Here is a 72,089-nt window from a genome sequence, read left to right as displayed (position 1 = left end):
TGCAATTAAATATTTATACTAGTTATAATTATTAAATTATTATTAATTATTATTATACCATGACTTTTATATTTTATTGTATATATGCAGTATATTGCAAGTTGGTCAAAAAGCAGCACAGAGCATGTGCAGTGTATCAGCAAAAAACAATATTGGGGGATTCTGGAGCATCTTTGGTGACACAGATCTGCATTGTTAAAGGGTTGTGGTGGTCTCTGGCTGTTATAGAACCCCAAAACATCATGTGCAGCATTTCTAGCCTACTTCTTTGTTTTAGTTTGCCTAAAGTGAGTGTAGGACTAGCCAGACATATCCACTCTGGATAACCAATTTTTCTTAATCAGTGTTATAAAGCTTTGTATAGTACATGCATCAGCTGAAACATCAAAATGTTACTTCAATATGGATAAAACAGGCAAAGGTGGAATAGTTTTGTGTAGACACCAATTGTCCTCTAATAAACTATCTATTTTGTAGAGCATAAGTTGTGTAGAAACCTCACTCAAGTGACTACATGCTTAACTACATTATATATTATGCAAAAAGGAAACATTAAAATATTACTTTGATATGGATAAAACAGGCAAAGATGGAATAGTTCTGTGTAGAAACCAAGGGGCCCATTTACTAATGGTCGAAGTGAATTTCAAAGTAAATTTTCGAATTCAAAAACTTTGAATTTCAAAGTAATTTTTGGGTACTTCGACCATCGAATAGGCTTAATTCTATTCGAATTGAAAAAACTGTCTCTTTAAAAAACTTCGACTTCGACACACTCCATGGCTAAATAAAAATGTACTAAAATACAATGGAAGTGTTACTGGTCTGGCCAAATTAACTACAGACATAGAGAAAAAGAAGAGAAATTGATCAATGCACATTCCCTTCCCCCCTGTCATATAAGTAATCTATGCAGATGCATGTATTTACAAAGACAGGGGTTTTCCGACCTGGGCATTGGTTTCAATCATAGGGCTTAGTCCTTCCCTGCCATTAGCTTTCAAAGGGAAGAGATAACCTAGACCCCAGCATTGGTTCCAGGTCAGGCGACCTTTATTTCAGGTAATGCTCTTGTGCCAGGAGGCTTTAGCATCTGATATTATGACCAGAGGTAAATAGTTAGGGACCGCTATATGGGTTTTACCTTGATGTGGTATGGTTGCTTATCAATCTTATGATCATAATTTTGTAACTAAAAAAACCCTGTCTTTGTAAATACATGCATCTGCATAGATTACTGATATGACAGGGGGCCAGGGAATGTGCATTGATTAATTTCTCTTCTATTTCTCTACATTATGGGGCCCATTCACTAAGTTCGAGTGAAGGAATAGAGGAAAAATAGTTCGAATTTCGAATGTTTTTTTTGGCTACTTCAACCATCGAATTGGCTACTTCAACCTTCGACTACGACCTTCGACTTCAAATCGAACGGTTTGAACTAAAAAACGTTTGACTATTCAACTATTCGATAGTCAAAGTACTGTCTCTTTAAAAATTTCTTCGACCCCCTAGTTCGCCACCTAAAACCTACCGAGGCCAATGTTAGCCTATGGGGAAGGTCCCCATAGGCTTACTAAAAATTGTATGATCGAAGGATAATCCTTCGATCGATGGATTAAAATCCTTCGAATCGTTCGATTACGCCTTTGATCGTTCGAATTGCTCAAAATCCTTCGACTTCGATTTTAATTCGCCAGTCGAATATCGAGGGTTAATTAACCCTCTATATTTGACCCTTGATACATCTGCCCCTATATATTGTTGCTACAGGTATGGGATCCATTATCCGGAAACCTATTATCCAGAAAGCTCCAAATTATGGAAAGGCCATCTTCTATAAATTCTATTTTATCCAAATAATTCAGATTTTAAAAAAAATATTTTTTTTTTCTGGTATAATAAAACTTGACTTGTACTTGTGCTTGATCACAACTAAGATATAAGTAATCCTTACTGGAAGCAGAACCAGCCTTTTGGGTTTATTTGATGTTTGAATGAATTTCTAGTAGAATTAAGGTATGAAGATCCAAATTGCGGAAATATGCATTATGTAGAAAACCCCAGGTCCCAAGCATTCTTGATAATAGGTCCCATACAGTATAACCCAAATATATTTTGATGTGGGGAGTTAGAACAATACCAGGTTGATGTCTAGGAACCCATTGAATACAGCAGCTGACATTTATTCATATACTGAGAGCTGAATGATTTGGATGCAAGTTATACTGCATGGTTGCAAGTTTGTAGGACAAATTTTTGTTCCTAATTAATTATTTTTTATTTGAAATAAACCTTAGTAAAGGGTATTTTAAAATAGCAGAGCAACCATTTCATAACTTAAGAATAATATGAGATGCATGTCACCAAATACATTGATTCAATTATTACAAATGATTTGAGATTGTGATACATTTTTAAGGAGAATGTCACACATTTATATTATATATGATACCAAATCACTAAGGTAAATATTGCTTAGCTCCATATAAAATATATTGTACAGACAAACAAAAAGCTCTCACTGATATTAGGAGATACTTTGATATATTTAGGAAGCATTATGGTACATCTGTTCTTGGCTACTTTTCCTTGCAGATCCCAAAGGCACTTGTTACAAACTGAATCAGTTATCAGCTAGTGAGGCTGGCAGTTTCCAATGTTATTGCATGAATACTGATAGAGGATCGTGCATTATTCAGTGAGAAGAGAAGAGGAAAATGAGCAACACATCCAAAACAAGAACAGCAGTGGCAGTAAGGGTATAATTAGAGAGCTGTCACTTGTCCCTGTCAGTATTCCCTGCACCAACATATTGAGGGGGGGTAATGTAAGATCTTCTTGGCTGCTCCCCTCTTAAAATGCAACTTCTAGTCTGCAACAGCGCACATAAAAAAATGTTATCAATAAAATAAAGATTTCACTCCAGTTATACATAATTGTTTTAATACAGTGTATCCTCAAATGTAGCTGAAACAGAGGCCAGACACACAATAACCAATTAAAATTTCCTATTTAATATGTTTCTTTCATTTGTTAATAACAAGGGCTTAACTCTTAATTTGCCATACTAATGGCCCATATATTGGTGTAAAATGGCAACAATGCATTTTAAAAGCTTTTGTAAATGCTGGAAATGCAATGAGAAAACAGCTTCCTTACTCACTGTAGATTTTTTAGAAATAGAAATGAAAATGCACTTAATTAATAATTGTAGCATTTACTCAGATAAATTAATATCAGAGTTCAATTCATTTTTTGGATGAACAGGATGAAAGGCCTTTTATTGTGTTTACGTAAGTACGCAATACAATTTGATTTTTTTTTTTGCTACAAAGTATTGCTAACACATTCTATCTACATTTTCATACATAATAATACTCATATAATGAAGACTTTCATGCTTGTTAAAAAATCTTCTGTTAAAATAACCGCTTTGTTTATACCTAAAACAATGAGTGATGTTGTTTAAATCAGAGCAGTTACTGAAAAATATTAAAGAAAGATGAAAAGCAAGAATAAAAGCAAGAAAGCAAAAATACAAATTTCCAAAATATGAGAAGCATTAATCTATTGGATTATAGGATAATCTTACTGCTTTCCATGGTGGGTCCCGGTGCTCATGCCCCAGACCTTCAGCAAAGGGGAGTAATTCACAGACATTCGATTGCAGGCAGGCACCACTCCGGAACACCAAAGAAAAAAATAGTAGAATTCAGGAGCCCAAAATTTAAATGATACAAAAAAATCTTTTTTACAATTTACATTATACAATTTTACATTATGTATAAGAAAAAGAATATAAATACAAAAAGAAAGCAAGAAAGTAAGAAAGAAATCCCTTAAAATTACATTCTTGGTGAAGAGTAACATGAGCAGTGCAGAAGTATAACTGTACCTTCAGTAAGCATCCTGCTTCCAAAGTGCCAAAGAAATATACTAATGACAACAAATAACTCAATATGTCCTCTGAGAAAACAATTTTAACCAGCAAAGTGTACATTTACATGCTAACTCAGATTTAAACGAAGCCAAATGTCTCCACTCTCTTTATGCAAGTCATCTAGGTTAGCTTGACTACAAAAGCAATTATATTTCAATGGAGCATTACTCTTTTTGCATTCTGAATTGAACGCAGATGGAGTTTATCTAAAAAAAACAAAAAAAAAAACAGCTACAGTAGTCTGCCTTACAGTTTGGCAAATTAAACAGATTTCTATTATTGCCACGGATAAATCACTTGTATTGTACAGAGGGTTTTAATTAAAGGAATGAGAATGATTGTGCCAAACAGGGTCTATGATATTCATTCTAAAATAGATACGGTATAATGAAATACAGTATCTGTATTTCACATCCAGTGCAGTACATATCAGTTAAGATGTTAATTATTGTGCATTGACTTGCACACTACTTTAAGATAATCCTGCTACTGGTTAGGTTTGAAATATAATTGATGACTGTTAAGTAACTACCCTAATTCCAGCGCCCCTTCTCTATACTTCTTCCATGTAGAGGATCATTTTTCAGACATCGTTGTACCTTTTAGACAGACTGTTTAGTCTGGTTCTGATGACCCTGCCTGACAGAAAGTTTACTCTCAGGCACAATCTCAAGTTACTACCAATTTACACTCCTTTTATAGTTTAAGCAACATAACTTTGTCGTGTTTTGTTTCATTATGAATAAAGGTGCCAAGCGTCCATAAATTATAACATGTTTTTAAATAATTCTTTTACATATTGTTTGAATTATAAGAATAAGTATTATCCCTAAGAATTATTCAGATTTACATGCAGTAGTTGGTTTTTTCACTCTTAACTTTATGGGGCAGATTTATCAAAGGTCGAATTCGAAGTACAAAAAACTTTGAAATTCGACCATCAAATTAAAAAACTTTGAATTTGAATATTGAATTCGAAGTTTTTTCAGTAAATTTGGCAATCCTGTGGTCGAATAAAAATTGCTCGATCAAAAGATTAAATCCTTCGAACTGAACGATTCAAAGGATTTCAGTGATCGATCGAACGATTTTTATTCGATGTGTAAAGTCAAAGGGGCACATATACTATTATTATTTAATTAACCCTCGATATTTGACCGTCGAAGTAAAATCCTTCGACTTCAAATATCGAAGTCGAAGGATTTACCGCAAATACTTTGATTGATCAAATGAAAAATCGAACAAACAATTCGAAGGATTTTAATCCATCGATCAAACGAAATTGCTTCGATCAGAAAATTGCTAGCATGCCTATGGGGATGTATACCATTTTCACAAGTCCCTGGCCCAGTGGAGCATGCAGTCTAATGTACTTACCAGAAATATACACACCCTAGAGTCAGTTTCATCAGCATCCAATTAATGTGCCTGTACGTTTTTAATGTTGCAGTGAAATTAAACCAGAGCAGCTGGAGTAAACACAAACTGACTCTCACAGAAACATGCAGACAGCACCCCATTTAGAATTGATATAAATATATTCAAGTTTTTTTATTTTTGTTTGGTAAGTTCTAGAGTTTATTTGAATTTAAAAAAAATGGTTGAAATGGTGAAAATTTGGTTTTGCTGAACAACTAGAATTTGACTGAATTGTAAACCTGCAAAAGTGCTAGGATTCAAATTCAACTAAGTCCTGGTTTTGGTGTATCCTTATTTATAACATACCGCTCATAAAGCATGAGAGGAATGAGCGGGTGTAAGAAATCGTTCTAACCCTCAAATATTTCAGATATGCTGTATGACAACTTGTTAAAATATATTGTTTTATAAATGATACAATTGGAAAATCGCTAGTGGTTTGAGACACTCATGCCAATTTGACATCATGTTCCCTCGTAGCCTTTAAGCATTACACCCAACAAGCTTCTCCCCTGTAGCTACTGTGGCTAGACCACTCATCAAAAATCCATTATCTGGAAACTTGTTATCCAGAAAGCTCTGAATTACAGGAAGGACATATACATTAAACTCCATTTATATCAAATAATGCAGATTTTTTTTAAATTTTCTCTGTAATAATAAAACAGTACCTTGTACTTGAATCAAACTAAGCTATAATTATTTATTATTAGAGGAAACCAAATCTGTTGGGTTTAATTAGGGGCACATTTACTAAGGGTCGAACATCGAGGGTTGATAAACCCTCGAATTCGACCCTTGAAGTAAAAGCCTTCGAATTCGAATATCGCAGGCAAAACCTACGATTGATCGATCGAAGTAAAAATCCTTTGATCGAACAATAAAATCCTTCGAAACGTTAGATTCGAAGGATTTTAATCGATCAATTGAAGGATTTTTCTTCTATCAAAAAAAGCTTAAAAAAGTGATGGGGAAGGTAGACTAACCATAGACGAACATTGTACCTCGGTAGGTTTAACCTACCGAAATATGTAGTCTAAGTATTTTTTAAAGAGACAGTAAAAGTCTAAAGATTTTTAGTTTGAATCGAAGTCGAAGGTCATAGTAGCCCATTCGATGGTCGAAGTACCCAAAAAAATACTTCGGAATTCGAAGTTTTTTTCCATCGAATCCTTCACTCGGGCTTAGTAAATGTGCCCCTTAATGTTTAAAATATTTTAGTAGACTTATGGCATAGAAATTCAAATTATGGAAAAATCCCTTATCCGGAAACCTCAGGTCCCAAGCATTCTGGATCAATGCTAGCAGATTCCATACCTATACAATTTCTTATTACACTGTTATCACATTTGAGAAGAGTAAATGAAGCATTGGGGTTATGCCTCCAGAAATGATTGCTTAGGCGCAGATTTATCAAGGGCTGAAATTTATTAAAAAAGAAATCGAAGTATTTAACTTTGGCTGAATAGGCTGTATTTGAATAGTTTGAATCAAAGTCGAATTCGAATCAAAGTATTTGCCCAAAATGTCCACCAAATGACTCCAAACATGTTATAGGAGGTCCCCCATAGGCTGAAACAGCAATTTGTCAGGTTTTAGATGGCAAATCGTTGAAGTCGAAGTTTTAAAGAGACGGTACACGATAAATTTCGATATATGAATAGTCAAATTTTTTTCAAATTCTAATGAATTTTGGATGATTTTTAAATTCGAATTCTCACTTTGACCCTTGATAAATCTGCCCTTAAAGAACAGACAGTCAAGTGTAAACAGAGCAGGTTAGATTTTTATTGAAGGGTCCTTTTGGATGAAAACTGCTCTCATCATTAGTGATGATCAAATTTTTATTCACCAGTGATGGATTCACAGTGAAATTCTACACTTTGCCATTAAGTACAGGGCAGGTCGAAGAGAACAAAAAAAAAAAAAAAAAAACACAGCTATTTGCCATGTTTTCTGCACTTTACAATCTGTTATGCACTTTGTGACCTACATTCCCCCTGAATACTGTGTTTATGAGAGGTAGGCAGGGGAAGGCATGAATTGATATACTTTTGCACCCTTTAGTGCTCTTGACCATGGGGTCTTGAGTATCCTGGAAGATAAAGCACAGTAACATTTGAGTAAAACAATGCTTTGAAACTGATTTATCATCATCAGTATATGATCATATTGAGCCATTATATGGAGGTAAATTGTTTGTGATTTCTTAAAAGAATCAATAAAATGTTCTCTTTATATTTCTCTTTCCACCTTGAAATCCTATCAAGTGGGAAAGCCTGCAGCTATAACAATAAACACCTCAACTACAACCTGTCCCTCATTTACATAGCAGCAGCATTAATTTTGATAAAATATGCAAATGTATGCAAAATGAACTTCATCTTCTAATGACACAAGGCGATTAAACAATTTTTATGCTTAAATATTCTGTTTAATGAAATCAAACAGACCTGTGTGTGTGACAAATTTGCCTCAGCATGGATAAATTAGTGGATATTAAAAAACTAACATAGAATCACAAACAGTCTTAGTATTGTGATTGGCATTTACAGGTACAGTTCTTTTCAGGCAATTATAAGATCCATCTTTGTTAATAAATGCATACATTCTTTTAAATAAGGTATTAGCGTTAATAAATATTATCATTATGATTATTATTTTTATAGAAATATATCTAATCAACAGTTTATGGAAAAGTCTCACTCTGTGACTAGTAGCTCCACAGAGATTGAATGAGGAACCAAAACATTTTTGCCAGGAGAATTTTAAAACAATTAGAAACCTAAACATGCTTGCTCATTCCTAATAGACCTGATGTCCCTAATGTTATTTTGTGCATACAGTGATGGTGTAGGCTTAAGGGCAATGGCAAATGAGGAGATTAGTCAATCCACTATTAATCTTCTATAGCGCAGGGGACTAATCTCCTCCAAATGCTTCCTAGCAGCACATAGTTGCTCGAAGTTTCCTTGCAAGGATACTTCAGGTTACTTTAGAAAGTATCAGTATGTTTCCCCAGTGGCGATTCTCATGTTAGCTACTGGGGAAACATTTGGAGGTGATTTATCACCTGGAGCAACTAATCTCATTTGGCATGTCCCTAAAGATAGCCTAAGTAGCCAGTGGCTAAGGAGATGTTCTTCCAGTTCTAAAGCTGGCCATAGATGTTGAGATTTTTAAAAGATCCGATCCTCATCATGACACCACGATTTTCTCGGAAAGTACGATCGTACGAATTGACCATCAACTAAAAAGACCAATTTGCCAGGAAAACAAAGGGGAGCTGCCTGCTTGGCCCTGCAAACATAGATAGATTGCACTGGGACCGACAAAGATTTTTTGACCTGGCCGATCGATTTCCTGACAGATGTCGGCCGAAAAATCGTAAGATGTACGATCGTTCGAATCCCACTAACCACACGATAATTTCGAAGGATTGGTCGGACTTCCCTAAAATCGGTCGTTCGGCAAGAAGAATCGTCACGTCTATGGGGAGCTTTGCTTTTAATGGTAAGCTTCTATTGGTCTATTTTATGTAACAGGAACGTAAAAGAGTGCATGGCATGTGACAGAGAGGCTACTGTTTAGAAATGAGTAAACAACTTGCAAAAAATAGATAAATAGATCATATTTAAACAGGGCCAAGGTGAGAACCAGAAAACAGGTTAAAAGTGAATTTGCACTCTGGCCACAGGAGTGAACATAAGACACAGCTGGAACCTTGAACTTACTACTGCCCCAAGGCAGACATTAAGTACCAGGTTTCCATGTGCAAGAAATGCTACTGGAGCTTTAGCCAACACAAATATTCTCTCTTGTACCTTGTAGTTTGTAACTTGTGAACAGTTCATCAGAGCAGGCTAACATGATACACCAGTGCTCAGTGCAAGTTATAAGATGTAGTGCTGAGGGCAATAATATCAGCTATTTAAAAGATTCCTAATAAAACATTATTAGTGACAGGTGACCAAATTCATCTGCTACCAAGAACAGAAAGAGATGTAAATTGACAGATGACAGTTTTCAAAGTGAAAAAAAGGTGCAAGCTGCCATGTTTTTCACACTTTGCACTCCTGTGGTGCGCATTTAGCAGTGCTATATACAAGAGAATCATGCAAAGGAGGCTTCCCTTCGCCTGCCCCCCACCTGTTACCTAACTTGCACATCATTCTGACATGCAAGTTGAGGAGCACTGGTGACCAAATGGTGCACAGGAGCTATGTTCTTATATCTACTGTACTTATTGGCTGCCCTAAGTAAAGACTCGTAAGGACAGGGCTCCCTTGTGGCTCCTGGTGCTGTGCACGTCAGTTCAGTGCGAACTACACAGCACAAAATGCCCCAAATGCATGTGAATTTTTAGCCCCTTAGCTCTCTTAGCACCTGGAGCATTAATAAATGAGGTCCATAAAATCCTAATTGCAAATATTTCTATACATGGTCTTTATTACTATTGTCTGTTTTGTAGCCATGACAAGTTGCTGCTACTAGTACTGTAGCTCTGTGTGTCTTCACCCTTTGTACTTATTTTCCCAGCACTTGTGTCTGGGGCATCGCTGCCCTCTGCACCTCATGCCAGGTGATAAATCTGCAGATCAGAGGACATAGCACCTTGTTAAAACAGGCAGCGCTGTATTCAATGAAAAAGTGCAGGTCCCTGTTTTTGCACTTTACCCTACCAATAGTAAATTACCCTCATATATGCATTGTTGAGTTGGCAGAGAAAATATATTGTGTGGCATTATCCTAATATCTGAAATGAATTAAATGATGTCTAGCCATGTACTGTATGCCTGCACTGCATTTATAGTGCACAGCAATTGCTAGAGTGCAAACCATAAACACTTCATAGTCACTCCCAAGGACGTTAAGTACTTGACCTTGACCGCAGCTGAATGCAGAGCCAGATTTAAATTAAATGGACTCCAAAGCAAGGTAGTGCTTTTGACTTGGCCCCCATGTTAAAAGAAATAGAAAGAAAGATATATAGCAATATTCCATGCTACACCCAGCGACACATTTTTGTCATGCCCCCACATGCTACACCCATTTTACAAAACATGTCCTTTCCCATGCTTGGTATGGTATGGTATTAGAAGCACACATTGCACCAGAAGACAGACAAAGTGCCCCCCCAACCATTTCATGACAATGTGACCTTAAGCATTCCATACTGTGGCACTTGCAATTCATGCCAGTAAGGAAACTACAGACCAATGAGCACTCCATTAACATCACACTGCAGAAAGGAGATGGCTAGAAATTAGTAGAGACTGTTTTACTCAGCTCAGCTGTAGCCTTGGTCCTGTACCTGCCCTCACTTCCTTTCCAGACCCATTCAGACAGTTCCAGAATCTTAGAACTATTTTGCAGACAGATGAGATTACAAGATAGTAGTAGATATTTCTTTGTTCAAATAAAGTGTAGCCTTAGCCCTGCAGTCTGGCTACCCTCACTGTCTCCCAGACCCAGTCAGACAGTTGCAGATCCTTTACAATTATTTTGTAGCCAGATTTCCCTCTCAGAGTGAGGTGGCAAGCAAGGTGTGGGAGATGGCATGACCAGCAGGGCTAGGCCACTAAAATAAGCAGGATTCTCAGTTTAGATTTCAATGACTATTTGTTCTGTTTGTTTAATAAATGTTAACTTGTTCTCAGCACTCTGTAGGTACTATACTTAAGGAAAGTCAGAGAGGGATTGTTTACTCTGTGGTGATTTGTATATATAGTGATTAACAAGTAGCTGCTTCTGCTAACAACAGAATTGAACATGTATATGGCTTAAGGCATGTTTTCTTGCACTGAATAAACTCTCTTGGGCCAAACAGATAGAATAGACTGATCAAACAAATGTTCTACTGGAGACCTTGATCATCATTTAAAGAGTTTAAGCTTAATTAAAGCATAACATATCAGGAACTCATACTATCAACCTAAATATGGCAAATATTTGATGATCTAAAATACCTAGCAAGAGGTGTGTGGGTGTCCTTTTCCCTTTTTCTAATATACACAGTGGGGCCCATTTACTTAGCTCGAGTGAAGGAATAGAGGAAAAAAACATGTTTTTTTTGGCTACTTCGACAATCGAATGGGCTACTTCGACCTTCGACTTCGATTCGAACGATTCAAACTAAAAATCGTTCGACTATTCGACCATTCGATAGTCGAAGTACTGTCTCTTTAAAAAATACTTTGACCCCCTAGTTCGCCACCTAAAACCTACCGAGGCCAATGTTAGCCTATGGGGAAGGTCTCCATAGGCTTCCTTAAAATTTTCTGATCGAAGGAATATCCTTCGATTGATGGATTAAAATCCTTCGAATCGTTCATTTCGAAGGATTTAATTGTTCGATTGAACGATTATTCCTTTGATCATTCGATCGTAGGAATATCGCTAAATCCTTCGACTTCGATATTCAAAGTCGAAGGATTTCAATTCGGCAGTCGAATATCGAGGGTTAATTAACCCTCGATATTCGACCTAAGTAAATTTGCCCTAGTGTGTTAAATGTAATGTCATCAGAATGCAAAGGAGTTGAACAGATTGCATTTCTTTTTATAAAATGCAATTGCATTTTTTTTACATACTAATTCTCATAGACCTTAAGCTTTGGCATTAATTATGGTTTTCTTTCAGTATTGAGTGTTATGCATGAAGGCATCAGAGACTCAAAAATTACATTTATAAAGTAAGCAGAAAATAAAAATGTTTTTTTTCCATGGAAGCTCAATCTTTTAAAAAAAAGCAAAAGCTGAAAAATTCTGTGAGCTGAGCCAAGAAACTCCTAAGCTCAGTTAAATTTAATAGGAATGCTGTTCGGGGCTTTAAAGTTTAAACAGACCTTATCTTAGCCCATTAACTGAGAGCAGAATTCAATGTTCTTACTGACTAACAGCTTAAACAGCCCAAACTGGGAAAATTGGAAATGTCAAGCACAATATCAGCCACTAAGAAAATGTTTTACAGCTGATTAATACACTTTATTTGAACAAATAAGTTTAGATTTCTTTAAGAGAATGTTTATTCTATCCCAGCAAACATGTATTGTTGATGGAATATTCGCTTTATAAATATCATGCAACTGAGAAGCATCATGATTGCTAGTTAGAAATGCAAGAAGTTTCAAATCAACTGAAATAATATTGAATTCCGACAGGGCTGTCTTAGCTTACTATAGAATATTAGTATACAGTAGAAAGTTTCTCATGACATTTATATTTTAAAAGGAAGTTAGAATTTTTTTATTTAATCATTTGGCATGTTACGTTAATCAGGTACAGGATAGAAATAATCTACTGCCTTATTAATAAAGTTATCCATTCATTACACATTATGATATACAATGTCCAGTAAAGTCCAAATAAACTAGAAATGCAGAGTGTCAGGTTTTACCAATCTGTTTGGCACAAACAGGAGACTAGAAGATTCAAAATATCTGGGTGTTAAAGACCCAGGTTCAATGCCTTATTGTAGGTCTGTCATAAAACGTTCTTGGGTGCAGATTTTGCTGGTTATTGATCATTTGCCTATTCCTGACTATTCTAATTGCTGCCTGCTTTTACTGCTGTCTGTTTTCTGACAACGAGTTTAATTAACCATCTCTATACAATGATTCTTGTCTGTTTTCCAATGCCAAGTGTCTTACTAAGGGGCAAATCCACTAAATTAATTCGCTAGCGTAGCCCATTTTCGTTAATTCGCTGATTCACTAACGGACGCTGGCGTAAATTTGCTAGTGTTTCTTTTTTTATGGGTGATAGGCTGAAAAAGATCGAAATTTTTTTTGGGGCTACCCTCCTTCCCCCCTACATTTCCTAACTCATGGCACCTTAACAAGTGGGCACTTGTGTAGGGCAAAATAACAATTTTATTTGCTGTTTTGAAGGTTTCCCAGGCTTGTGTAGTGATGCTTCATATACCTCCATTGTAACTTCAATTTTGCACCATATGCAAATTAAGCATCGCTTGGTGAATTAACGCTAGCGCAACTTCGCAACCTTACGCTTCCCCTGAGTGCAACTTCGGATTTTAGTGAATTTGCGTAGCGCTGGCGAAAATATGCCTGGCGAAGTGCGGCGAAACGGACGCTGGCGCAACTACGAATCTTAGTGAATTTGCCCCTAAGTCTTTCCTAGTATGCAAAAGGCTGTGTGGCCGTCACACAGAGTGACAATGTATAGTAATCTATTGAGTAATATCCATTTTTTTTAATTTGACAGCAACTAAGCTAACCATTATACACAGATAACTATTTATTACATGCATTTTGGCAGCCTACATAGATGTTTACATTTGTTGTCACAACTCTTATAAGTGAACATTTCAGCATCTCCCCAACACAGCAGCTTAAAGGAGAATGACAGCTTAAAGGAACAGTAAGACCAATAAAAGAAAAGTGTTTTAAGTAATGAAAATATCATGTAATGTTCACCTGTACTGGTAAAACTGATGTGTTTGCTTCAGAAACACTACTATAGTTAATTTAAACAAGTGGTTGTGTAGCAATGACGGAAGATGAAAAAAGGCTATATTGCACAGGTTAAATGGTGGATAACAGATAACACCATTGTGTTCTACAGAGCTTATCTGCTATCTGCCGAGTAACTGCCCTTATTGCTACACAGCATCTTATTTATATAAATAATAGTGTTTCTGAAGCAAACATGGCAGTTTTACCAGTGCAGGGCAACACTGCATTATATTTGTATTATTCTAAAACACTTTGATTTTTAGATGTCACTGTTCCTTTAACAAAGAAATAGGCCAGAAATACTGGACATTACGTTCTGGGGTTTGCTACCAGCCCAAGTGACTATATTGCTTTAATAATGAAGAGCTGTGCCTCTGAAGATGCCCCAGTAGCTCCCATCTTCTTTTCTACTGATTTACAACATATGCTCTGTGCTGCTGTGAAAGCAAAGAGAGCTGAAAAGCAGGAAGTAGTGTTCTGGCTATTATGTAAACATCCAGTCAATCCAGCTTTTTTTGGCTAACTATATTGAATATATTTTTTTATTTTACACAGCATATCTACTTACCCAGTTTTTATTTTAATACTGAACAATGTCTAACTAACCTAGAGTGTCTGCATTCTTATAACAGTAATGATCCAAGCCTGTGTAAAATAAAAAATATATTCAATATAGTTAGCCAAAAAAGGCTGGATAAACTGGATGTGTAACATAATAGCCAGAACACTACATCCTGCTTTTCAGCTCTCTTGGCTTTCACTGATTGGTTACCAGGCAGTAACCAATCAGTGACTTGAGGTGGGGTCACATGCATCATAACTATTTGCTTTTGAACCTGAGCTGAATGCTGAGGATCAATTGAAAACTCACTAAGTAGTTATGTCCCATGTGGCCCCCTTAAATTCCCTGATTAAATAAAAGTTAGAGCTGAAAAGCTACTTAACTTTATTAAAAACATTCTTAATTTTGCACAGCCTATCTATTCACCCAGTTTTTATTTTTACACAGAATTGTTCCTTTAAGTTCAGTTTAAAAAATACAACCTTTTAGCCGTATTTATTTTCAGGTTTTAATTCTACTTTGATTTAACTGAGATATCCGTGTTCTCTACTTGGGTGTTCTCAGGCTATGGGTAGTGACCAGTACTGACAGTTTTCTCCGTCATTTATACCCAAATGTAAATTCAGTTGTTTATTCTAATCATTGCTTGATACACCATGCAATAATCATGCAGATAGGCTGAAGTTATTGTTAATTTTGTTTTATTATTATTTGAGTGAAATATTTAGTACACATTTCTCCTGTGCAGTTACAGCAATAACAGCTTTTCAGTTTAAGTTGTCAGGTAATAAATTTACTTAATTTACCATGTTTGGCAGCTTCAAAGGTAATTTCTTAGCTTAGCATATTACCTATTTTCTCATATTTTCTTTTATCCACTAATATACAAAGTATGTTGCAGCTACACAACAGCATTTTGATCAATACCTGGAACTTTTTAATCCTTCTTTGTTTTCAATTTAGCTAAATCTAAAAACCCTTTAAAACACACAAAACAAGATCACATTTATAAAACAGTGCACTGGGTAAACACATGCATTTTCATAGTTGTGTAATGATTTTATGCCATTTTGTTGAAGAGTGTAAATACAATAATATGTTGCATATTGATTTTTAATGACTGCGTACTAAGTATGCATCCTCTTGAAAATGTTATGCCATCCCTTCATCAAATGTTTTCCCATTGTTTTTACAGAAAAGTGAAACAGGTACTGGAGAACAACATGGTCATTACAGGGCTAGAAAGTCAGGAACCCAAGAATTGTGTTAGGAATTATGGGTGTTGTCATTTGCTGAGTTGCCTGTCAGGAAGGGTGGAGACATGTGGGGATAAAAGAGGAAGGCAGTGAAGGGGTGTTTTACCCTAAATAGCTTCCATCCATCCACCCCCACAGAGCAAGGGGGTAGCAAAATGAGGGGTGGTTGTAATAGTGTAGAGTTGCAGCAGGAGGGGATCCCCTGGGGGGAAACTGACAATAGTGGTATGGTGTATAGGGCATAATAAAAGTTAGGTCTGGGGCCAAAGTAATGGAAGGGGCCCAGTGGAAAGTACGAGTTATAGAGGAAGCCACGTCTAAGAGAGACAACAGGTGGCCCCCTCATTCTTGGTTATAATTGGTTATAATTATTTGAAGTTACAAAATGTTAATTGTTAAATATTATATACATGTAATTGTTTACATTAGCCTACACTTAACTGGTGTTATATATGTTGATTGTTATTTATGTAAATAAATCAATTTTGTAAACTAGCTGCAGCCCTTTTCACCCAAAGTATCTCATGGTATGTTACCTTAATGAAAGAGGAGAGCAACCTCCCGCCAGAACTTACTTGACACTTGTCCTATTGTCTTTAATGGATTACTCAAGGTCTTAAGTGGTGTAATATAATGGCGTTAAATGCGTTTTTCGGCAGCATAATATAAAACACAAAGTGAGAAATCTGCTATTTATTTTACACAGCTTGCTCACCAGTGCAAACTTAAATTATATTAGGATGCGTGATTATCTTTTCAGCATTACAAGTAAAGATTCCTTTCCCACCTCACTTTTTTATTTTTTGCTCTACAGTTTTATTACATTTCTGGTACCCGTATTAACAAATTGAATGCATTTTCCTGCATTACATAAATAATGTCTTTTGTTTTTAAGGTTGTGAAAAAAGGTCATCAACTTGTGATGTAGTGGTATTATACAAGAGGGAGGTTTTTTTTCCATATTAATGCAATTTATTTATTATGGGTTTTTTTTTTTTTTTAGAATAACCTTTTCAGGGCTTCAGCAGTGTAAAATATTGGGTTAATCAAACATTTAGCGTAAGGGTTTATTTTTCTGTAATCCCTTAAATCCCAGGATAGAAGCTACGCTCCACGTCTCTTTCCTGCTGTGTCTGAGGCAAGGGGAGTTGCATTTTGTAGGCACATTGATCTGCCTCAAATTCCATGAATGAAGTTTCCTTCTCTGTTGCCAAAAATTACAGAGAGCTAGCAGCTATGAAACATGGCATCCTGCCAGGCTTCATAACACAGTCATGATGTAAGGGCTAAGTACACAACAGAAATAAATGTTGTTCTGCACAGAACATTAACACCTTCATTGCAAGAGGCCATGAATCCTGCTGCCTTTTCATGAGCTGAAAGAAAGTCTTAATTAAAATTGCTGTGTTAAATGTGCAGTACGTTATAATATATGACATTCACCAAGATGTTCCTTCAAAGAGAAAATATATTGCACAATTTGTTTTTGCAATGATAGAAATGGTTTAAGTCAAACTGAAATATCTTGTATAAAAGTGTTTTCCATTTACCCTGTGATTTGCAGTATTTTGTATTAAGCAAGAACATAGAAAGATTACACATTTTAGTATGTAATGCACAAAGGACCTAAACTTGCTTCTTTTATTACACTATTTTCAGAGCCTGTAAACCACCAACTTCCCAGCTGTAATCTTTCTACAATAGGGATCATATTCCTTCTAACGTTATGTGTACTGTACCTGTATTTCCAATCATAAATTATTCACTGTGTATTTCAATTATTTTTGTAGAAAAAAAAAACTTGTATGCTCTCATACTGTACAAAGAGGAATAGCAGGTACTGAGTTTCAGAAGGGATTGGATCAACAGACATGATTCTTTTCATCCCTTTCCTTAATTGTTTTATAAAATATGAATGGTGTCAAAATATAATTGTACATTAAATACAATAGTTAAACTGATAGTGATGCAACACGTTTTGGGTTTTCAAAGGACTGTATCAGTAGCATTTTGATGTTTTCAGTAGTGGATCTATACCCTTGCCTTAACCCGTCACTCTTTCTTACCACCATGAGACTAATGGTTGCAATGCATAGACCCAATAGGCTGTAGAGAACAGGGGATGCTGGTTAGTGATGGGCGAATTTCAGTTTCGCAATTTTTTTCGCTGTTTTGCAAATTTTTATGCGAAGCGAAACGGCGAAAAAAATTGCGAAACTGCGCCGGCATCTCGTTGTTTTGCCGGCAATTTTTTGCGGGCGTTTCGCGAATTTATTAGCTGGCGGCAAATCGCGCAAATTCACTAATGCTGGTGTTTCACCCTAGTAACTAACATGTCATTGGGTTGAGGCATTAGTTTGTTTTATAATACTAAAACTATGCACTGAAGATATACAGACATAACCATTTTCTAACACCTTTCATTGTAGTTACATTACCATTTAGGCCTGCCCTCTCTTGTCTTTCCTGTTGTACTAATAAAAAAAAACCTAAATGTGGCAGGCATTGGTGGTGATGGATTGAAAGCTTAGACCACTGCCTGGTTTAATTAAACTGTATGGTTTAATTCAGACCTTAATAGCCCCAATACACTCATCCACTTGTCATTTTTGCACTCTGTTGTATTAATTTGTTCCCTGTTATTTATTTGTTTATTTGACTGCTTTTGTAGCACCCTAAGCTTTGACTTAACACCCTTTTTCTCTACTCTTTAGCTTAATTGGTTGCATTATTGTATGCCTAACTTTTTTCTCTGTATTCCCTATATAATTATAAATAAAGGAAAAACAACATGTTAATATGATAAATAAGGTAAATCTGCTTATATTACAAGGCCTATTTTTGTATAAAGGCTAAGAGCAGGGCATAATTACATTTGAAGACATGTTGCACTTTAAAACTACAATTTTCCATTAAAAAAACTCAAGGATGACCAAAGTCTGCTTTTATGGACAGTTTTCCAGAAGTATGAATCTTTTATTGATTTTTCCCTCCCTGGTGATAATTTACAGTACTTTAGGCTGATCCCTCAGTGGAATAAATGGAACACTCTGAGGATCACAAATTACATCCAGAGTCCAATTTATTAATAGTTATGCATAATTAAATCTACGGGGCTGAATTACTAGAATTGGGATTTCTATTTTTCTAATGAATCATATTATTCACAATTAAATTATTTTTTTAAACATCTCTGGAACTCAAAAAATGTGAGATGTCTTAAATGTAAAGACCACAAAAAAACTATAATACAAAACAATTCCAAGTAAAATTAGTCTAGGTCCTATAGAAGTCATGGGGAGCTGCGCTGATCCTATTGGATTTTTTTTTCTTAACCATTCAGACTTTTAGATGTTTTCAGATTTTCTTTTCACTTGTAATTGTCCAAAAAAATCAAATTTGAGAGGGTTTTGTATATTTTACTGAATCATTCAGAAATTTTTTTTGTTCATACTTTTTATATTTGTGATCTTTACTAACTTTTATAGCACACATGACTTTAGAGAAAGAAAGTTTAATCCTGGTTTCAAATAGCTCTAAAACAACCAAAATTTGACTTTTAATAAATAGGTGTCAATGGAATATAATCGGAATTTATATAGAAAATCTCAGTTATGAAATAAGGCTACCAAATTAGGAATAAATACATCAGTACAAGAGTACGAAGAATCAATTTTTAACACAGAATCTGTTAATTGTGCTGATGTTTTAATTCGTCTGAATCTGAATTGCATGAAGTGGGGATTGTCATGTTACACGTGTATCATTTGTTTCATGGTTTGCTTGTTTTGCCCCATCTCCCCTCCTGTTTCCCCTCTGATCTCTGTCTGTTTGGTCTACTTCACTTGACCAGTAGTATATGCTAGGCTCCATTTTGAACTGCATGTATATTGCTGGAGTGGATCATATTATAATCTTTTGACTGTTCTGCCTCCCTTCCTAAGCATTGAAAGTGTGATCTCTTTAATTTATCAAGTTGTCTTGAGATAGCAATAACTTAAAACCTCAAGGATTTCAGCAGACAGATGAACTCAATCAGAATGGCACCTTGAAGATCGTTGAGTAGTTTATTTGAAAACTGTGAAGATCTTGATAACAGTGAACATCCAGATAGGTCAAAAGTAGGGATGCACCGTATCCAAGAGTCGGTTTCGGGATTCGGCCAGGATTCAGCTTTTTTGAGAAGGATTCGGATTCGGCTGAATCCTTCTGCCCGGCCGAACCAAATCTGAATCCTAATCTGCATATGTAAATTAGGGGCGGGGAGGGAAATCACGTGACGTAAAAAATGTTTTCCCCTTCCCACTCCTAATTTGCATATAGGTTCGGTATTCGGCCAAATCTTTTGCAAAGGATTCCGGGGTTCGGCCGAATCCAAAAAAGTGGATTCGGTGCATCCCTAGTCAAAAGATTATAAAATGATCCACTCCAGCAATATATCAGAGGGGAGATGGGACAAAACAAGGAAAAGCAAACCATGAAACAAATGATACATGTGTAACATGACACATGACAGGGATGCATGCCACTGATCTGAAGAAGAAATGTATCACTCACAGCTATTGTGAAACATAAACTTTGGAGCCAGTTTGTAGGCTTTGCAGAGATGATCAGGACAAATTAGAAAAGGAGGATGGTTAGCCAAAACATGTGCTATAAAAATGTGAAATTTGTTTTTGTTGCTTTTACCTAATATTTCTCAGAAGCCACCCATCAAGATAGCGTATGACAACCAACATAGAGTACAACAAGACATAACTTTTAGTAATATTTGACCCTGTTATTGGCCTATCCAAAGAGTTAGGGGCAGATTTATCAAAGGTCGAGGTGAATTTTCGAATGAAAAAAACATTGACTAGGGAATAGTCCAAATTTGATTCGAATTTGCAAAAAATTCTAAAACTTAAATTTTGAAATTTATCATGTACTGTCTCTTTAAAAATTAGACCATTTGCCATGTAAATTGCTGTTTTAGCCTATTGGGGACCTCCTAGTCTGTAGTCAATTGGTGGACTTTGAAAAAAGTCAAAGGATATTTTTGGAAAAACTTTGTATCGAATGCGCTATTATTTCGATTTGTATGAATTTGAACAAATACGGACCTATCAGATCGAAAACTGACCTTTTCGGCAGGGAAAAAAAAACTTCGATTTAATTTCGGTTTTATATATTTGAAATTTGACCCTTAATAAATCTGCCCCTTAGTATAGGAGAATGTATTTCTGAACGTGGTAACTGTGTATCTAATGGATAATTTTCCCCTAGAAATTTAACTAGTAATAAAAAACTATTTACAACTACTTGTGGTTACTCAACAGATGGAGCTCAATAGATCATAACATCCATTAACAGGTTATAAATCTATTATAAACCCTCGAATTCGACCCTCGAATTTAAATCCTTCGAATTTAAATCCTTCAATTTGAATATTGAATTAGAAGGATTGAGCGCAAACTATTCGATCGATCGATCAAAGTAAAAATCGTTCGATCAAACAATAAAATCCTTAGAATCGATTCGAACGATTTTAAGCGATCAATCAAAGGATTTTTCTTCGATCAAAAAAATGTTAGAAAGGTGCTGGGGAAGGTCCCTATAGGCTAACATTGAATCTCGGTAGGTTTAAAGTGGCAAAGTATGAAGTCAAAGTATTTTTAAAAACTGCCTACATGAACTGCCGAGTTCATGTAGAAGTCAATGGAAGATGTCCCGTTGATATCATGATGTGATATTGTGATCTACACTGGGTTTTGTTTGATAATTTGAAGATGTTTTGGTTTTCGCCATCAAATCTGAAAAAGTCTGAGGTTTAAGGTGTCAAATATGAAAAAATAGTTTTCAGATACAAATTCAAAAAACTTAAACAATGATGATTTTATAGATTTTCCCTCATAAGAAATTTTTTGAAAAATGTATTGATAAATAAAACACAAGCATTTTGCTTTCTTTCACCTTACCTATCACCACTTATGTCCTTGTATAAGAATCTATTCATTGTTTCAATGAATGGGGCAACCGACCTGCTCAGTCGCTTTGAGCAAAACTTTTTTTTATCAAATAAAAATAGTATACCTTAATACATAATACACCTCATAATTAATGCCTTACGATTCTACACACAATGAAAATATAGGCAAATTAAACACTACATGGTGTTTAAGTTTTAGGGGCAGATTTATCAAGGGTCAAAGGGAAAATTTGAATTTCAAATTCAAATTTTAAATTAAAAATTCAAATTTTCAAGTTTATTTTAGAGTAAATCGACCAGGGAATTGTTAAAATTTGATTCAATTTTTTTCAAAAAATATGAATTAGAACATTGATATTTATTATTTACTGCACTTTAAGAATTCAAATTCAACTATTCACCACTTTAAGCCTTCAGAATCGCTGTTTTAGCCTATGGGGGACATCCTGGAATCAATTTAGAGGTGGCATCCTGAAAATAAAGTTTTTTCTGAGAATTCGATTTGAGTTTGCGGGTTGATCCCATTCATCTGAATTGAAAAAATTTGATTTTTTTTTTTTTTAAAAGAAAAAGAAAATTTCAATTGGTCATTTTTAACTAGAAAATCGAGTTCATGGGAATTTATGGGAGTTTTAAAATCTCCCATAAACTCTAAATTCGACCCTTGATATATCTTAGTTATTCATGATATAGCAGCTGTTGTGCCTACTTGAAGACAAACATGATTTTTTTATGAAGCACACTGTTTTTAGATATTTGAAGTGAAGCAAATGTCCCCTATCAAGTAAATGAGACCTTATATTACAAATTCTATGTTACCAGGCCCATTACCATTTGTTTTAGTTCAATAAAAATATCAATGCAGCATGTTTAGAAAAATACATTATGTGCTGAGGCTTGAATACAGAGATATGCACCGTCAATGCCTCCAGTTAATAGAATTGACCTTTGTGGATAGCAATTAAAAGTGGGTACAAAATAAATTGAAAATGTTCTTTTGCATTTACTATTAGGTAGTATCTAGGTCAATTCCATTATCATAAGGTATTGGCATATTTTGTAAATGTGAAGATTTTTTTTAACACAATCATTGTTTTCTTCGGCTAAGAAACTCATTTAAATGCATTCCTTATCAAAATAGCTTTAGAAGTCAGCATACACTAGTGAATGTGAAATTGCTTTACTTCAATATGTAGTGTGAATGTTTACATGGGTAATTTACATATAAACAAAATTGAATTTGGTGAACTCCCCAGCCTGATATCTCATGTCAGAACTGGTTCCAGGGTGGAGCGAAACCCTAAGCAGGCTGGGAATTCTTATAGCAACCTGGATCAGCAGATTCGATTCTGCTGAGCTCGTTAACTGGTCTGTGAGCTGACTACATTACCAGAAACTGAGAGCAAACTGCTCAAACCTGGGACAGGCATACACACCATCCTGCACAAATCCACAAACTTTTACTGACCTGCTGTCACAACACATAGATGTTTAAAAAATATTGCAGAAGATCCACCATTGTGATACTCTTGAAAATTCCCCATTTGGGTAAATACTAACAAGATTTCCCGATGCATATAATAATGTCAGTGCTTGGCCTTCTAGTTTCCCTCCAATCATCCACCAAGTAATATATTGAAAATATAACACAAAATATAGTATAATATTGCTTCAATAAATGGTAAAATCACTGTTTAACAACCAACCAATTTTCTGCTCACAAGGATAGTCAGCATGTAAAGCACATAGAACCCAAAGCAATATAAAAGGACTTCTCTGGGACTAGGAAGGCTTCTTCAGTTGAGTTTTTTTAATTGGTAAATAAATCACATACTGTAGCTCCAAAACCCAACATGTTTTGCAGTCTCCTTTGTCCACTTCCTCAGGGTTGGTGTGGTGATTACACAAGTTTTTGCTAATCATGTTGAATTCAAATTTTTGGGTTTTTTTATGGCCAAAACTGTAAAATTCAACTAGGGAATTATTAAAATTTGATTTGAGTTTTTTAAAAAATTTGAATAAATTTTTCAAGATTTATCATACACTGGCCATTTAAGAATTAATTAATAATAATTTAAGAACTATTCGCCACCTTAAAACTGCCGAATTGCTTTTTTAGTCTATGGAATATGTCCTAGGATCAATATGGAGTTGTTTGCAGCATTCCTGACATTCAAATTTTTAGCGCAGAAAAAACTTGAATTGAGTTTGAAAAACTCAAATTGAATTTGATTCAAATTCGAACTTGCGGCTTGATCTTATTCACCCGACTTTGTCAAATTTGATTTTTTTATTCAATTTGATTGGTCAAATTTAGAGTTCTTGGGAGTTTTAAATAACTCCATGAACTTGAAATTTCCACCCTTGATAAATCTTCCCCTAATTGTGACACATCATGGTTACACCTCTGTAATCTAATCGTTAATCGATGGTCCACAGTACAAGTTACATGATTCACAGCAAGTGCCCAATAAACATATTCAAAAGTATTCACAGTTTGTTATAATTAACAACAGTTAACAATCAAATAATTTTATGTGATTTTTGGACATACCCATTTAAAATGCTAATTCATGCATATTTATAGTGATGGGTGAATGTGCGTCGTTTCGCTTCACCAAAAAATTTGCGAACTTCGCGCAAAATTCACGAAATGGTGAAAAATTTGCAAAACTTTTCGCCAACAAATTTTCTCACCCGTTTCATGAATTTATTCGCTAGCAGCGAGTCACGCAAATTCGCCGCAAATTCACGCCTGGCGAATGAATTACTACACATTTATTCAAAAATATTCTCTAAAAGCTGAACTAATAACTTGATAAGTTAAAAACTCTAATACATTAATGATCAAATTAGTAATAACTAAATAAGTAAGGACTGAAGCAACTATAGTGTTCAATTTGTTATGTATATTGAATTAAAATATTTCAATTTAATATTCAATATTTAATTGAATTCCTTATAATGTTTTGGAACACTATAACTGGTGCACTGTTTGCGAATAATGGTTATGAATACCAACAGATTTCTTGGTACATCCTATTAGGGATGGGCGTATGTGACCCGCTTCGCCAAAAATTTGCCGCCGGCAAAATGTGGCAGACGCCCATTAAAGTCTATAGGTGTCAAAAAATTTGTATTTTTTTTTATTTGACGCACAACACAATACGATATATGGGCATAATTTCCGCGGCGAAACAAGGTGAAAAAATTTGCCCATCCCTACATCCTATATACAGCATATGATATTCACATATAATTGTATAAAATACATATATTGACTAACAACTATAAAACCTTTTAGGCTGTGGTAGCCCTACCTTATCATATTTAAAACCATTAGGGGCAACAAAGTTGCAGGCTTTGCATCTCTTGTGTGAACACTTAGGGGCATATTTATCAAGGGTCGAATTTGGAATTAATAATCGAAATTCGAATTCAAAAAGACCAACCGAAATTAAGTCGAAGGTTTTTTTTGGTCGAATAGGTAAATTTTTGATCAAATAGCTCTGTATTTGAACAAACTCGAATCATACGAATCAAATTAATATTGCATTCAATCAAATTAGATTCTAATTTTTTTTTTAAGTCTAATTTTTCAAGAGACAGCATGGGCAGATTTATCAAAGGTTGAGGTGAATTTTCGAATGAAAATAAATTGAATTCCGAGCTATTTTTAGTGTACTTCGACTAGGGAATAGTCCAAATTCGATTTGAATAAAATTCAAAAATTCGGATATCCAAATTTATCATGTACTGTCTCTTTAAAAATTCGACTTTGACCATTTGCCATCAAAAACCTTGCGAATTGCTGTTTTAGCCTATGGGGGAACTCCTAGAACCTATTTGAAGTCAATTGGTGGACTTAACTGATAAATTTAAGTTTTTTTTGGGAAAAACTTTGAATCGAATTCGATCGATTGCGCTATTCCTTTGATTCGTACAATTCTAATTCTAATTTCAACATTTTTACAATTTGAAATTCGTCCCTTGATAAATATGCCCCTACATGATAAATTTTGATATTCAAATTTTCAAAAAAAAATTTAAAAAAAATTAAAAAAAATTTCAATTTCAAATCGAATTTGGACTATTCCCTAGTCAAAGTACACAAAAAATAGCTAGAAATTTAAATTTTTTCATTCAAAAATTCACCTCGACCTTTGATAAATCTGCCTCTTAAAGGTACCCTTAAGGCCTGACATGCATGTTGTTGTATCGCCTCTATTTACTTTCCCAAAGGTGTTATAGAGCGTATTATAGATAAGAAAGAGCATACATTTCTAAACAATACCAAACCAGCCATAGTGTACCACCTTCCTAAAATTCATAAAACACTGGCAAATCCCCCAGCCATAAAAGCCCCCTTTCATAGTATATTGACTACTTGTTGCAACCACAATTAGTTAAACAAAAATCTCACTTGCGAGACACCACTAATTTATTAAATACAGTTAAAGGGCTAGGTAGGGTGAGATAGTTATAGGGAGGTCACGTGTGGTGTTACAGCACTCTTAAAGAGGAAAAGAGACTGAATACTCCCAAGATTAAGGGACCCATTTACTTAGCTCGAGTGAAGGAATAGAGGGAAAAAAACTTCGAATTTCGAATAGTTTTTTTGGCTACTTCGACCATCAAATGGGCTACTTCGACCTTTGACTTCGAATCGAACGATTCAAACTAAAAATCGACCATTCGATAATCGAAGTACTGTCTCTTTAAAAAAAACTTCGACCCCCTAGTTCTCCACCTAAAACCTACCGAAGTCAATGTTAGCCTATGGGGAAGGTCCCCATAGGCTTTGCTATCTTTTTTTGGTCGAAGAAAAATCGTTCGATCGATGGATTAAAATCCTTCGAATGAACGATTTTTCGTTCGATCGAACGAATTGCGGTAAATCCTTCAACTTCGATATTTGAAGTCGAAAGATTTCAATTCGGCAGCCGAATATCGAGGGTTAATTAACCCTCGATATTCGACCTTAAGTAAATTTGCCCCTAATTATATTATAGAAGGTTTCAAATTCATACTGACACATAATGATTTCATATGGTCTAACAAATACTATTTACAGATTTCAGGTACTGCTATGGATACTAAATTTGCACTGTCTTACACAAATTTGGACATGGCTGAATGGGAAGACAAATTCATCTGGGGATATGCAAAGTACATTTTATAGATAATTACATTTTTATTTGGGCAAATATTATTTTGCGCAAAATACATTGGCTTTTTTTGATGGTTCCATTTTTGTGAGGTACTTTTTTTTAGTGGGGCATTTTTGCACGAAAGATCTTAGAATAAAAGGCCATTTTAATGCAGTTTTTTTGCAGTTAAAATGATCGCAGTACAATTTTACAGTTGTTTTGCAAAAATATTTAAACTAATATTGGCCGGTTAGTCAACCCACCAAGTTAACAAACTTTCAAAATTCTACATAATACAAAATCTTAAAGCCTAGTTAGCAAATCTGCATAAGTGAAGAAACCACATGTTTGCTTCCACCATTATTCCAACAACTAGGTCAACATCACTAAATGCTAATTACTAAATGGTTGCCATGGTTTACCTCCCAGTTGCAAAATTGTCCAGTGCTTAACTTAACTTTGACTTTCAAATGAAATCCATCTTCCACCAGGTGAATGAAAGAAAGTGAAGAAATGCATTTATGTCATAAGTATGCCGCATTACACGTTTTGTGTTACAAACACATATTCATAGGACTATGACTAAGGGGCAGATTTATCAAAGGTCGAAGTGAAAATTCAAATTGAAAAATTTTTAATTTCAAGCTAATTTTTGTGTACTTTGACTATGGAATAATACTAATTCGATTTGAATTTGAAAAAAATTTGAAAATTAAAATGTTGAAATTTATCATGTACTGTTTCTTTAAAAATTTGGCTTCAACCATTCACCATCTAAAACCTGCTAAATTGCTGTTTTAGCCCATGGGGGACCTCTTAGAACCCATTTGGAGTCAATTGAACTTTGAAAAAAATCAAAGTTTTTTTTTGGAAAAACTTCGAATCGAATTCGCTATTAATTCGATTTGTACAATTCAAATTTGGCCGAATGCGGACCTATTCGATTGAAAACGGACCTATTCGAGCCAAAAAAAACCTTCAAGTTAATTTTGGTTGGTCTTTTTGAATTCGAATTTCGTAGTTTTTTCAATTCAAAATTTGACCCTTGATAAATATGCCCCTTAATGTGGTGAGTTGTTACATCTATTTTGGACCCTCTAGTCTGCTTTTAACTTTGACTTTGTTTTGTTCATGACCTAACAACTAACTCATGCAAATAACATAAAGTAATTTCAAGTCTAGATGTGTTTTTTTCATGCTCATTTATGCTATAATTTAGGTATTTTTAAAATATTAAAAAAGGCTAAACAACAGTTTTGTGAATGGGTTGGAGAGATTTTCTATATCCACTTTTACACACACTAGCTTGCAAAAACTAAATATGTTGTTGATTTACCACTCATGTTAACGCATTAAATAAAACCAGTTAAATTACTTTGCAAAATCATAAAATTTTTATGGTAATTTTCATTATTTGCCTTTTCCCTTAAACCACTCATTAAAATTTCAATAAAACAGCACAGCTTTAACATTTAATAAATGGTTACCTTAGATATGGGTGGTCATAAAACATCACTTAGAGAACAATGCTTAATCTCATTCACATTGAATATGATGTGTTATAGAAAAAGAATGACAGTGTCAACAGCCTTACTGAAAATATGATATTTACTGGTCTTATTACCTTTTCTTAATTTAATTATTTAAAACATAAAAAGTAATAAAAATCACAACAGCACATTATATGAAGCATAAAACATACCATTCATTGTAGCATGCCCAGCTAACCTGTATAACTGCAGAGACAGAATCCCTTGCAAGATTTTCTTAGAACAAACCAGAACATACTGTAGGTCTGTCTCTTAAATTGTCTGCTATGGATTGTTGGGTACCCCAAGAAGTCCTCTTGGGGTACTCAACTCTCATATACTTTCTCAAGAAAACACAAACCACTCATATACTTTCTCAAGAAAAGAAATGTAATGATAAAGTTCATCTAGAGATCACCGAAGGAAAGGAATGTATGGCACTGTGGTGACATGTATTAGTTCATTAAAGAAAAAAACTTTAACATAACCACACATTAGATGGGAATTTATTTTTTTATGTTTTATATTTATGCAGTATATTAGGCTGTATTACATTTTCTATGAATTATGGAATCCTACATTCTAGTCATACATGCATTATGTATAGGATTTTTGCAACCATCAGAAATAAGGATATGCAGAAGTACACTTGGGGTCTATTTATAAAGCTGTGCAAAATGATTTACATCTGAAAAGAAGGGTGAAAAGTGGTGTAAAATAAACAGGGTATTTAAAAGAAAAGCTGTGTATATCTTCTATTTCTTTTTGCTTGATTTTATACCGTGCATTATAATGGCCAAAATCATAAATTTACAAGAACTAGTCTCAATATTTATAAAGGTGTTTTATTTCTTATGCCATCCGATTGTCATAGTTTAACCCATTATTTTACACAGCTTCAGACATGAAGCTCATTCAAGTCAATGGGGAAAAGTCAGGCAGCAAAAACAATCCACTTTAAAAAGCTATATAGAAAACATTGATTTTGTGTCTTTTTCTTACATTTTATATTTTCGAGTGGCTGCTGCCTTTTAAACAGTAACATTACACTGGGCTTTTTTATATATATAGTTACATAGTTACATAGTTAAATCGGGTTTAAAAAAGACAAAGTCCATCAAGTTCAACCCCTCCAAATGAAAACCCAGCATCCATACACATACCCCTCCCTACTTTTAATTAAATTCTATATACCCATACCTATACTAACTATAGAGCTTAGTATCACAATAGCCTTTGATATTATGTCTGTCCAAAAAATTATCCAAGCCATTCTTAAAGACAATGGGGCTCATTTATTAACGCAGCGCAGCGCTAAAAAGAGTGCAGTGGCCAGACATTTGCCCAGCGCATGCGAGTATTTAATAATGTAGCGCACGATACCTTAACAGTGCGATTTGTGCGCTAATGTAGACACAAGACAGGTGCGACGTGTGAAACTGCGTATCAGCTGTCGCAGTGCTTATAATAAATTGTGCGCACAGGAAGATACCGCAAAGGTAAGGATTAGTTGTGCTCATGTATGAATGCGCTGCTTTAATTAGTTGCGTCACATATTGCGCATATTGCGTTCACTTAGACGCATCTGCATTTGTTTCTGTGCTAATATTTGTTTGGTTGCAAAGGTGTTTAGCCTACCTGATACCCTTAAAGGAACCTTGGTCAATATAAACATGTTGGGTGGAAGGCGTGGTTAATATGCACTTTACAAGGGTTGTTCATCTTGAATATACTAGCGCAGCTGGGCAGGAATGCGCATTTTGAAGAGCGTTACTATTACGCCACGAAGAGGCAGGCGTAAAAATTGTGGTGCTGTTGCCCGGGTGCAGTTTTGCACATATACAGACGCAAATCTGCGACGGCCGCAGTGCAAGCGCATTGTAGCCACGCCCACAGCCACGCCCCTAACAACCACGGCATTGTTTGCGACATAAATGCCCAATCTTTTGCGCAATGCGCATAAACAAAACCATCGCAAAAGCTCTGTGTTATGCGCAATATCACGCAAATATATTAGCGATCACGCTTGTGATGGCGCAGACAACCTTTTGCGTCCACTTATGCGCTGCGCTGCTTTAATAAATGAGCCCCAATATTAACTGAATCAGCCATCACAACATCAACCGGCAGTGCATTCCACAACCTCACTGTCCTGACTGTGAAGAACCCCCTACGTTGCTTCAAATGAAAGTTCTTTTCTTCTAGTCTAAAGGGGTGGCCTCTGGTACGGTGATCCAATTTATGGGTAAAAAGATCCCCTGCTATATGTCTATAATGTCCTCTAATGTACTTGTAAAGTATAATCATGTCCCCTCGCAAGCGCCTTTTTTCCAGAGAAAACAACCCCAACCTTGACAGTCTACCCTCATAATTTAAGTCTTCCAATCCTCTAACCAATTTAGTTGCCCATCTCTGAACTCTCTCCAGCTCATTTACTGCATACTCCAGATGAGGCCTTACCAGGGACCTAGAAAGAGGCATAATTATGTTTTCATCCCGTGAGTTAATGCCCTTTTTTATGCAAGACAGAACTTTATTTGCTTTAGTAGCCACAGAATGACACTGCCCAGAATGAGACAACGTGTTATCTACAAAGACCCCTAGATCCTTCTCATTTAAGGAAACTCCCAACACACCACCATTTAGTGTATAACTTGCATTTATATTATTTTTGCCAAAGTGCATAACCTTGCATTTATCAACATTGAACCTCATTTTCCAGTTTGCTGCCCAGTTTTCCAGTTTAGACAAATCACTCTGCAAATTGGCAGCATCCTGCATGGAACCTATAGTTCTGCACAATTTAGTATCATGTGCAAAAATAGAAACAGTACTTTCAATGCCCACCTCCAGGTCATTAATAAACAAGTTGAAAAGCAAGGGACCTAGTACAGAGCCCTACGGTACTCCACTAACAACACTGGTCCAATTAGAAAATGTTCCATTTACCACCACTCTTTGTAGTCTATCTTTTAGCCAGTTCTCTATCCAGGTACAAATACTATGTTCCAGGCCAACATTCCTTAATTTAACCAGTAACCTTTTGTGTGGCACTGTATCAAATGCTTTAGCAAAGTCTAAGTAAATCACATCCACTGCCAACCCAGAATCGAGGTCTCTACTTACCTTCTCATAAAAAGAAATTAAGTTAGTCTGGCAAGATCTATTACGCATAAAACCATGCTGGCACAAACTCATAGTATTATGATTTGCTATGAAGTCCAGTATCTTATCCTTTATTAACCCTTCGAAAAGCTTTCCTACCACTGACGTCAGACTAACTGGCCTATAGTTTTGAGGCTGAGAACGGGATCCTTTTTTGAATAGAGGCACCACATTAGCAATTCGCCAGTCTCTCGGCACTATGCCAGATCTCAATGAATCCTGGAAAAAATAATATATATATATATATATATATTATTAATCCATCTATTTATCCTCTTTATTCTCGTAGAAATTGGTAATGCCCATGAAATAGACCAAATGTTTGGAAGCAGGAGGGCCCACTGACACCTTGGCCCACCGGGAGTTTTCCTGGTATCCCAGTGGGCCAGTCCGACACTGTAAATAAGCCCAACAAAATGTAAGAAAGTTGTTGAGAAATACAGGTATCTATGAAAAAAAGAATTAAAATATTCCAAAATATTTTTGGGTTAGAGTTTTTCATTTCATTAGTTCATCTAATGGTTAACATTGGTGCTTTGCTATTAAAATGTTTTGCTATGGTGAGGATACACTCTATTCTAATGTGTCTTCTCTAGAATGGATTAGAATGGATTATCTATGACCAATGCAAATCAGGGTCATGTAGATAGATTTTTTATAATATTTAATCTATGTAAAACAAGGTGGAGGCCTCTAAAATATTTTTAGTAAATGCAGCATTTTTTATTATGCATTTTGTATTACATTTCTGACCTCACATGTTTCTGTATGACTTTCACATTGTAAAACACATTGCAACACATTACTTTTTTGAGGATCAAATTGTACCTCTAAAATCACATGTACAGTACCAGCAATTCATACCACAGTAGAATACACATTGTTTTGGTTTAATAGTGTACAGCCAGCAGATGAGAACACTTCTACATATGACCTTCACGTATAGATTTTTTATTGTGTATGATGGGTAAGAAGTTTCCAAGAGGCCCATTTGCTTCTCCTGAATCCAACTGATTTCCATTTCATAACAAGTTGTTGCTAAATGACTTCCCAAGTCAACAGCAATAATAGTTGCCAAATTCAAACACCATAGGAAACAAGAACAATTTAATCTAAAGTCAAAACAGATTTTTGGCAAAGAAATTATATTACCATAGCTACATGGGATAATTTTCCCAGAATTTTAGAAAAGCTGTTGGCATGAATGAACACTAATAAAGAATTATGCTATGAAGTGTAAGGATATCAACCCCTTAATTGTTTTCTCACTGCAATATTAATGCTCATAGCAGCATGGCCCTGAAAAACATTATGGGATCCATTATCCAGAAACTCTTTATTCAAAAAGCTCAAAATTAAGAGAAGGTCATCTCCTGTAGTAAATTTTAATCAAATCATTCTAATTTTGAAAAAAGATTTAATTTTTCTCTGTAATAATAAAACAGTATCTTGTACTTGATCCTACCTATGATACAATTATCTTTATTGGAGGCAAAACAATAATATTGGGTTTATTATATGTTTAAATGATTTTATAGTAGACTTATGGGCTTATATGTTTTATCCTTTTTACACCTTAAAATGGGGACCTCCTTTATTATAATGTCAGAAGATGGAAAAATTGCCAAAGTTCCTTATTGTTTACCAAGAATATACCAATAATTTTTGTCTCAGAATTGAAGCTATAGTCTTTACAGCAGGGGTTGGCAATTCACCATTGTTCAGAATGAGTCTCACAAGTGTAGAGGTTTAAGGGATACTTTACTCTCTTTGCATATTTAGCACGTGTTATGTTAGGAATTTAAAACAGAGTTTACTAAAAAAAATTAGTTATCACTATATCAGAGAGAGTTTCATATAACGTTATGAAGTTTGTGAATAAGAAGTAAATTAGGGCCATATATATATTGCCTTGGATCAATGCAACATTATTATGTTCACACATCAGTGTTATATGCCATCCATCAGACTAGGGAATAGTCCAAATTCGATTAGAATTTTGAAATTTATCATGTACTGTCTCTTTAAAAATTCGACCATTCGCCATCTAAAAAATGCTGAATTGCTGTTTTAGCCCATGGGGGACCTCCTAGAACCTATTTGGTCAATTGGTGGACTTTGAAAAAAAATTCGACCATTCGCCATCTAAAAAATGCTGAATTGCTGTTTTAGCCTGTGGGGGACCTCCTAGAACCTATTTGGTCAATTGGTGTTTTTTTTGGCGGAAAACTTTTGAATCGAATTCGATCGAATGAGCTATTCCTTCAATTGGAACGATTCAAATTCAGACGAATACGGACCTATTAGATCGAAAACTGACCTATTCGACCCAAAAAAACTTCAACTTAATTTCAGTTGGTCTTTCTGAATTTGAATTGTGAAGTTTTTTCATTCAAAATTCAACCCTTGATAAATCTGCCCCTAAATGATAAAAATTATGATATTAAATAATTACTTTAAACAAAAATTTTTATATTTATTGAAGGGGTTATTCATCAAAGTCTGATTTTTTTATGGTTGGACTTTTAAAGGGCAAAAGCACAAATTTTTTGTAGAAAAAAAAACTGATTTATTAAACCCCAATGGTGTTAAAAGTCTGAATAAAAAAGTACTTTAACACAGTCCTGATGAGTCCATATAGAAGTCAATGGGGTTCATTTGTCAACAGTGGGCAAATTTGCCCATGGGCAGTTTCCTATGGCAAACAATCAGTGTTTAGATTTTGAAGCAAGCTGCAAGCAGAACAATGAATGCAGCAAATTGTGAGAGCTTTTCAGATTTTAATAAATTACTCTCTTAAAGTACAAAACATTAGAGCTGGCAAAGTCATGTAGAAGTCAATGGGAACTGTCATTTGCAAATTGTAAAATCTTTCTTTGCTTAGAGCTTTTTGTGGTTTTTTTGTTTGCATTCAGACAAAAATTCTTCCAAAAACTAATATTTCAAGGTTCTTGTATTCTTATTTGTATTCATTTTGCATTTTTAATTGTTCATGCTTTTTATAAATAGACATGCATGCTTTTTTTAAAATGTGAGTTTAATGGGGGTTGAAAAAACCTTTCAAACTATAAAATTTTGATAAATATGTCTCCATGTGTATGATTGTATTAGTAGCCTCTATAAGAGAGGGTAGACTAGAGAAAATTACAATATTTGAAGAGATCAACTAACAGCCGAATAAAGCTTAGCTGCTGATCTGCTTGATGTCTGTGTGTCACCAACTGGCATTCCAAAATGAAGAAAATTTTGAAAGAAATCGGTCAGCAACTCACAGTATAAAATGCACTGCATACAGTAAACAAAACAGTTTGTCTAATACTGTGAAATGTATAAAAAAATGATTCTATATAAAGAAGTGACAAGTAACAATAAGCTGGTTATTTACTAAAGTCTGTTTTTTTCTGGTCGGACAATTTTTTCTGAGAAAAAATAAATAAACATTTTTGCGATTTATTAAACTCTAATGGTGTTGAAAGTCGGAATAAAAAAGTGCTCTATCTCAAATCTACAGAGTTCCTGTAGAAGTCAATGGCAGATGTCCTGTTTACAATTTGAAGATATCCTGATTTGCTCTGGGTTTCATACAATAATCCAATTAATTCATGGTTTTCGATAATCCAAAGTATTGTTTGGTTGCAAAAGAATAGTTGAGGCTAAGACTATTTTGCAATAGATAATGAAGAGTTGGTAATTCTGTATGAATAATAAACAGTTGAGAGTTCTAAGTGCTTTGTCTGATTGGTGGAACTTCGGTTGTATCTCTATACTTTAAATTATAGTGTTGGAATGCTAGAAAATGGACACTAAGGGGGTCATTTACTAACAATCAAAATTAATTTTTTTCAACAAATCTCAAAAAAAAAACTAAAAGAAAAAATCAAGATTTATTAAGAAAAAAAAACAAGAAAACCTCTAAGGCAAAACTTTGGGAAGTAAATGCTGTCGAGTTGCTAACAAAGTCAATTGGAGCTGCACTGATACATTTGGACAGCTTTAAATCAATTCAGAGTTTTAGAGGTTTTTGGATTTTTTTCTCCACTAGAAATTGTCCAAAAAACTAGATTTTTTTTGAGGTTTTCAAAATCTTTGTATTTTTTTATGCATGGTTCAGGGCTTTTTTTGTTGTCTGTACTTTTTTTATCCAGATTTTTCAATAAATCTGATGACATTCATGGTTTTACACTACACTAGACATTGGTTGCTATAGTCATCTCAGTATGGGAAATATAATTCATGTGTTGTACAAATCATATTTTAAACAGACATTGGTTTATGTGTGTGTATTTATGTAAATATACCAGCTCCATGTTGTAGCTCCCACCCTTCCCAGCTATAGTCAGGTGATCCCACTGGTGTCTGATAAAAGGGCAGCCAAGTTTGGGAGTTTTACTTTGAAAGCAGCAAGTACGTTGTAGGTAAAACTTAGTCCCTTTGTAAAATGTATAATGAAGCAATAGAATTCTTAATGAATCAGATGAAAATTGAGCATAGTACTGGCCAGATATGGGATGACTTTGACGTAGTTGGCCAGCTTAAATATATTGCAATATATGAACAAACAATCCCTGTTTTGTTTAAAGGGTAAGGCATCTTTCAGTATCAGTATGCACAAAATGTCTCTGTCTTAAATATATTGATAATGGGTTGAGTGCAGAGGACTCTTGTATTTGTCTATATGTATTTTGTGGTCACAGCCTCATTGCACCCCTGCCTAATGGTTTTAAAAATTAGTGGTGAGCACAACTTTCCCTTGCTGGTTATATTTATATATATATATATATATATATATATAAAGTTCAGAGCTGGTGCACCCGTCACTCAATGGTAATGCCTGGGTGCTGGTTGTAAACAGTAATCTGTAGCGCACAAAAGAACCGCACACACAGGACTTTATAGTGAAAAACAAAAATTGTTGGCTTTATTACGACGTTTCGGCTCCTAAACCCGAGCCGTCATCATCCTGATGACGGCTCGAGTTTAGGAGCCGAAACGTCGTAATAAAGCCAACAATTTTTGTTTTTCACTATAAAGTCCTGTGTGTGCGGTTCTTTTGTGCGCTATATATATATATATATATATATATATATATATATATATATATATATATATACCCCTATTGTAAAATATAAGGATATTATAATATTATAAGTCACAGGATGAAGTCTACCCTACAATGAGTATTGCTGCATTGATCGAATTTGTCACTAAAATCTTGTAAGTTCAATTTCATTACTTTTGTGGGAATATACGACACCAGAGAACATGGTCTTCTTTTTATTTACTTTACAGAATATGTATTGTCAATTAGTGGCAGGTTCGAAAAAGGAAAATTCGAATTTGAATTTTCAAATTTTTTTGGTCAAAACTCACAAATTTGAATGTGAGATTTATTACACACAACTCTATTTGAATTTGATTAGAATTTTCGAGTCATTCGTATTAGATCGAATATTAGACATTCAAGTCTAAGGGGGTTATTTACTAAACTCCGAATGCAAAAATCATGAAAAATTCATAAAAATAAATAAGCGTTAAAACCAGAGCGGATTTGATTGGAGTTTGTAGCAGAAAATATTGAGATAAATTCGGACTTTGATAAATAACCCCCTAATTGTTTTGTTTGCACAAATTCTTGACAAAAATGAGGTTTTTTTTAAAATAATGTTTTGTAATTTTTTTACATTTGTAAATTAAATAAAAAATTTTTTTAGTTTGCACAAGACATGTTGAGTGCTTTACTTTGTGGGACTATATATATATATATCTCAAACAAAAAAGTCCAGAAAACTTGCTTAATGTAACAAAAAAGGTTTTTACCAAGCAAGAATATGCAACGTTTCGAAGCTCCCGCTTCTTTATCAAGCATAAATGGTTACAATGACATCACATCCTGTATAAGGTCATAGGCATAGATTCCGCCCACATGCACATAATGAATAAATTAAGCACAACCCCATGGTGTCCAATAACCACCCATTGTATCACAAAAAATTTGTAAAATTAAACATTGCTAACAGGATTCTTTTAAACATCAGGTCATGCATCAAGAAAAAGTTGTAACAATTCAGTAACAACATCATATAATAGTTTTCACTCAGACAAAAGAAACAATGTCATATATAGGATATATCATATCAATCAGTCCCAAAATTACCCCTTAAGACTTAACAAATATATCATGTTCATATAAAGGCATATAGATCATATTCTCTATTGAGTCCCTTCGGATGGAGCGTTTGTAATGTATGAATCCAAAACTTCTCCCTTTTCTGGAGTGGGGGGGCAACAGACTCCAGCACAAGAAACCTCAAGGCTGCTACTGAATGTCGTGCTGCATGGAAGTGCGCCGGAACGGGTAATTTCAGTACCTCCTTTCTAATGGTCGATTTGTGTTGGCTAATCCTGTCACGTATAGGTTGAATGGTCTCCCCTATGTAGGCCAGCCCACAGGGACATTTCAGCATATACACCACGTACTCAGTGTCACACGTATAGTGATCTTGTATCTCGAATTTCCGTCCTGTATGGGGATGTGTAAAGACATTTGTGCGTATGGCACTAGAACACTGATTACATCTACCACAGGGGTACATGCCATTTCTCAAGGGTGCTAAAATCCTCTGTGGGCTGATCCGTGCTGAACCTAAATCTGCCTTAACCAGTCTGTCCCTCAGACTTCTCGGGCGCTTATATGACAAGAGGGGGGGTGCTTTAAATGTCAGAATATCAGGATAGGCTTTTTGCAATAAAGGCCAGTGTTTGTAAATGATTTGGTGAATCTTACGTGTACTGGGATGATAAGTATACGTCTTTTTTGCGACACATCTGGCGCCTTTTCCTGTATAATGGAATCTCGGTGTAGCTCTCTGACCCTTGCTACTTCCTGATTAAGCATTGCACTCGGATACCCTCTCTGTGTAAATTTGGTTGTCATCTCCGTCAGGTGTTCGGTAAGATTTTCCTCCTCTGAAACTATTCGTTTGACTAATAGTTGTGACCTGGGGAGAGAGGAAACATTAGCCCTTGGATCAAACCGTAATAGATTGTTCCTGTCAGTCGATTTAACAAATAAATCAGTATGTAGATATCTGCCTTTGCGGTACACTGTGGTGTCTAAGAATGTAACCATCTCCTCACTACACTTATGTGTGAATTTGATAGTTGGGATGCATGTATCCAAGTATGACTTAAACTTCAATAGGGATCCAACGTCACCCCTCCATACCACCAAAAAGTCGTCGATATAGCGCCACCATTTAAGGCAATGCCTCTTGAATAATTCATGTATGTAAACATATGTATCCTCAAAATGGTTCATGAAGATGTTGGCGTAGGTAGGAGCAACGTTGGATCCCATCGCGGTCCCCTGTAACTGGAGATAAAACTTATCCTGGAACAAGAAATAATTCTTATGTAAGACAACAGAAAAAAGTTCCATAAAAAAGTTAATTTGTGTTGCATCATATTCTGATCTCTCCTGCACCAAACGGACCGCCGCCATGCCCAGCTCGTGTGGGATGGAAGTATACAAGCTACTTACATCAAAGGCTGCCAGTATTATCCTCTCTTCCCCTAGATCCAAACTCTGTATTGATCTTAGAAAATGGGAAGTGTCCTTAATGTATGAATCCCCCAAAGGTACAAAGGGGGCTAGTACTTTATCCAAAAATATAGATATGGGGGATAATATGGAATTAACAATGGGTTGCCCTGGGGGAGACTGTAAGTTTTTATGCACTTTAGGCAAAGTGTAAAACACCGGATACAGGGGAATTCCTGTGTAAGAAAATCCTTGAGTCCTTCATTGATAACACCTAGATCGTGATAGCGTAACATCTCGGATATCAGACCTGTTATCTCTACCGTCTAAACCCTCTCTAAGCATACATAAGTATTGCTATCATATATATATAGTGTCCGACAGTACCAGCACTCAAAACAATACGAAAGCCAGTGGTGCACAATCAAAAATTAGGTAAATAGCAAATGTAGTTGTAGTTGTAAAACACTGTAGTTGAAGTGAAAAAGTGCTTTATTTTCATATAATGTTACATGTTAATCTGACGTTTCAGTCCCTCCTTGGGACCTTTGTCAAGGATATACATATATATAAACCATGTGACTTTTTAAAGCTATACATTAGAGTCTATAGGTGTTTTCACTCATCCCTACTGGTGAGACTGTTTTGGTTAAGGGGGTGGGATGACATTTTTTTGTAGCTTTATGCACAAAATGCCTTCATTTATTCTTATTTTAATAATGGGTAATTGCAGAGGATCTCTTGCCTGTATGAATTTTGTGATAATACCTTCAGTGTACCCCCGCTTAATGGTTAAAAATTTTATTAACTCTGTGTATGTAAATATGACACCGACATGAAACTGCATAGAGAATTTGTGCTGAGTATTATTACAACTTTTGTTTTAAAAATGTATCATTTGAGGCATGTTACTTTAACTAAATTTGAAGAAGATATTTAAAAAGAAAAATTAGAGATCCTCTCATTACATTACATTGATATAGATCTTGAACATAAGTATGTTTAACTTTTTCCCATTATACTTTGCCTTTTCTGTGGCCAAAGGCTTTTTTTCTCATTTGCAATAAAACATTTTATAGCACAATCAAATATGCTCCTTGCATGCACAAAAATCATGCTCATAAATCATCATTTCAGCAAATATGGGAAAGGCACAGTTCTTAACTAAATGTCTAGCTACATTAATCTCTCATAGTTTTAAGATTTCGAACAACATTTTCTAGCACAAAAAAGTGTGAGAAAAGTTCAGATGAAGATAAGATTAGTTAACACACATTTGAAGAGGTATGGGTTCTTATATTCTATAATAAGGAACACACACACAACATGAACTTAGGAACCTAAACCGTATTGTTGATCAGAAAAGTAACACCAAACAAGTTAATACTATGATCAAGACTTAAATACTTGGCCATCACTTTGCTTAATTTTGTACTTTACATTTTTCTAATGGGATTTTATATATGCTGTCATTCTTTTTTATTTTAAATTTTATATATTTTTCCTAACAGTAAAAGGAAACCCTTGAGCTACCACCAACTCTAAGGTGGCTTTAGCTCCAGGGTTCATAGCACAGCCAAGAGCAAAATGTGACATTGGGCCTTAAAAATTGGTAGCAGATGTCATTCTGTAAATGACAACATCTAGAAATTATTTAGTGCAGTTCAGTCTAATTAGCATCAAAACCCAATTGTGTGTTTTATTGCGTCAGATTCAATGGCACCAACTCCTCTTTGTGCCCACAATTAAGTGAATTATTGGGAGAAAGCACTGCATTGTGGATTAAAAACTCATTCTAAATTGTATGCAAAACTGCACTTTCAACTTTTAAACTTTAAAACTGTAAACCACTAATTACAGAAGTACCAGAAACACATCCACAGCATATATTTTGGCAATAATGACCTTACAGTCATTAAATGCAAGTGGATACTAGACTATTACATAAGTGATCTCATATAGCTGAAATCAAGATTGCCCTCCTTCGGCTCCATTTTTTTTTAGTTTGCTTGTGTTCTGATAATTATAAAAGCTGCTGTGCCTTTTGTTTTTTAGAATCCCTGACCTATATCCTTAAACAAAAACATACATGATCTTATATCAAACCAAGATTTATTTTTAAATTTATGACGAATTGACAGAAAATGTATTACATTGTTTTCAACTGCAGATTCAGAAAAAAGTTGGATACATAGTTAATTTTGGTTGAAAAAAGTCCAAAGTCCATCAAGTGCAACCCCTCCAAATGAAACTCAGCAAACATACACTCACAATGACCCCTCCATACACTTACATAAACTGTATATACCAGTATCTATATTAATTGTAGATTTTAGTGTCACTATAGCCTTGGATATTATATTTGTTCAAGAAATCATCCAAGCCCACCTAAAAGCAAAAACATAATGAGCAATGACAACATCATCAGAAAGGGCATTCCCCAACCCCACTGTCTTCACTGTGAAAAATATCTACTTTGCTTCAAATGAAAGTTATTTTCCTCTAGTCTATAGGGTGGCCTCTGGTGCAGAGATCCAGGGTCTCCAGTTATCTGTCTATAATGCCCTCTAATGTACTTGTAAAGAGTGAGCATGTCCCCTCGCAAGTGTCTTTTTTCCAGAAAGAACAACCCCAACCTTGACAGTCTACCTTCATAAGTTAAATCTTCCATCCTGTTAACCAGTTTAATTGCACGTCTCTGCACTCTCCTCTCTCATTGATAGAAAATTGTTAAGTTGACAAAATTTTTTTGTGGTTTTTACATTTAATAAATCACCATTTTTGATTTTTTTCGAAATATAAGAAAACCGAAAACTTTTTGAAATTCATGGCAAAAAAATATAATTAGATTAATTAGATTCTTAGTAAATGGGCCCATTAGTGTATAACTCACATTTATATTATTTCTAACAAAGTGCATAACTTTGCATTTATCAATGTTGAACCACATTTTCCATTTTGAGACCCAGTTTTCCAATTTAGTCAAATCACTCTGCGAAGTTAAAGCACAAAATAAACTACTGATCATTTCACACTGAATTTAAATTTAATGAAAGGAAAACAATTTTGGAATGAAGTTTTAGAATTAATTTTAAGGTCCCACTGACAGAAGTAAACAAGAACAGAACAATACCAGAATTCCTACTCTTGAATCTACTCTCATTAGATATGAGTTAATGGATTAACGCAAAATCATATAAAATACTAAATAAGGGTTGGGAATTTTAACACAGTATTGTTGCCAGGGCTGATGACCAAAAATGACAATCAGAAAGAAAAGAAAAAGATAAGGCCAACTGATGTCTTCTATTTTTCAGCAGTTTGACAGATGTTACTGTTAACTCAGCTTGTTGGTAGGTTTGTTGCTATGGAAAATAATACTATACAATAAAATCATTCTTGCTTTGGGAGCTGTCAAACATTTTTTCTGACTCATACTTGTCATCATGAGACTATATTTCCAGTAAACATACAAAACATCATGCAGATCAGGATAAGGAATATTACACTATATGGTACTCCTCTGGGAAAAAAAAATGGCAAGAAGCCACTCTAAACTAGACTGCCACAGGGAAATTGCAACACTATCTCCAATGTACAGAACAGGTCATTATAAATCATTGTTTTAAAAAAAGAACAGAAAATCTTTTACAGAAATGACACTTCTGAAAACTGTACAAAGCAAAGGGAAAAGAAGCCTTTTGATATGTAAGACTTTATAAAATAAACTGACAACCATTAAACCTGTCATGGAAAAAACATGAAAATCTTGAATTCCTGTTTTACTCATCATTTTAGTGAGTTTTCCAGCTCAAATTCCATCATTTGGATCACCATTTTTTATGGCAATAACAAAACATTTAAACATTAAATAAACCCAATAGAATTGTTTGCCAAGGTATTGTTTTAAAATTACTGATACTTAATACACTTTTGAGGATTTACTAAACCGTGTGCCGCTTCTGCTTCTTGGACTATTATCTATGATTTGGGACATAACAGAGTTCCTTATGGTTGCTGAGCACCAGGACGATTAAACTATATGTGAGTGTGCTGAGGCAATTTTCTTTGCTGTTCTATATTCTATATATATGTTCTATATAGTTGCATTGCCAAATTTTTGAGGAAGGGAGGTTCTTCATAACAGATCAGATAAAGATGCAATACAATTTTCCTATTCTGAACTGCTAAATGTGCAGATTATTTTAAAATTTGCATTACAAATACTGCTCAGATGGTCAGTAATAACATCAGCCTGCTAAAAATATCCTTTTACCCAGGAGCTATTCTGTCTAATAAGTTCTAGGAGAATTTTATATGAGCATATTTTATATATTGTTTTAAGACTAAGGGGGTTATTTCTTGAGATCCAAATTTTTCTAGCCAGACTTTTAAATGGGAAAATACAATTTTATCAGAGAAAAAAAAATCTATTTTCTCAGGATTTATTAAAGTCCGATGGCGCCAGATGAAATAAGTACTCAACTCAGACCTGCCGAGAACATGTAAAAGTCAATGGCAGGTGTCCTGTTAACAACTGGAAGATTTTTTGAGTTGCAATGTGTTCCTGAAAAAATCATAGCTTCAATATAATGCAATAAGATCATGAACTGACACAGATATAGAGTAAGTCTGCAATAGTGTGATTGCCCAATCAGACATAGCTCAACTAATGCTGTCAGGTATGCACATCTGTAGAATATTTACAGTATAATTTTATACCAAACAGGGGTAAAATAAATTGATAACAATGGTTACAGAATAATAAAAGTAGGATTTGAGGGGTCTGCTTTATCTGAATTATCTGAATGATTCTCTCTTGTATGTTTTACATTCTATGTAAGCCTAATTAATACACTCCTTCATGCAACATTCGCTCTGCTTCTGACCTTCACCTCTCTTCACTTTTACAAGACTTCTCACATGCTTCTGATTTTCTCTGGAACTCTCTGCCTCAAGATCAGACTTTCTCCTTCCTAACTTTCAAACGCTCCCTAAAGATCCACCTGTTTATGGAAGCTTATTCAACGTATTTTTAATAATCAGACATAAATGTTTTATAAATCACAATTTTATTTCTATAAACCTTATGTCTCAAATTTACCCTAACCCTTTAGGTTGTAAACTCTTAGGAGTAGGGCCCTTTAATCCAATTGTACTCTGTAAACACTTGTTTGTTACTTGCTGTCTGTTCCCTGTTTGTTATAAATTAATGTAAAGCACTGCATAATTTGCTGGCACTGGATACTAAAGCAAATAAAGTATTTACTTGCTTAAAATTTTTTACACAAATTATCAAGCAGAAAATTAGATTTCTGTGTAATATAAGCTGATGCTACAAAGCTGATCATTAAATTCTGATACTAGTTTTACTGGTTTCTGTGATGCCATTTAGTAATTATCTGAATTAATTACTAATCAGCCTTACAGTATATTGTGTCATTTACATTTTATGTATGCTGTGTGACAAAACAACTGTAATGTTATGCCAATGCTTAAATGTATTCCAGTAGCATATCCTGCACTGTTGCACCAAATGTTATGTAACTGAAAACCTTTGCTTTATGTGTTTAATGTTGTGTAGCCAGCCAGGATTCCTGTTATCCCCAGGCACTTGACCCCAAACTGTGAGGGCAAACAAACCAGAACCCTCTGTGACACAATGCACATAATTGGCCCCAAGACCCTAGGCAAGAGCTATGTACGGTCTGTATCCTACATTCAGACTAAACTGGCCATGCTCACCAAATGATTCCCCATTGGCCCAGCAGTATGAGCTATGATTGGAAGCATTACAACTCAAGGCCAGATTGGTCCCTATAATAGTCCACCTGGACTATCATGTTATTGGCCCTTCTGGAAGCTGCCTTTGTGGTTGGCAGAAGGAATCAAACCCTGTTCTGCATTTACGACAGGGGCTGTTACCTTTCTGACTACCAAGAATTCCAAACTGTTAGTCTTTTTACATACATGGAGGACCACAGAGACTACCCAGCTGTAAGCCATTACAGCTGTATCCACATGCTCCAGTAACCAGCAATAGCAGTGCCCAACCCTGGCATCATCCACAAGCAGAAATACTGAATGTTGGCTGGCTACCATCTAGACTCTGAGCTAACTTGTGATGTTGAAGTTGGCATGTTACAATAAAGAACTGCATTCCCTAATGGATTTGTGTGGTGTAAGTCCTGCCCTATGCCCATGCCCTCTTGTGGCAAGGTGCAGTGACATAATGTATATTATGAGTTGGTCCCTAAGCTCAGTAAGTGACAGCAGCACAGATCATGTGTAGTAAATCAGCAGAAACTAATATGGGGAGCTACTGGGGCATCTTCAGAGGCACAGATCTTCTCTGCTAAAACTGTGGTTGCCTTGGGCTGATACAGAAGCCCAAAACATAATGTACAACATTTCTAGGCTACTTCTTTGATTATGCATTAGTTCTCCTTTAAAAAATATAGAAAAGTAATGTGTTACTATAACTCACATTTGTGATTTTTGCCCCTTCAAAAATTTGAATCACAAAAAAAAAACACTGAAAAATAACCCCTATAATTTATGATTCCAGAGAAGACCTCACCTTGAGTTTTGGGCCCTAGCTCTTAAGAAGGATTTTAACACTTAAGGCTAGTAATGTCCTTCTTAAAATAAATGTTAAAATATTTGCTAAGACTTTAAGAAACATCAAACTTTAATATATTTAATTTATGTTTTTATGTCTATCAAACTATTTCATTTTTGTCTGTTGTAGCCCCAGTCCTTATAAAATATATTCATGAGCTGGAATGAGTACAGAGGCATGCACATAAATGGTAAGAGTATTGAAGAAATAAGGTATGAGAAAAAAAGACACCTGCATGGTACATACATTTAGGCAAAGATTGAAACACACACATGGTGGAACTCTCTCTTTGTATAAATATTCTGGTCAATTGTTAGGACTACTTCCCAATCAACTACCTGTCTACATTCTTCTTTCCATTTCTGTTTGGCCTCTCTCCAAACTAATTGGTTTAATATAACTTAAAGTTAAAGCTATAACGTTTATTTTCTGCATTGAGAAAACAATTAAAGTAGGCCCATGGTATGGAATTAGCAGTAGTCTTGTGAAATCATTTAAAACCAATAAATCAAATCCAGTAAAAAGGAGTTACTGGGACTAGTACAGAAACAAAATTTATATGAATCATATAATTCATATAATATTTCTGAAAGTATAATGCTAGTTTTGTAACTTGCTAATGATTGTAGTAATTAAAATAAATCAATCTAAATGTGTTCAACTACAATAAAATGTGTGGATCCTTTAACCTGAAAGTCAAAAATAGGATTGATTTATTCAACACTCCTTGGGTTAAGATTCATTACACAGTGCTTAATTTAGCAAGCCTTAATTAGTTACCAAAATGTATGCATGATAACCAAGTCCTTCTAATGTGCACTTGACATGTAATGTTGAAAAACAATTACTGGTACAAGTGTTCATATATTGAGCTTTAAAACATCCTGTTAAAGTCAAAAAGGCTGGAATTTGTAGCAGGAGAAATACATTTACACTTCTGTAGAGATCTGTGTGTGATATTTGTTCACATTAGAAGTTACTTATCAAGTTACTATGCAATACATAGGGGCAATTTATAAATGCTTGGGCCATCGCCTTCACCATTAAACAATTAAAGCAAGTGAAAATGGCAAAAATGAACTTAATGGACAAATGGAGATGTTTTCACACCAAACTTAAAGACTATACACACTACACAAAGCCGTTTACAATAGAATTGATTATATATTTGTGAACCAAAACTGGATTCACTTAGTGGAAAAGACAACTCCATGCCCCAGTTATATTAGAAATTTCTATACCCAATTCTACCAAACCAATGTACAACTGGAGGCTCAATGAGTACATATTGCATAATGAAACAACCAAGGCCCAAATTGAACATATTATACAAGAGATCATAGAGGACAACAATTTACCGGGAACCAATCCGGGTATCTTATGAAAAACACACAAATGGGTACTCAAAAGGGGCTCCCTCATCTCCATGTGCTCCAACCTAAAGAAACAAAAGTAAAAAATTTGATCTTCTTGACCTATACACACATAAAGCATGCCTAAAAAGTAAACACAAAACATACAAATTAGGAGACAAATGCAGTAAGCATTTTGCCAACAAACTGCGACCAATACAACCCATCACTCATATAAAAGCTATAAAGGATACCTAACAAGTAATATACCTCACAACACCAAACATAACAGAATGTTTTAATGAATACTATCAGGAGTTGTATAACATTAAGAAACAACCAATTTCTGCTAAACAACCAATTTCTGCTAAAGACACCTGGCAGACACTTTTCCATTCCCATGGGCTACGAAAACCATAATCTACTTAGGGGTGGTAAAAAATCCTATCTGTAACACCAAATATCAACAAACCGGCATCCTCAATATACAAATAGCTAAGCTCAGATAGTATATAATTAATTCCCAACCATGGGAAAAAGGAGCTAAAGCTATCCTTAACAGAAAAATGTTGGTATACAATCTACAGCTCAATCCACAAAATGTTGCATTCAAAAAAGTTATAAATTGTTATCTACACACAATGAAACTAAAGAAAATGTTCCCAAATATCTTCTGTCAATGTTGGTGATGATAAACCATATATGGTATGATTGCAAGATCCTGGATAATTATTGGGAGAAAATGTTAGGAACACACAGGAAATAATCGAATCTGAGTTTTTACCTAAAGTAATACTTCATTAAGACACCAAGATGAACAAAATAATCAAAAACAGATGATATTACTAATACACATGCTACAGGCAGCAAAGACTATTATACCTAAGATGTGGAAAATCACAAAACCCCCCATTTATGGAAGAGACTAGAAAAATGGAGGAAATAACAGCAATCCTCCATAATAACAGCCAGAAATACTGGAAACTATGGAATCCCTGCATAAAAGACTAAGTGAAAGAAGTATGATTACACCCTTCATACAGGGTAATATACAAATGCACAACAAAAGATTCTTAAAAGGATATTAAAACTAAATTAGTAAGATGTGACTACTTATTCTCTTTCTGTTACTAAGATGTTGACTAATAAGCTTTTTAGTAAAACAATATTCAATATAATTGTATACACAGGATTATTTAAGTTTTAAGCACTGTTCTTCCCCGCTACCCCACCCACCCTTCTTTTTTTCGGTACCCTCCCCTTTTTTCTTTCATGAAAAGGCAACAAATAAAGAATTTACAAAAAAATAATCAAAAGCTTGCAATGGTTTTAGGTGCTGTGTTTTTTATTTTTTTGAAAAACCCACTCAGGGAAAAGACTTGATCAGCAGGTCCCATACCTAATACCTTCCATGACCAGGCAGGAAGCACAAGGCTTTATTTCATGGGCCCATAGCTGTCTGGCATTGTGCTAGTTAGATCTACACAACCAGAGGACAAGTAAGTAAATGCTTGCCCATTTCCCTCCCATTAGCCAACACTTACAGGCTTACACTGTACCACTTAAACAGTATGAATATACTGTATGCTCCTTTGGTGAAGTGCAGAAATAATATGGACATTTTAGTTAAATGTAAGTGATAAAATTGGTTAACTAAACAAAGAGTAAAAATATGTAACCTGTTGTCCTTGGCTTAGCTATCTCAAGGTTGTCAGGAGGCACTGAAAGTTGTAATCCAACACCTAGGGGCAGATGCATCATGTGACAAATATGAGTCTAAAATTTCCATAGGAATGAATATTTGTTCTTGGTGCTGCTCATTCCTTCTTGCCTCTGTTCTGAATTAGACACTACTGGAATTATTGACATAGTGGAACTCTGGAGCTATAGCCCCTTCCTAACTAGGCAATTGCTCCTGGTTTTCGAAAGACCCCTGATTCAAATGCAATCAGAAGCATAGAGTGCACACGTCACTCAACCAATGAGAGGTGCTTACATTGATTAATGCAAATTAGAGTTTTGGCAGCAGGTACAATACAGTCCACCTGAGGAACACTGAAATATCTCATAGTGATGACTCAACTCTTTTACTAATACCATGTCCATTTTGCTTCTTGAACATTATATATACAATATATACTATATAAATCAATATATGATTACTATAAAATAATAGTGGTGAGCAAATGTCCTTCAAAAAGTTTGCTTAACACAATGGGTGTCAACACATTTTATAGACTTGATACAATATTTTCTCACTCCAAATGGAGTCAGTGGGTGTTTTTCTTGTAGCAACTTTTTTCTCTCAACATCTTTTTTATCCAAATGAATTAAAGTCAGTAGACATTTTTTCTTATGGCAATTTTTTTGTCTACTTTTTTGTTGAGACAATATTTTTTGAAATGCAGAAATTTGCGAATCCATGCCTGGCAAAAATTCACTAGTCAATATGAAATAATAAACTGTAGTTACCTTATTTTTTACTGTAGGTACTAAGTGCAGTGTTAAGTAAAATTACATAACACTAGTGCAATTTAGCACCTATGTTACTAAATCAGCCCCCTAATGCTTTCCTCTGGAACCTTTATTAAAGGAACGGTAACACTTAAAATTAAAGTGTTTTAAAGTTATAAAAATATAATGTACTGTTACTCTGCACTAGTACAAATGGTGTGCTGGCTTCAGAAACTCTGCAATAGCTTATATAACCAAGCTTCTGTGTAGCCATGGGGGCAGCCATTCAAAGCTGAAAAAGGAGAAAAGGCACAGGATAAATAGCAGATAACAGATAAGCTCTGTAGTATACAATGAGATTCTTCAGAACTGATCTGTTCTCTACTGTGTATTCTGTGCTTGAATGAATGCCCCCATGGCTACACAGCAGCTTATTTATATAAACTATAGTGTTTCTGAAGCAAACACACCAGTTTTGCCAGTGCAGGGAAACAGTACATTACATTGTTATTCCTTTAAAGCACTTTCTTTTTTTGGTGTTACTGTTCCTTTAAGGTTTCTTGTATGTTGTTCTTTGTTATATTAATTTCTTGTTTACAACAATAAAGTTTTCATGTTTTATAATCATCAACTAAGAAAATATGTTCACTGTACCTTAAAGGGGTAGTTCTCTTTTCAATTAACTTTTAGTATTATGTAGACAGTGATATTGTGAGATATTTTGAAATTGGTCTTCATATTTTGTGAATTTTAAATGATTTGGGTCTAGTTGCTAGGGTCCAATTTACACTAGGAACCAGACAAGAGTTTTAATAAGGGACTGGGAGAGGATTAGAAGAGGGTCTAAATAGAAAGATAAAAGAAAAGAATAAGAAATAAAAAGAATCAATAGAAATAAAGTTTTAGCTTCACATAGGGTTTTTTTGACTGTTGTGGTCAGTGATTCCTATTTGAAAACTGGGGAGACAGATGAAGGCAAATAATTTCAAAATTATAAAAAAAATTAAAACATGAAGACCGATTAAAGAGTTGTAAAATACATTCTTTCATATGCTAAAAGTTGTCAGCTACCCTTTAAGACAATCACTAAATCAGTTGGAATTATATTACATTACTACACATTACCACTATAATTTGTCTGTAGAAGAAAATAAATTGCCTTACTTTTCAGTTCACATTAGGCTAATATTATTTTTTATCTTGAAACATAAATAAGTTTAAGTATATTTATAAGGACTTCATTTTAATGCTTATCATGAAATAATGTAAGATAAACCTCATCTCTCTGATGGTAGAAATGGAGTAGAGTATTATTATTTATAATATAGAAATGAATACTAAACTACCTTTTTACTAAGAAACTTTAATAATCGATTATGTCAAGCTTCATTTAGTGTTAAAAGTATATTGTAATTTTTAATCTGTATGATAATATTGTCTGTGTGTTAGGCTTGACCATCTGCTGTGTCTGTGTGCCTTGGTTTGGCACAAGTACTGCATTTTTAACCTAATATACATCAACACTAGATTAACTGGGTTAAACTGTTAATACCTTCTGTCTATGGAAGGCTTCTTTCAGTAAGTGGCTCCCTGTGGCTTATTTGACTGTAGGCCCAAATCAAATGTCTCAGTGGGCTTGTTACATTAAGCAGACCCAAGTGGTAGGAGATTTAAAGCATCAATATGAAGTGCTTTATCACTTCATACTGTGTTCTTGGCTGCTTTCATTGGCCTCACTTCACAGGGTTTTGGCCTGCAAGCAGAGACCTCTCTGCAGGCCTATTACAAATTCTACTTGTTGATGGTTGCCTTGTTTCACAATTTAATGGTAGAATAATATTTACACAGTAAACTCCTCTAGAGGTGTTATAAACACCATAAAAAGGATTTTCAAAGCTTAATGAGTGTTAGCGAACTCAGGACAGGATAATGTGGCAACTGTGTGTTATAATCTGATTTGGCATCTTCAGCTCAGCAGGAGTTACAGGGTGTAAGATCTCGCTGCTTCTTTACTGTGTAATATTATTAGTCTGGCACATTGCTTAATGCAGCATTTCAATAACTCTGGATGACTTTACATTATACAAACCAGGCTGGCCTCCAGGCATACAGGAGAAAAATAATATAACACAATAACACGATATTAGCAAATTATATTAAGATTAAAATGATAGCAGTTATTATTATTTATTTTTTTTATTCTTTTTGCTATTTCCATTTGAGAAATGCCAAAAACAAATTGGTGTTTACAAATATTACATTTAGAATGACATAAAACTTTGTCAAGCACAGTTATGCTTTTATACAGAGGATTGGTTTTAAAAAGTGAAAATGTCATGTAAATTATGTGAATGCATTTTGAATGTTCTAAAAAAGAAAATGCTGTAGTTATTTATAAGGGACCAAATGTGTACTGCCCAGCATTGTTTTTCCATTTTGTTAACAAATACTGTAAGCCCTAGTTAAAGATAGACACATTCACTCTTTTATTTTACTTAAACCCCACAAGTATTAATTTGGGTAGGACTCTTTTAATGACCATAGTACAATTAGATGCTCTGAAACTGAGAATCTTTTTGATAAACAGCCTTTTGTAGCAAATTTAAAATATGTTACTCATATTTGCATCAACATATGATGAGGCACATTTACTAAGGGTCGAATATCGAGGGTTAATTAACCCTCGATATTCGACCCTTGAAGTAAAATCCTTCGACTTTGAATATCGAAGTCAAAGGATTTACCGCAAATACATCGATCGAACGAAGGAAAAATCGTTCAATCAAACGATTCGAAGGATTTTAATCCATCGATCAAAGGATTTTCCTTTGATCAGAAAAAGCTTAGAAACCTTATGGGGAAGGTCCCCATAGGCTAAAATTGTAGCTCGGTAGGTTTAAACTGCCGAAGTAGGCAGTCAAAGTTTTTTTTAAAGAGACAGTACTTCGACTATCGAATGGTCGAATAGTCAAACGATTTTTAGTTTGAATCGTTCGAATTGAAGTCAAAGTCGTAGTCGAAGGTCGTAGTAGCCTATTCAATGGTCGGCTTCCAACAATGTAACAAACAATAGTTACAGAATACAAAACACAAAAGCTTACAATATAAAGAATTCAGAGTTATATTTTGATTGACAGATTGTGAAGGACAGATAACTTTAAAAACTGGGTAGGAAAAGGGAAGCACATCAATGATGTATTAGAGCTGTCAGTCAAAATCCGACTCTGACTCCTGAATCAAGAGGGACAGAGTACAGACAGAGGAGGCTTATGAGTAACTTGATTATATGAAAAACATTAGAGAGAGTTTATGATTAATTGAAATTAGAAAGTTGCTTATTTTTAAATGATATGGAGCATATACCAAAGTTAATGTTCATGATACTTCATCTTTCATTTTTGTAATCATGAACGTCAAAACTTTTTTCATTTTAATTACTGTATAGTAGACCAGACATTTTTAGAAGTACTTTCATTGGGGAAGGAATAATAGGGACAACATGATGGATCAATTGAATCAGTGCCTGTTTGGATATTGTTGTTAATGTTGTTCCAAACCACATGTGTAGCCACAACTCACCCATATAAATGTTGCATGTAGGACAGGGACCTTTACCAGACACTAGACATCACTGTAGTCATTTTGTCTTCCTTTTCATGCACAACATCTAGTAATTTTCATTGTTTGCTATTACTTGTTTAGCAGAGTTCCAGAACCAACCTATGTTGCAGAATTATGTCTGGGCAGGGAGGTCAGGCTTAATGAAAAATTCAGTACCTCGATAAATAAGTTCAGGTATAGATAAGGTTTCGTTTTTTCTTATTTTAGTAGCTTATTTTAGATCCTCAAGGTTGGTTATTCATGAAATCAGAATCCTGGGATTGAAAAAAAACGTAGTGTTTTACTTATTGGGGCGTAACTGGCTAGTGCTTCACTGTTTTATTTATTTTTGTCTGAATCAGGACGAGTGGAATTTGTCAGGCTGAAATTGAACTTGTATCTGTTTTCAACCTCAGCTATTTGATAGTTTAAAACTAGCCAAGCATGTTGCACCTTGAAGCAATATACTATGTACTGCTTGGTCACAAAAATTCATAAGCAAAATGCACTAATGCATATATTTGGCTGTAGGGCAGTGTGGCAAATTTGTAAGATAAAAAAAATCTTCTTTCATTTTCAGATATGATCTCTTGTATAATTTAAAGAATGAGCATCCAAATCAAATGAACCATATTTTGATAACTGAACACAATGATTTGCAAAATATTACAACTATTAAGAAACTATTCACATTGATTATTGTTAGAGTTACAGAAAAAAAGTTTTTAAATAACTCCCCCTTTCTACTTGAGTAAGTTTTCATATAACATCCTTTCTGATAGTGGGACTTAAAGGTGTGGATAAAGCCTGATGTTAACTTGGGGCAACATTAAGATGATTGGGTTCAGTTGCTTCAGTTCTACATGCTGCTGGGATTATTATTGTCTAAACTTTTTTTATATTCCCATTGGTAAGCAATTTACTATGCATATAGTAATTTAGTAATTTAGCCACTTTATGTACAATTTTTTGGACAATATGAAAGACCTTTTATTTATTATGTAAGTTGTATAGCAATCCCATAAATACTGGTTATAAATCCATATGAACATATCCTAAACCTAAAGCTTCATGAGACTAAAAGTGTAAAACTTAACAAGGTGAAGTAACAATGCTTAGACTAGTATGATATTACTTAAAATATAATTATAAATAACCCAAATTGTAAGCATGCAGTGCCGTTTAATAGTTTGAAACATATGAACAGCAGACAATGTAACCAACATTTGTGTTGATGTTTTTATTTAGCATTCCTAGAAAATTAAGTAAATATAAATACTTATTCTAAATAGTATTTGTTTCCTTTAAACCAATGGGCACTTTTTAAATCATTTATTCATGTTCCACAGAAGTATAAGCGACTTGCTCCAATATGCTGTCAGTGTAAGAATTATTTTTTGCAAATGAGTAGCTTGTGTACATTCAACATACAAAGGGAACTACTCAAGCTCCTCCTCAAGGCAGGGGTTAATTCCAAAGCTTTCTTTTGGCAATACCCTATGTATTTTGAACCTTATTCTGAAATGGTATGACATACGACTACACAAGGCAGAAATACAGAGAAGTGTGTAGAGAAACAAACACCTTTTTGGATAGTGTTTACATTTTGCTTGGTTCATGGTTACATAGTTAAATCGGGTTGAAAAAAGACAAAGTCCATTAAGTTCAACCCATCCAAATGAAAACCCAGCATCCATACACACACCCCTCCCTACTTTGATAGACTACACCAAGCAAACACAAGAACAAAAACAAAGGCATGCATAAGTCAAACTTTCAGTATACAGTTGTCTTAAATGTATGGAAATTTTGCCTTACTTTTCATGGACAAGTACAACATTTCTATAATGAAATTCTATGACAGTCCTATAGAAAAGTACTATTTCTGATTAATAAACATGAGTCAGCAATACTATTAATAATCAATATTCTGCTAATTTGTTTCTAATTTACATGTGTTTTCTATGTTGTATTTCAGATATTCTTATTATTTTCTGGATTTGCTTTCACTACTGAAAACTTGCAGAAATCGGACACAAAAATACATGTTGGGTGCAATAAATATTCCTAAATGACCATTGTTCATATGAGCCTCAAACCATAGTCTAAATTTATTTCACAAATAGAAAGCTTCCCAGTTTTATCTACTCCAAGAGACAGGATATATTTTGCCTACTTTGCTGTGAGCAAAAGAAACTTTTTAGCAAATAAGCCAATATATTTTTTCAAGCATCAGTTGACAAAGATCAATACCAGTCAACAAAAGACTTTGGCCTTTTAAGAATAAGTCCTCTACAGAATCATTAATCTACAAAACCCTCAGAGACTGGCATCAATAAAACATTATATTAAAAAAATTCCTTAGAGATATCACCCTTCTCAAGCAAATAAAATATGTAAATTTAAGTGTGTGATTCAATAAGGTAATTGTTCTTTACCTAAAATATCAAGAATTGATTTAACAATAATACAGCAGAAAGAATAACATTATGATCTTACCCAAAGAACAAGTGATCAATTGTCCTTCTCCTGCTGAGGGGACATAATGTTTTGAGAGCTGGAAAAAGGCAGGTCACCAGAAAACATAAATGCAGACTGAATTACAGCATTCGGCTGAGAGTCAGCCAGCTTCATAAATGCACCTGAAAATAAATAAACTGAAATGAAAAAGAACAAATTGGACTTTTTATAAACGTAATAACTAAAATATTGCTCCTGTTGACACTGTGCTGCGTTGGATGTCTGGAGTTTTAAATATGTCATGTTTATGAAGAGTACCCCTCTGAAAATGAACTATTGTTTTTCATTCGGCACTGCATTACAGTAAAACGTAATTAGGTAGTGTTTTGGTATAATTTATTTTATTCATTGCTTGCTAATTTGAATGTAGTGCAAAGTAACAGTAACACCAAAAAATTAAACAGAACCAGTAGTTGTAATCCTTGAGAAAACCATGTCTATTTTTTTTAATCTACTTTTTTAGCTGTCATCATTATTAACTGATATTGTTAATATTAAACTGATGATGTGGTAATTGATCTTTATTAAGAATAATTGCATGCAGTATACAGCATGTATAGAGACAAAGAATAATAATCACAATGAATTGATCCACTAGTTTGTTAATTAAAAAGACAGTAGAATACCAAACAAATTATACTGTACCAAACATTTTTCTCATGATTATTTGCATCAGTTGTGCCCATTTGTATTGGTTCATGCAAGAAAGTAAGAACTTCACATGTTCACAGTTTTTGCTGATATAGATGCTAGGGTGATGGTGTTTATGCTTTTATGGATGCTATATTTACTGTTATGGCAGATCAAATTTCCACTATGGCTGTTAGAGTTTTAAATAAACTAGCAGCAAATCACACAATCCCTATGCCTACAATTCCAGTCAGTAGAACATAAACTCTGAAGATAGTGGTACGGCATGTTTTAGTGACCAAAATACCCCAATGTGCAATCACCTTAGGGTTGAGTGCAACAGATGTGTAAAATAAGGAAAGCTTGCATTGCCTTTGACACCATAACTAACTTGCAAAGAAAAAAGCCCTGCTTGTAAAGAGAACCATGCAGACATGGTTTAAAAAATTATATGTTCCCTTATTATACAATATAGTTACTAGGCATATTTATGAAATACAGAGAAGAGGTCTTTAACTGTTCTTTCCAGCAGCTCAATATTTTCTTATGTAAGAAAAAAATTGTCCTGATAGTCAGGAAATCATACACGATAATTGAGTCAACTCTTCTCAAACCGTTTGCGTCTTTAATAGCAGTGCTACAATTATAATGAATGGTTTAAACACATATAAAATGTTGCCATTGTTTTAATAAAAAAGCATTGTTACCAATGATAAAAAATAAAGATGCTTCATAAATCTGCCCCTGTGAACAACTTTATATATATTTTAACTTTTCACATTAAAACTTATTAAGGGTAATATAGTAAGCATTGTTTTATTGTTATAGGTTATCCCTATCTGGTATCAACACTGTCAGGTATTAGTGCAAACATCAAACTCTGAACAGCAACTAACATTGTACATGGCACAAATTATGGAATAATTAAGGATTGATGGGTAATGAAAAAATATACTCTTTACCATTTGACCCTATTTTTATTTCAGATCTATTGTACACATTTACATGATAGAAATTGAATTTTTATTCAGGAGCACAAGGATCTTGTGCAGTAAAAGCCTTTCATGAAAAAGATTTAAAAAAAAAACTGGCAACAAATGAACCTATGGCAACATTGAGGGAATTGCATTGTAAAGCCATTAAAGCTTTCTTTGTGTCTGATACAGTGCCATATGCCACCTGTTTTGATCTCAAGCTAAAAATAAAATCCCCACAAAGATGAAGAACCACTAGTGTTAAACAGTAAGCTACATAATTGTAAATGAACTGTCTAGCAGCACTGTGAAAGCAGTGCATGGTAATCTCATTTAGTGTGTTCTGAGCAGTCAGAGTGGAACAATTTCTCAAGGCAAGCTGCATATTCACAGCAAAGACAGAGGAAAAGAAGCAGCAGGGGTGACTTGAGTAAAAACAAAGTGATGGGTTAGTTTGCTTCTTTAGTGCATCAAGCTGTGATCAGAAGGGACAATGCTGGGCAGCTGATTGCCACTGGCAGTGTTACAGTGATACTCTTACAAGATTTTGCATCATTTCTGTAGACAAAGCATATGTTAGCAACCTACAGTAGATAACTGCCCACGTCCCTCTTTTGTAATTTTTTTACTTTTAAATTAGTTTAATTTCAGATTTCAGTAAACCTTTAACAGACAAAGTGAGGATAGAGCCAGCAAAAACACAATATAAAGGATTAGTCCGCTGCTTCTTTCACAATTTATTCACTCGTTTGTGTAATAAAATAACTTTGTAGCCATTTAATATTGGCAAATATGGTTTGGAAACTTTTTCTTAGGTATGAATCTCACAAAGTTGCCCAATGTCCTCAATTTTTTTATTTTCAAAAGCTGCAGCAAGTTAAAATGCTTGTTGTCATCACACTTCTGGTGAAAAAAACAATGAGAACATTAAAAAAAAATGTTTTAACAAGTAGGGCAGAAATATTCACTATTGGCAAAAAAATCTCAAATCCCGATATGTAATAAAAGGCACTACATTTGCCCATGAGCAGTAAACCATAGCAACTAATAAGATGTTTGCTTTTAAACTGGTAACCTGTAAATACCTTCTGATTGGTTGCTATAAGTTACAGCCCCTGGGCAAACTTGCCTTTTATTACATAACAACCTAAATCTTTTAATTTTGCCTGAATGTGAAAAGAATGTAACCTTCAAGGAAAACGTGAGAGTGAAAGCTGAAAATAACATCTCTGATCTGTGATAAATCTGCCCTAATCATAAATAATAATCATTAGCTTGAATCAGTCCTCTAAATAAGCAGAGATTTATTTTTTCACTGTGGAACACAATCCTCATTATATTGGCAAATATCTTGAATTTGCAAAGACTGAGAGGAGACAGACAAAAAGTACCTGACATTGAGTTGAGTGATCCTAAAATAACAATTGCTCTTACTGTCTGCCTATTGTTTTAATTTTTTTTAATTCCTTGTTTGCCATTATAAAGCGCGAATTTGAATGCTGGGATATTTCATTGAACATTTATAAATGGGGCAATTTGTTCAGAGTGCTTTATCTGCCTGATTAAACAATTGACAGGAAGGGGCAGATTTATCAAGGGTCGAATTTAGAAGTACAATAAACTTCGAAATTTGACCATCGAATTAAAAAACTTTGAATTCGAATATTGAATTTGAAGTTTTTTCACCGAATTTGGCAATCCTACGATCGAGCAATTTTAGCATACGATCGAAGGGTTTTTATTCAATGTGTAAAGACTTAGAAAAAGTTTGTAGAAGGTCCCCATAGGCTAACATAGCGATTCGGCAGGTTTAATTTGGTGAAGTCTAAGTTTTTTTAAAGAGACAGTACTTCGATTATCAATGCTCGAATATTGAACGATGTTTACTTCGAATTGAAGTAGAAGTAAATTCGAAGTCGTAGTATCCTATTTGATGGTCGAAGTATCCAAAAAATTACTTCGAAATTCGAACTTTTTGCACTTCGAAATTGAACTTTTTGTACTTCGAAAATTCACTCGAACCTTAGTAAATCTGCCCCCAGGTGAGAGGAAAAAACAATGCATCACATTTATGTGATTTTTTGCATATTAGGCTTCCACGCAGTAAAGATTATTCCAATAAATCAGCTAAAATAAATTATTTCAAGCAGGTTGTCACCCAGCAATTTTTTTCAATTTTTACTGACACAGTTACAATGATTTTTAAAAAGTTCTTGAAGATAGGATGATCAAAGAGTTAATAACGCTGTCATCAATTTAGAACATAGAACCTACAGCTTGCGTTTGTGATGAAATCATCCTTGCATAAAGGATATCTGCTAGCATTTGTAAATAGGGCCCCTTAAGGATTAAACTACCATCTGGCTTTTAATATTTACTCAATTGCTATTAAAAAAAACTCTTGTTGTTTAAAGAGTTTGCATTAATGCAAACGTCTATCTCTTGGTCTTAAAAAAGACATTGGGGGGAATGTAATAAAAGTCGCAAACAGCAAAGCAATTTGCACCAATAAGAATAAAAATCCACATCTCGCAATGTAATACTATTCCTTAAACTGTTGTTGCATTGCAAATTTCAATTGCGCATTGCGAATTTTTATTGAGCACTCTTAAGATGTGCTTGAAGGTGTTGTAATCTTTCGGAGCAAACTTAACAACTTTTTCAGTAAGAAGTTTAATTACATTAACTGCACATTGGCGCAAACCATAAAATTTGCAAATTGTCTTCCACTGTCAGAAGTGGTCGCTAAACAGTTTCCGGGTTTGCAAAACCTATATTAAATTCACACAAAGCAACATTTTTTGGGCAAAGGCATAACTTTTCACATTGCGAATAGTTTTTCTTTTACCAACTTTTATTACATTCCCCCACTAATCTTTCATCGTTCTACATCCTTCCTATTCTAATATATATATATATAACAAATCTTCTATGAATGTATAATAATATATTTTCCTAAATCAGGTGCTTGTTAAATTAAAGTAATGCCATTTGCACAATTTACCAAGTCAAGCATGTTCAATAACAGCGTACAGCATTTTCAGAACAATGTACAGTAAACAAAGAGAAGAACTTCTACAGGTTGTGCAAACAAATGGTGGATTTGTAGGTATTCCTGAAATACCCAGTGGGGAAAACATGTTTTTTTTTAAAATTAATTACTATATTAAACTTATAACATTACTCAGATACAAGCGTCTGCTTCAAAATGTTAGAAAATGAAGTTTTCCTAAAAGATGTTTGTTAATCAGAATAATGTGCCCAAAATAAAAACTACAATATAAAATAAAAACTACAAATATAAAATCTATCTTATATGCTAAATTTTACATGGTAATATTCCAATGAAGCCAATTTATTAATATTCAAGGGTTGGAGTCAGGTCTATTGTTATTAAAAAGTTAATCATCAGTTTGCATTAGTTGCTTTTTTTTCCCCACAAAGTTGTTTTTTTAAGATTATATTGTAAAAAAATTGTTAAATGATCAGTCCTTAAGAATCACAGTTACAGTAAGTAACTTCTTAGAATGGGATATTGAAGAATAGTATGCTGTAGAGTCATCATAATTAGTGATGGAAAATATTTTGACGCAAGCAACAATTTTTATACTCGAGACTATTTTGTCCAAATGCATTAAAGTCAATGGGAGTCCGAATAGTTTTGACGCGGGAACTTTTTTAAACGCGAGACAATTTTGACACGCAACAAATTTTTTTGTTGCGGTGGATTTTGTGAAAACATTTGCAAAATGTGGAATTTGCTGCAAACCCATGTTTGATGAATTGATTCGCCCATCACTAATTATAATTATAACAGCATGACTTTCAATAATGTATTACAAGTGTTAATGTTTTTAAAACATACATTTTTCATCGATTTTTTTTTTTGAATTTCAATTGAAAATTTTTAATTGATATTTTTTGAAGGCTATTCTTTTGATTAATAGAATCCACTGAACAGATTTTACAATTAATGTAACACATAATTAATTAAAAGTGCATTATTACATGACCAGGCAAAGTTAGAAAAATATTTTCAGATTATTTTTTAACATACGTTGAGAGCTAATGGACATATTATTACTTACATCAGTTGTGAGTCAGCAACCGATATTAATTAAAATCAAGTTTTTATCTTAAAAAGCTTGCCAGCTATTGTAGAAATATTGCAAGTTATACCAGTGTATTGCCCTGAAAAATTCACGCAACATTGATTTTTAAAGACATTTTTGTCACACTACTACTTTATACTAGTTCACAAAATAAGTATTTAAATATGTTTAAATGTCACAAAGTAATAGCTCCCAAGATAAATGTGTACTGTAATTGGTCAATGCCAGTAAAAAAAGGTTTGTTTTACCTAAAAATGCATTTTGTAACATTCACAAATGCACAGATCCAAACCTTGACAGAAGTCACTGACATTGATGGAGAGGTGGAAAGTGAAAAAAAGTAGAGGCAAAGAGATGGATTTCTGTTTCCTTCCAAAAATTCATGTGGTGCTGAGACTTTGTTATTTTTAGCATCAAATGCTACTCCAAAAGAAGTGAACAAAGCTACCCATTACAAAAGCAATGCACATTGACATTGCTAATTAATTGGATTAATGGTAGGGCAACGCAAATTAAGCCTGGTTTGGCTAATTTCAATAAAAAAGGATTACCAATCCCTCAAGTAATTGGAATATGGATGCGTTAAATTGAGTTAAAATAGAGGATTGTTCTGAATTCATTAGCCCACCCACTCTCTGAAGTAGTTAATATGCAAACTATTAATATGCAAATATGTGCTAATGAGAATGTGTGATTTTTCTTTTTCCGGACTGTATGCATGGTGCATGTGTGAACATAAAACCTTTTTCTGTAGCATATAGTACAGTAGAAGGCACATTTAAATTAAAATGATGTTTACTAAATAGAAATAGAAAATATAAGGAAAAATCCTAACTTTTACCCCAGTGCTGCAATATATCTGGAAAGGTATACCCCATTTACATTACAGTAAAAAGAGTATATTGATGTACCTTTTTATTTCATATCTTGCAATACTTTTAGACTGTGCTGGCAGCTCCAAAAATGAAAAGACTTAAAGAAATTTGTAAATGTGGCATGTTTGGGAACACCAGCATATTTAAAGAAAAGTAGAAGTAAAAATACCTTGATTTAATCAATAGTTTTTGCAGCAATACACAGAATGTTATCTTATCGAGATATATTGTTAATATGCCCATTCATCATGGCACGCTTGTGAGCAAGTCACAATGCCATTTAATGTATATAAACTGTCATAGGAATGACATAAAGATAAACCTATGACTCCCCAGGCAGACACCACCAAAGATAATTACTTTATTTATTATTACTTTTCAAAAATGTTTTTAAGACATTGTTTAATCACAATGTTTAGCAAAAACAGTTTGTCTTCTTAACTTGTAAAGAAGGACACATTAGTGTTTCATTCTTTATTATGTGTATTTTTCAAAAAAGGAATTACTTACTCAGTAAAGGTATAGAGGGTTTTTTTTGTTTGTAGGTGTTTGTGAACTTTTTGTAATATGAAATCTATAAAATTATACACAGTGGTATTTGTTGTGACCCACAGTTTATGAACAAGACATGGATTTACAAATGTTTGTGGTTGAGGAAAAAAAAAGTGAGCTCCAAAAAAAAACCCTGTGACAAAACTTTTTTCTCTAACACTAGTTTATTATAATTATTATTAGAATATTCTTGCATGTGTTTCTTTGTCAGTACAATGTTACATGCAAATGAGAATCACATTGTTCTATTAATTTTCAATGATGCTAAAAAAAACAAATTTTTTAATGAAGTGGAAAAAATAAAAATGTAATTAAAGCTGTTAGAGACAATTTCCATAGGCTCCTATTAAACATAGCCAGCTTTTGATAAATCAGCCCCATAGTTTTGGGTTTACCTTGGTCCACAAAAATATATTGGAGATCATTGTTATCATTGTTATGGTGCCTTCAAACATACCTTTTGTGTCACTTTTTAGAAAAGTTCTTTGAGAATTTTTAATGTGTAATTTTCAATGATCAAAAATTAGAAATCCCTTTTGGAGTCAGATACAGAACTTCTTTAAAATTATATGTGTGTAATATCTGAAAACTCTGTTTTTTTCTTTTAACTGGGCAAATTTATCAAGGGTCGAATTTTGAAGTGGAAAAATACTTCAAAATTCGACCATCGAATAGAATCGACCGACATTCGAATTCAAGTCGGAGGATTTTATTCATTGTACGATCATATTCCGATCGAACTTCGTGTCGTATGTTTCGAATGATTTTTCATATTGGATACACATTCCTACTTTTAATTAAGGTCACTGTTTAACTTTACAAATTTTTCAAAATGTCAGATAAGAGTTTACCCAGAAAAAATCACCCACTTTCTATTCTTTCCTATATGATTTTTAGAAGCTAATTTATCAAATAGTGAACTCTTAGGGGCCGATATAATAAAAATCCAGTTTTTTATTTTATTCACAAATCTCTAAAACTTTGTGGTTTTCCTATATTTCTTGTAAACTTAAAAATGTGATATTGCTAAAATCAATTTTTCAAAACAGGAAACAGATTTTTTATTTAAATTGGAAATCTGACATGGGGCTAGACATGTTGGCAGTTTCCCAGGTGCCCTCAGTCATGTGATTTGTGCTCTGATAAACTTCAGTCACACTTTAATACTGTACTGCATATTGGAGTGGTGTCACCCCCTACCATTCCCCCCAAGCAGCCTAATAACAGAACAATGGGAAGGTAACCAGGTGACAGCACATGGATGCAAGATAACAGCTCCCTGGTAGATATAATAACAGCACTCAATGATAAAAAGTTCCACTGCGACTCATTTAGTTACATTGAATAGGAGAAACAATAGTTTATCTGAAATCAGTTCCGTGAAGTGCTGACTCTTTCTGGAAGCACATGAACAGGCACAGTGCACTGAGATGGCTGCCTAAACACATACGCAGATTTTCTATAAAGCTTGGGAAGGCTAAGCCTGACTGACGAAAAAAAAAAAAATACTTATTGGGATTTAGTGGACTCAAAGTAGTGCCCAATTAAAAATGTGTGTAACAAGAATCTGAATCAAATGTGCAAAGATGTCCCTTCTCATTTCGTTGAAAAACCAAAGGCTTGCAGGACAGCCCCTCTGCGCGCCAAGTACAGTTTCCATGACAAACATATTCAGAAGTCTTCACATCCCCCTCCTGAACACTTTTGTTGGATTTACTGTAGTTGAAAGCAAAGGTCAGTATTAATGTGCGTTCTGCCTGCAGTTTCCACCTTTTAACTGTAGAAATGCTTTTCTGTAGCTGTGAATTCTGGATAGTTCTCCATAACAGGCATTCTCAGTACCCCCCCTTCAATATTTTATTACTGCCCTGTCCCTTGTTGTACATATTTCCAAGCTAACCTGGCAAACTAAGCAGATCTGTTAAAAGATTGCTCACAGGAGGAACTGGAAAATATTGTTTTACCTTACAACTTAGGTTACATTTGTGTCTGGCATTAAGATTGATAAATATTTAATTGTGATGACTGTATGTTGTAATAAAATGCCGTTATATCATTCAAAAGTTCTTACTTGGTGATGCAAGTTTAATCAAAATGCAGAAATGTGTAAAATAGCTTAGAATTAATGTTTGCCGTGATTTGGTTTACCTTAACATATATGTTCCATAGAACCAATGAAAAATATACAATAAAATACTTCCACATTTGTAATTGGGTTAAATTAAAGGCTCAGTGCAAATTAATTAAGGTTTTTTTGCAAGAACTCAAAAATATAGCACTCCTTACTGTAGCTCTATTAGGGAAGCCACTGTAAAAGCATATTTTAATAAACATACAGCTACTTTTGTAAATTTGCTAACTTCACCTGATCTTTCTGGCTTCTCTGAGCTTAATAAAGAGCACATAATAGCTTTTCTGCAAGGATCTATTTAGAATGGCAATTACTGTATATTCTTACTAGCATGTCTGAAGTTAATGCAGTGTTCATTATCCAGCAGGCGATTTGTACAGTATAATTTAGTTAAGGATTTTGGGGCAGATGCTATCTATATAGTAAGAGCCATGCACAGGTCCACTTCAATTATAATACATAAATTAAAGACATGCACAGCTTCTCACTTAAAACATTTATTTGTGCATTTTAACCCCAACAAAATTACATATTAACACATTTACAAACAGAACACAGTGCAGTGTCTCCACCCTGGTCTGCCTACCTTGTGTTAGTCACACCCTCCTGATGCTTTTTGCGCTTTTGGGTGCTTCATCAGAGGAGGTGTGGCTAGTACCGGTCATGTCCCTTTAATACATGTAGGTTTGTTTTATACAGGTTCCGGGGCTACCCGTATAGTTTTTTACACTATAATTTTTTATCTGACCCTTTGACTTGAATAGGCTGCAGAAGGTCTGCACCATTGTAAAATAATGAAATAAATTAAGGTGAAATTGTTGTGTACAATATAATACAGGTACAAGAGGGGGGTTGTGGGTGCACTCCTAAGGCCATATAAAAAAATTTATAAATACAATAATCCCCTGTCTAAAAAAAGAAAAACAGGGTTTTTTGTTACAAAGTTATGATCATAAAATTGGTAAGCCGCCATACCACGTCAAGGTAAACCCCATACGGCGGTCCCTAACCTGTTTACCTGCTATCAAAATTTAAAACCTTGGTTTCAATCTGGACTAGATCCTCCCCCGCCACCTGCATATGCGGCTTTTGAAGGGGAGACTGCCCAGACCAACGCCCATTTAAAAAAAAAAAAGAAAGTTATTGTGAAGAGACTATAATGAAGGAAAAGTAAAGTTGTATATATAAGTGCACACTTGTGTGTGTATGTGTGTGAGTATAAGTACATGTGTGAGTATAGATTTAGAGGGAGATGAAAAAGGAAAAGCTAAATGTGGAGTGTAATAGGTGTAATGTGTGTGGGTCTGTGCAAGTGTTACCTAGTGATAAGTGCAGCAAATATAATGGGTGTCTCACAGGCGTTGGTAATAAAAAGGCCAAAGCCTCCCCAGCCGCTAGCATTTGTGGCTTTTAAGGGAGAGAAATTGCCCAAACCAAGGATTAATAAAAAAACAACAAGGACATAGGGCCACCGTTAATTTAAAGGGGTGGGTATGAGGGTGCACTAACCACATGAAGCTCAGCCACAGCTTCCGGCTACATTTCAGGTACAAGAGGGGGGTTGTGGGTGCACTCCTAAGGCCATATAAAAAAATGTATAAATACAATAATCCCCTGTCTAAAAGTTATGATCATAAAATTGGTAAGCCACCATACCACGTCAAGGTAAACCCCATACGGCGGTCCCTAACCTGTTTACCTGTGATCAAAATTTAAAACCTTGGTTTCAATCTGGACTGTGCACTTATATATATAACTACTTTTCCTTCATTATAGTCTCTTCACAATCACATTTTTTTTTTTTTTTTAAATGGGCGTTGGTCTGGGCAGTCTCCCCTTCAAAAGCCGCATATGCAGGTGGCGGGGGAGGATCTAGTCCAGATTGAAACCAAGGTTTTAAATTTTGATCGCAGGTAAACAGGTTAGGGACCGCCGTATGGGGTTTACCTTGACGTGGTATGGCGGCTTACCAATTTTATGATCATAACTTTGTAACAAAAAACCCTGTTTTTCTTTTTTTAGACAGGGGATTATTGTATTTATATATTTTTTTATGTGGCCTTAGGAGTGCACCCACAACCCCCTCTTGTACCTGAAATGTAGCCGGAAGCTGTGGCTAAGCTTCATGTGGTTAGTGCACCCTCATACCCACCCCTTTAAATTAACGGTGGCCCTATGCCCTTGTTGTTTTTTATTAAACCTTGGTTTGGGCAGTTTCTCTCCCTTAAAAGCCACAAATGCTAGCGGCTGGGGAGGCTTTGGCCTTTTTATTACCAACGCCTGTGAGACACCCATTATATTTGCTGCACTTATCACTAGGTAACACTTGCACAGACCCACACACATTACACCCATTACACTCCACATTTAGCTTTTCTTTTTTCATCTCCCTCTAAATCTATACTCACACATGTACTTATACTCACACACATACACACACAAGTCTGCACTTATATATATAACTTTACTTTTCCTTCATTATAGTCTCTTCACAATCACATTTTTTTTTTTTAAATGGGCGTTGGTCTGGGCAGTCTCCCCTTCAAAAGACGCATATGCAGGTGGCGGGGGAGGATCTAGTCCAGATTGAAACCAAGGTTTTAAATTTTGATCGCAGGTAAACAGGTTAGGGACCGCCGTATGGGGTTTACCTTGACGTGGTATGGCGGCTTACCAATTTTATGATCATAACTTTGTAACAAAAAACCCTGTTTTTCTTTTTTTAGACAGGGGATTATTGTATTTATATATTTTTTTATATGGCCTTAGGAGTGCACCCACAACCCCCCCTCTTGTACCTACAATATAATACACACACCCTTTGATACTGTGATGCTGTCTTTGTGATGACTTATTCCTGTTACAATGTACAGTATGGCTTTAAATCACATGTAAAGACAACATGGGGCACTGCTTTTTACACCTGTTTATTTTTGGTGTAAAATAAATAATTTTACACGTTATAAGTATGTTGTGTACCCTTTACTGTTTTGTTTTAGTTTATAACCTATATGACACCAAGGGGGAATTTATTAAAACTCAAATTTGTCTCATGATATTTAAAATAAAAATTCAAACTAACTCCCAACTACTCCCAACTACTCCCAACTACTATTTGGTTTTTAGTAAAAAATCAAAACAAAAATTGTATGTGCAGGAAAAATCTTGAAAATAACATGCACCAATTTGAATTGTCCAACTTTTTTGAATTGTCACTGAAAGACTTGAATTTTTAGAGTTTTTGAAAGAAAACCAGGCAAAAACATCATGAAGGCAAAAGGCATCTTCCAATTGTAAAAGGAATCATCTGCATTTACTTTTTCTTTCCTCAAAAAATTATACAAAAAACTCGACCATGAAAATTTGAGGTTTAATAAATTGGCCCAAAATAAATAAATAGGCTTATTGGCTGTAACACTTCTGTTTAAATTAACAGCATAATTGTTATGATGGCCTATGTTTAACCCTTTAAGTGCCACAGAACGTAGAATCTACGTTCTGAGGCAAAGTAACTTGAAATGCCACAGAACGTAGATTCTACGTTCTGCAGCATTTCCCCCAGGCCAGGAAGCGATGCGCAAAAAAAACCGGCGCATCGCTTCTAACAGGCACAGATCCCCCTAGGCAACGAGCAGAGGCGGTCCACTTACCGGATCCCTTCGTCGATCGTCGCAGGCAGCCAATGGGAGCAGTGGAGACCACGAGGAGCACACTGATGACGTCTCCACTGCTCCCCCTATAAATAACTCCCCCCAACTGTCACACCTTCCCTCCTGCTGCGCACTTATGGTTGCTGGAGTTCCCCCTGCTGCCTGTCTGAGCTTTGATCGCTGGATTGGTCGCCTGGATTGCCTGGATTCAACATTGTGAGCTGAACTGCACCTCTCTACACCCTTTACTTTACATATTCTCTCTAAAAAAAAAAATCTTTTTTTTTTCTTTTTTTTTCTTCTGTCTTTGGCCTTAGCACACTTACAGGCAACTTTGCCAAGCTCACACTCACACTCCCACACTCACACACTCACACACACACACTCACACACACACACTCACACTTACACACTTACTTTCTTACTTTTTATCTCTACTTATTTTTTACTTTGATTTCTTTAGTCATTTGTCTTTATTTGTTGCTCAAACTTTATTTCTGCTCTGATTTGATTGCGTTTTACTGTTTTTTGGCCATTTTCATCATTGGTTTGTGATTTTATTGCACTTTTATTGCGCTATTACTTGTTTTGTTCTCATCCGTTTCTGTTTGCAGTGACGCTGGTGGATCTAGATTTCTGACCACCGATTTCACTCCAATAACTTCATTTTATTGCTTTTAGTGATTTTATTACGTTTATTCTTTATATTTTTCTTTACTGCTGGTTTAGTTTTCTAGAAAAGTTTTCCCCTACCCAAATAACTGTTCACTGTATTGCTTTTGGTGGTTTTATTACGTTTACCCTTTGCATTGTTCTTTGCTGCTAGTTTAGTTCCCCAAAAAACTTTCCATTTGCAGTGACGCTGGTGGATCTATAGTTCTGACCACCAATTTCACTCCAATAACAGTTTTTTTATTGCTTTAGCTGTTTTTACTGCTTGCTTAGTTCCCCCGAAAAAGTTCCCTTTGTAGGTCACTAGTGAATCTAGGACCCTTGACCGCTGATTTTAGTGTATTCGCTGTTCTTTTATTGCTTTGAGTAGTGTTGCATTTTAGTGATTTTTCAGGAGTTTTCTTTGCACTGTTTATTGCACACTTTATTGCTTGTTTAGTGCCCCAAAAGATAGTTCCCTTTGCTGTGACACCATTTAGTGGTCTTATCCTGTTTTCTGATTTTAGGTGATTGTTCCAGAAAGTCAGGGATTACGTGGATTGTAAACTGTGCCATATCTTTATTCCATAGCATTCCATAAGGTTCATTTGTTCAAGCTCAAGGTTTTTTCCTTCTGCTTGTTTGTATTGGTCATATCTTGCTGCCTTGCTTTTTTTCTTCTTCTGGTTGTTTCTGTTAGCAGGGGTTAACTGTTGGTCATATCTTGCTGCCTTGCTTTTTTTTTTTCTTCTGGTTGTTTCTGTTAGCAGGGGTTAACTGTTGGTCATATCTTGCAGCCTTGCTTTTTTTTTTCTTCTGGTTGTTTATATTAGCAGGGGTTAACTGTTGGTCATATCTTGCAGCCTTGCTTTTTTTTTTCTTCTGGTTGTTTATATTAGCAGGGGTCTCAGTCATCTTGCTGTCTTGCTTTTTTTTTTTTTTTATTCTGGTTGTTTCTGTTAGCAGGGGTTAACTGTTGGTCATATCTGGCAGCCTTGCTTTTTTTTTTTCTTCTGGTTGTTTATATTAGCAGGGGTCTCAGTCATCTTGCTGGCTTGCTTTTTTTTTTTTTTCTTGTGGTTGATTGTATTAGCTTTTTTTTATTTGTTTGACTTGCCTATTGATTCTTAGCTTTGGAGTTGTCTGTAAATTTCTGGCACAATGGCCAAACGGTTTTATACCGCTGAGGAAGCGGCTAGGTATTGCGAGGACTCCAGCTCAGAGGAATTTAGTAATTCCGATTCTGAGTATGTCCCATCTGATGACTCTAGTGAGGAATCAGAGATTGGTGATAGCAGCACTATTAGCGCAGAGGCTAGTAGTGGCGGCACGCTTACTGCTGAAGAAGCAGAGGAAGAGGCAGAGGCAGAGGCTGGTGGCAGTGTGCCAGATGCACCCATGGAGGTTGAAGAGGGTGAGGGTAGTGATGATGCAGCAGTTGGAGCGCCTATGTGGGGGCCTCCCTGTAATTATGCCCCCGAAATTCCCCCATTCACTGCAGTCGCGGGCGTCAAGGTGGACACCACTAACTTTCAAATCATAGATTTCTTCAATCTTTTTATCACAGAGGCCATCCTACAGGACATGGTCCAGTACACAAATTTATACGCTGAGCAGTATCTTGCCAGCCACCCTTTACCAGGGTATTCAAGAGCCCAGGCGTGGTATCCCACTACTGTAAATGAAATCAAAAGATTCCTGGCGCTCACATTGGCAATGGGACTCGTAGAACGCAATACCTTAGCTTCATACTGGGATACCACTACAGTCCTTTCCATCCCTCTTTTTTCAGCCGTTATGCCAAGAAACCGCTACCAAATTTTACTGCGGTTTCTTCATTTTAGCAACAATGCAGCGGCTGTTCCCCCTAATGAGCCCGGTCACGACAGGCTTTACAAATTGAGGCCCCTTATAGATAGCCTGTCTCAGCGCTTCGCAGAGGTCTACACCCCCTCCCAAAATATATGTGTGGACGAGTCCCTTTTGCTCTTCAAAGGGCGCCTAAGATTCCGCCAATACATCCCTAGTAAGCGTTCTCGCTATGGGATGAAATTTTACAAACTCTGCGAAAGCAGCACGGGCTATACTAATTCTTTCATGTTCTATGAGGGAAAGGACACTAATTTGGACCCCCCCGGTTGTCCCCTTGATTTGACTGCCAGTGGTAAAATTGTCTGGGAGCTCATATCTCCACTGTTGGGCCGAGGTTACCACTTATACGTGGATAACTTCTACACTAGCATCCCCTTATTTAGAACGCTTTACTGGTTGGACACCCCAGCCTGTGGCACCGTTAGGCAAAACCGCAAAGGACTGCCTAAGGAACTGGTGCAAAAGAAATTAAAACGTGGAGAAGTTTATGCTCTTAGAAGTGATGAGCTCCTGGCACTAAAATTTGCAGACACAAAAAATGTTTGTATGCTTACTACTATCCACAATGAGAGTGTAGTTGTCCAACACAGACGTGGCAGGCCCGCAAAATCAAAGCCACTCTGTTGTAAAGAATATAGTAAGCATATGGGTGGCGTTGATAAAACAGACCAAATTCAAACTTACTATGACGCCACCAGAAAAACCAGGGCCTGGTACAAAAAAGCAGCAATTTACATGATTCAAATGGCCCTTTATAATTCCTATGTCGTTTACAAGGCGGCAGTACCAGGCCCAAAATTGTCTTTATACAATTATCTGCTGCAACTGCTCCCTGCCCTTTTGTTTGGTGATGTACAGGAGGTTCCAGAAATGCCTGGCAATGACAATGTTGCCCGAATGGTGGGTAAGCATTTCATTGCACAAATTCCACCAACTCCTAATAAAAGATATGCCCAGAGAACTTGTAAGGTTTGCCGTTCCAGGGGTGTTCGAAAAGATGTGCGATATTTTTGTCCCAAGTGTCCTAGCAAGCCTGCTTTGTGTTTCCAACCCTGTTTTGAGGTGTACCACACTGTGGTACACTAC

Source organism: Xenopus laevis, chromosome 1S, assembly GCF_017654675.1.
Source record: "Xenopus laevis strain J_2021 chromosome 1S, Xenopus_laevis_v10.1, whole genome shotgun sequence".
Taxonomy (NCBI): Eukaryota; Metazoa; Chordata; class Amphibia; order Anura; family Pipidae; genus Xenopus; species Xenopus laevis.
This window is presented reverse-complemented; position numbering follows the sequence as displayed.